The sequence below is a fragment of the Diplotaxodon limnothrissa genome, linkage group LG3, assembly GCF_057381915.1.
Source record: "Diplotaxodon limnothrissa isolate DT_005_m linkage group LG3, D_limnothrissa_male_GT1.1, whole genome shotgun sequence".
Taxonomy (NCBI): Eukaryota; Metazoa; Chordata; class Actinopteri; order Cichliformes; family Cichlidae; genus Diplotaxodon; species Diplotaxodon limnothrissa.
The window spans coordinates 24110701-24182789 of NC_140598.1; the positions used below are offsets into that span (position 1 = coordinate 24110701).

At 43.1% G+C, this 72089-nt stretch overlaps 1 protein-coding gene and 1 pseudogene across 1 annotated transcript; both read right to left on the bottom strand.

Moving 5' to 3' along the window:
- Nucleotides 1-7762: 7762 nt before the first annotated feature.
- Nucleotides 7763-37888, bottom strand: LOC146635053 (uncharacterized). Its single transcript, XM_085344496.1, has 3 exons — nt 37792-37888; nt 35885-36662; nt 7763-8823 (listed from the first exon to the last, which is right to left on the bottom strand). The coding sequence occupies exons 1-3, from the start codon at nt 37807-37809 to the stop codon at nt 7763-7765; spliced, it is 1857 nt and encodes a 618-aa protein (XP_085200622.1). The 5' UTR covers nt 37810-37888.
- Nucleotides 37889-70919: 33031 nt separating this feature from the next.
- The window catches only part of LOC146635054 (uncharacterized), a 1747-nt pseudogene continuing 577 nt past the window's right edge, over nt 70920-72089 (bottom strand).

Sequence of the window (72089 nt, forward strand, 5' to 3'; positions counted from 1 at the left end):
CAACATGCCTTTTGAGATAAGACCGACCTCTTCTGTGTTTTTTTTTATTTATTCTATGCTGTTTTAATTTTGATGTATTATGTGTTTTATTTTTTTACTGTTTTGTTTTATTCTATCGTTCTTAACCTATTTGCCAACACCCTTAACAACTTTTACTGCCGTTTTGACGAGCCATCAGGCAGCTTTCACGCCTCCAACGGCCCCAACAATAGAGACACTTTGGAGACATTCCCCCACCTCTCCCCCATCACCACCATCAAACACTTCACCTGCAACACCCCCCTCCTCACCCCACACAAAGGAGGATTTCACACCACCTCCTCCCACCAAACTCTTCATATTCATGAAGCAGATGTGAGGAAGCAGTTTAAGAGTCTGAATGCTCGAAAAGCTCCCGGCCCAGACGGTGTGTCTCCTGCCACCCTCAGACACTGTGCAAACGAGCTGGCCCCAGTGTTTTCTGGCATTTTCAACTCCTCACTGCAGACATGTCATGTGCCTGCCTGCTTCAGTCCTCTACCATAATCCCTGTGCCCAAGAAACCTAGGATCACTGGACTAAATGACTACAGACCCGTGGCTCTGACATCTGTGGTCATGAAGTCATTAGAGCGCCCGGTTCTCTCCTATCTCAAGACCCTCACGGCCCCCCTCCTGGACCCCCTGCAGTTTGCATACAGAGCCAACAGGTCTGTAGATGACGCCATCAACATGGCCCTACACTTCATCCTGGAGCATCTGGACTCCCCAGGAACCTACGCCAGGATCCTGTTTGTGGACTTCAGCTCTGCCTTCAACACCATCCTTCCAGACCATCTCCAAGGCAAGCTTTCCCAGATGAATGTGCCTGATCCCATCTGCCGGTGGATCACTGACTTCCTGACGGACAGGAAGCAGCATGTGAGGCTGGGAAAGAATGTCTCGGACTCCCGGACCATCAGCACCAGCTCCCCTCAGGGCTGTGTTCTTTCTCCTCTGCTCTTCTCCCTATACACCAACTGCTGCACCTCCACCCACCAGTCTGTCAAGCTAATCAAGTTTGCAGATGACACCACCGTTATTGGACTCATCTCGGACGGGGATGAGTCTGCCTACAGGAGGGAGGTTGAACGTCTGGTGTCCTGGTGCAGCCACAACAACCTGGTGCTGAATGCCCAGAAGACAGTGGAGCACACAGCCCCACTCCCCCCCATCATCCTGACTGACACCCTCATCACCTCTGTGGACTCATTCCGCTTCCTAGGTACCACCATCACCCAGGACCTGAAGTGGGAGCCCACCATCACCTCCGTCATTAAGAAAGCCCAGCAGAGGATGTACTTCCTGAGGCAGCTGAAGAAATTCAACCTGCCAACACGGACGATGATGCAGTTCTACACTGCAATCATCGAGTCCATCCTCACCTCCTCCATCACCGTGTGGTACGCTGGAGCCACTATCAGGGACAAACAGAGACTGCAGCGTGTTGTGCGCTCTGCTGAGAAGGTGATTGGCTGCAGACTCCCATCTCTGCAGGACCTGTACACCTCCAGGACACTGGGGCGTGCAGCTCGGATCTCAGCTGACCCTTCTCACCCTGGACACAGTCTGTTTGACCTGCTCCCCTCAGGCAGGAGGCTCCGGTCCATTCGCACCAGAACCTCTCGCCATAAGAACAGTTTCTTCCCCTCTGCTGTTGGACACATGAACAATAACCGTATGACTGTCCCCGCCACTAACACATGACCCTACGCTGTGTTCACTGCATCATTCCATGTTTGGCACTGATCACCACCTGCACTCATGTATATATCTATCTACTTAGCACTTTTAATTCTTATTCTTGTTTTTTTTCTCATGTCTATTTAAGCGTTATTTATGACAGTATGTTTGCACTAAGCACCGCAGCAATTTCCTAATGTTGTAAACCTGCTCAACATTTGGCAATAAAACCCTTTCTGATTCTGATTTACTGTATAGCACTTTGGTCCTGTGCTGGGTATTTTAAAGTGCTTTATAAATAAAGATGGTTTGGATTGGATAAAATTAAATACATCTTGTTCTCTTAGACTTTATTATTGTGATCCAGTGGAACTCTTTTCCTGCTCCCTGTTATGGATCTCTGTGACTACAATAAAATTCCCTCCATCCATCACTGAACTGCACTGAAGTAAAACGTCATCCTAAACACTGCAGTACACCAAAGGACACCACTAATAAACACTGATTACACTCTGTTCTTCTTGCAGCAACAATTTTTTCTGCAGGTAACAATTTCCCATGTCACCCACAGCTGCAACTGAGCAGTAAGAATGTATTTGTCTCTATTCAAATGATGATTCAGTGAATTTGAATTATCCTGCAGCAGGAGAATGACCCCAAGCATACAGTCAAAGTCATTAAGAACTATCTTCAGTGTAGAGAAGAACAAGAAGTACTGGAAGTGATAGTACAGCCCACCACAGAACCCTGAACATCATCGAGTGTGTCTGGGTTTACATGAAGAGAGAGAAGGATGTGAGGAAGCTGGTAGGAACAACCTACCTTCAAAAACTGTGTGCAAGTGCACCTAGAAGAATTGATGCTGTTGAATTGAGGCAAAAGGTGTTTACACCACTTATTGATTTATCTTTTGTTCATTCACTGCATTTTGTTGATTGATGAAAATATGGTGACTTTCAGCTCGCAGGGCTCAAATAAGAGAACCAATCAGTCATATTTGTAGGTTATTGTTACGCCCCAGTCTAGGGGTACAGAAACATAACATAAGGGTTGGAAAGGAAGTGACCCCACCCTGGTTCCAAAAACCATAGTCAGAAGCCAATCTTTGAAGTGAGCGGTGGTTCATTTGTATCTACACTGAAAAACTTTACTCTGGGATGAACAAAGCCCGAAATAACAAGCCCCCCCCCCCCCCCAAAAAAAAAGCAACAACAAAAAAAAAACAAGCTAAGTCAGGAAAGGAGGTGCTATCTAAACCCTATGTGAAACATAAACCAAACAAAGGACACATGCTACACCTAACTCCCTAACTGAAATAAACAGGAGAATATTAAGGCAGCTCTCCTCTTCTGCTTCAGTGCTTATTTACAGTTTACTCTTTACAAGTGAAAATGTGTCTACATACTATGTCCAAAGCTCTGTAGGTCTTAAGGATCACACACACGAATGTCACAAAGTTTGGAGGCCAAGGATGGGTCTGCTGCTGCTGTCACCTGCTGCCGCCAACAACTGCTGGTGAGGGATGTTTTAAAAACAGCCACATGATGAGGGGACCAATAACCCACCGCCAGCTCTCCTATCAGGAAGGACCTGTAGATACTTAAAGACATAGCACAGAAACAAACTCTAGACGGCCAGGGCCGTAACAGCTATTGCCAATAACCTTCAACTATTAAAATACATTTTGCTAAAGTGACTTTAATGTCCCCTGTATTAGATCAAAATAAGAGAAAACAGATAACCACTGTTGTGATACCCTTTATCTCTCACCTGGGTTTGTTGGTTTTGTCAAGTCAATTAATACAAAGAAGGACTGGCTTTGTTGAGCTGCCTCAGTTAAATCACTAACACGGGTACACACTTAGCCTGTATTTTTGTAGGAACATTACATTCTGGCAACTTAAGCTCACCATCTGTAAACTTAACATGTGAAGCTCAAGATTACAGAAAACAAACTGAAGCAAAATTAAGAGAAACTCTATATTTGTTTCTTTATCAGTACCTGTGAGAAGACTGTTCATACTGTGTTGTTCTCTCTGCAAAGTTTTCTATCAGTAAATCTCAGAGAGACAAAGTAAACATTTACCGTCAGGTCCCAAGCTACTGCTAAAGATACTGTTACTGTGCCACGTGCATATCTTTGGAAATAATGAATTAGGTGGCAAAATCTGAGAATTAAAATCAGTTAATTAACTAAAAAGATAGAAAACAAGTAGAAAACCAAATTGAAAGGAAATTTGTGTCGGTGTGTCTCCTCCTGTGATAAACCTCCACATGTACCACTGAAAACAGTTAAATTAGTTTGGATCAGAAATCAGGGCTCAAACTACTTGTTCTGAGACCATTTCTTCATTTTTCACACCAAACTGTTTGTAGCTGTCGCATTGAAATGTAATTATAAGATAAGATAACCTTTATTAGTCCCACACGTGGGAAATTTGTTTTGTCACAGCAGGAAGTGGACAGTGCAAAAGTTATGAGGCAAAAATTAGAATACAATAAGAATAAATACAGTACACAACTGTACAGAATAGAATAAAATAAAATACTATATACAGTAGAATAAAATAAAATAAATATACAATAAGATAAAAATAGAATACAAATACAAATACTATATACAACTGAGTAAAAATACAACGATGCCAGAAAAGATTATTGCACTTAGTGTTATTGCACATGTGTGGATGTGTGTGTTTGTTCAGTTAAAGTCTTTGTTGTGGAGTCTGACAGCAGTGGGGAGGAAAGACCTGCGAAATCTCTCCGTCCCACACCGTGGGTGCCGCAGTCTCCCACTGAAGGAGCTGCTCAGTGCTGTCACAGTCTGCTGCATGGGGTGGGAGATGTTGTCCATCAGGGATGACAGCTTAGCCGCCGTTCTCCTGTCACTCACCACCTCCACTGGGTCCAGAGGGCATCCTAGAACAGAGCTGGCCCTTCGGATCACCCTGTTCAGTCTCTTCCTGTCCCCAGCAGAGATGCTGCCGCCCCAGCAGACCACGCCATAAAAGATAGCAGAAGCCACAACAGAGTCATAGAATTTCTTCAGGAGTGGGCCCTCCACTCCAAACGACCTTATTATGTAATTGCAATGTTCAACATTTGGTGTTTAATCTGGATTCATGTTGTGTTGTCGCCACCTACTGGTGGGCCTGAGTGTGACGCTTTGTGGTGCGCATGCTTTGGGGTGATGCTCAATTAAACGCACATGTCACCAGAGACTGAAGGCTCGAGCCAGAAAGAGAATGCTGGCTTGTGTAAAAGGTGGAAATATTGAAGATATGGACTACAATTGCTCATGGATGTTCAGTAGAAAGGCGCAAACAGTGTGTTGGTGCGTTTACTTTGTGTGCATGTTTTATTTGAGTTGTAATTTTTGTTCTCCTGATGTAATATCCGTGTTTTTCATTGATCATTTCACCATAGTTTTTCACGGTGTTTGCTGGTGAAAAGAAGATTAAAATACTGGCTGAACATCAGTTGGAGCATGGCCCTTCATTCTACTTCGAACATGAAAAACCTTCAGGAGCAGTTACACTGTTTAATAAGACAAACGTTACAGAGTTCATCAAATATAACTAACGCTTTAACATGATCAGGATTTCATAATACAAACTCCAACAGGAAAACAGCTGCAGAACATGTGGATCAAAATGAATTCATTAAAAAAACAACATGTGGACTTCAAGGATACAGTAAATACACTAAAGTGAAAGGAGGAGCCAAAAATGTGAAGGAATTTGAATTAAGTAAAAGTAGTCACCTGTGATCTTTAAAATGGCCCTGATGTGTGCTGCTGTTTTTAACTTTCAACATTTCTTTGCTGCCACTGTGAATATGAATGTGGTCTTTGCCTAATTAAATAAATGTTACACTGACTCACTGCTTCATCTTTTGGTACAAACTGGTATTATATGGAAGTACAGCCCAAAACCAGTTTATCTTGAGTTTCTTTTTTCTGGACATAAAGTCACAGCAGGTGTTGTTTCAAAGCTGGTGGACATATTTAGTTCATTTTGGAGGTTTTAAGAGCAACTGCTGTGAAAACATTTGCAGTTTGGGGAGAAAATGATTTAAGAGAAGATTTTACCTCAGCAAAAGATTAAATATGAATGAAGGATTGAAATTTAACTTAGGTAACACATAAAATGAATACAACTACTAAACACTACTGTGTCCTAAGGAAACAAAGACTAAAATGTAACAGGGATAACATTTTAGAGAATTAAAATCCCTCAAAGGAAAAAAAAAGGAACTTGATATGCATATCTATACATGCAGCTTCCTAAATGTAACATTCAGGATTATTCACTGCAGCTCCAGAAATCAGAGCTCCCTCATCAGATCCAAGTGTGGCATCAGCTGACACTCTTTACAGGAGATTCCATCTGAACTCTGTGGAGCCTGCTCTCAAGGTTTTTAAGTCTGAGCCTGAAACCAGAAGAGGATCTTTCTCTCTCTTCAGATTCATTGTGATCCAGTGTTAAGAAATATACTCTAAAACACTTCTTCAGTAAAGACTCAGAGAAGAGAAACACACAGAACTTCTTGCTAGCAAGGGCAGCTTCCAGCACTGAGGCTCGCACTGAGAAACTGCCCTGGTCTTTATTTATACTTCAGGGAGCGTTTGTTCCTTACATTGGAATGTGGAGGTGTGTGTGTGTGTGTGTGTGTGTGTGTGTGTGGGGGGGGGGGGGGGGGGGGGGGGGGGGGGGGGGTTCAGAGTGTGGCCCCATAAACGACTTCCCTTAACCTGCTGGTCTGGAAAATCCAACAGTTCATCTATATGTAAAAAAGCATTTAAACTGACATAGCTACGTTAATCCTACCGTAAAACAATAAGACAAGGTACGACCTCTCCCATGCTCCTAGGATGTGGGGGTGAACACCCTAGAATGTTACAGACCTCCTAGGATGAGACATTCTTTCAATATGCCACCAACTATATACTTCTACACACAAATGATTACATGCAGCATTCTACCATATGCAAACTTATATCATTGAAAGACTATACTGACTACTAAGCACAATTTTCCTATTAACATCCAGTGATTTCAGTCCTGCATGATCAGGCTGATGTTTGCACAGAGCAGATAATGAAGTGAAGGTTTTTGCACATTGGTAACAGTGAAACAGTTTATTTACAGCGTGGGATCGTTTGTGTTCGGAGTATGAACTGACATTCCTGAAACTCTTGTCACACTTGTCACAGCTGAAGTTCACTTCCATGTGTGTACGTTCATCTTTGTTACCTGATTGTGACCAGCTTTTGTCACAGTGTCTGCACTTGTATGGTGTCTCTCCTGTGTGGATTCCCTTATGCTTTTTCATTGAGCTCACGTCCAGTGGTGAAGGATGACCCACACTGGTCACAGATGTGCTTTTTGACCCCACTGTGGAAGAGTTCATGTATTTTAATGTACTTGGTGTGTGGAAGCCTCTCCCACATTCTTTGCAGTAGTTCATTTTGTCTCCAGTGTGGCTACGTTGATGTGGTTTTTGGTCCCGTTGATGATTGGAAGTTTTTCCACAAAGATCACAGAGAAACTCTTTCCCACCACCACAGTGACAACAGGGTTGAGAAATGGATCCATGTGCTTCGCTCCGCTTCTAAACAAAGACATTGTAAGTCGGGGAATTCCTTCAACGTTTTTATCCTGAACGTTGCCTGAAATAAAAAGCATCTCTGCCAACGTCCAATTACATTTTACTGTTTACATTACAACACTCAGCTTACTGAAAGAAAATGAGTCTTCATTTTTCCAAAGAGTTCATTCAGTATAACTCCATAAATTTACTGATCAGACTTGTTCCAAACAATCAGGTTAAAATTACAAGATAAAAAACTACACTCAACAAAAATATAAATGCAACACCTTTGTTTCTGCTCCGATTTGACATGGGATGGACATAAAGACCTAAAAGTCACTCCAGATACACAATATTACCATCTTCATCTTTGTTACGATGACCTGATTGTGACCAGCTTTTGTCACAGTGTCTGCACTTGTATGGTGTCTCTCCTGTGTGGATTCCCTTATGACTGCTCTCTGGGGGGTTTAAGTGTTAAATCCACTGTGAATGATTTGGTGTCTTTTTAAGTTTCCAGCCTTGGTAAAAGCCTTTCCACACAACTCACAGCTGTAAGGTTTAACTCCAATGTGGATGACTTGGTGTGTTCTTAAGGTTTGTGCCAGGGTAAAAGACTTTCCACACAAGTCACAGCTATAAGGTTTAAATCCACTGTGGATGATTTGGTGTCTTTTTAAGTCTCCAGCCTGGGTAAAAGACTTTCCACACAAGTCACAGCTATAAGGTTTAAATCCACTGTGGATGATTTGGTGTCTTTTTAAGTCTCCAGCCTGGGTAAAAGACGTTCCACACAAGTCACAACTGTACGCTTTAACTCCACTGTGGATGAGTTGGTGAGTTTTTAAGCCCCCAGCCTGGGTAAAAGACTTTCCACACAACTCACAGCTGTAAGGTTTAACTCCACTGTGGATGACTTGGTGAGTTTTTAAGCCCCCAGCCTGGGTAAAAGACTTTCCACAAAACTCACAGCTGTAAGGTTTAAATCCACTGTGGATGAGTTGGTGTGTTTCTAAGTGTCCAGCCAAGGTAAAAGACTTTCCACACAACTCACAGCTGTAAGGTTTAACTCCACTGTGGATGATTTGGTGTCTTTTTAAGTCTCCAGCCTGTGTAAAAGACTTTCCACACAAGTCACAACTGTACGCTTTAACTCCACTGTGGATGAGTTGGTGAGTTTTTAAGCCCCCAGCCTGGGTAAAAGACTTTCCACACAACTCACAGCTGTAAGGTTTAACTCCACTGTGGATGAGTTGGTGAGTTTTTAAGCCCCCAGCCTGGGTAAAAGACTTTCCACAAAACTCACAGCTGTAAGGTTTAAATCCACTGTGGATGAGTTGGTGTGTTTTTAAGTGTCCAGCCAAGGTAAAAGACTTTCCACAAAACTCACAGCTGTAAGGTTTAACTCCACTGTGAGTGAGTTGGTGTGTTTTTAAGGTTTGAGCCAGTGTAAAAGACTTTCCACACAAGTCACAACTGTACGCTTTAACTCCACTGTGGATGATTTGGTGTTGTTTTAAGTGTCCAGCCCGGGTAAATTCCTTCCCACACTCATCACAGCTGTAGGTTTTCTCTCCCTGTCTTCTGTGAGGTTTGTCAGCCTCCTGAGAGCGCTGACTTCTTGCTCCATGTTGGTCCTGCAGTGACAGAGATACAAACACAGGCAGTGAGTGAAATGCAGTCGTGGAACAAACTGAAATTGGTGGAATCAGACATGTCAAAAAAACACATTGTTGGTGTGTTACCACCACCTTCTGGTGATAGTATCACATTACAATGATGTGCTACAATGAGAGTTGTACAAAATGACAATATTGAAGAAATATTGATCATCAAAGAATCTATATAACTTCAGAAATTTTTTTCAGTTCAACTGATGATATTGTTGTTTCAATGTGTGTAGAGAAAATAAGATCTTTGTATTTTCTTGTAACTTCTGTGGTTTTTGGTTGTGAATGTAGATTCTGTATATATGGAGGAGCCCAGGATGGAAAAGATAAAGCTGCTGTTAACAGGTTTTTAAAAACTGACCAACTGTACACACAGTTTCAATAACAGTGTAACTGTGATGTTCTTCTCACCTTTTGTGTTGAAGTCATTGTTTCCTCTGTAGTGGCTGAGCTGAGTCCAAATGGCTGAAATTGTTCCTCTGCTGCACCACCAGACTCTTCTCCTCCTGTTACTCAGCTGGGACACAAAAAGTATATATATGTGTATTTTATCCCTGACAAAAAGAAGCAGAGCAAATAAACATGACTAAACTCCTCAGTGACAACAATACCTTTGAAGCTTCAAGGTGAAACCCCAGAAGCAACTACAAAAAGAAAGTCATCAGTTGCCTACAAGAACTTGAAAGGGAAAAACCCCTGACCCCCCTGCAGATCACCACCTTTACCCAGGGGATGCTACACCCTGTATATATGGACTTCCATAGATCCACAAAGACAGAGTCCCGATCAGTCTCAATGGTAGCAGTATAAACTCAGCCACCTACAACATTTCAAGCACCTCATTACCATCCTAGCGCCCCTAGGATGGTAATGGTTGAAATGTAATGAGGTTTTTAAAAAACATTTCGAAACTCACTTTGTTAATGTGGAATTCTAAAATTATTTTACAAATGGAGAATTTATTTATTTATCAAAATTTATCAAAATTATTATTTTGATTTACTCATGAAAGTGGCCACTTTCATGAGTAAATCATATAAGTTTTTACTATTTCTTTTCCATATGGGTTGTATCTGCTTGACGCATGAGGGGGCATCATAAATAATACTGTGATGCTATAAAAACAACTGCTTGTGTATTATTGGGCGGAGATTGACGCTGAGTGTGTGACAGTGTTCATCCCCCCACACGTGTGTTTATTAAAATCATCGTTTGTCCCAACCCTCCTGGACAAGTGTTGTGATTTTGAATCCCTCCTGTATTCCTCCTCAATATTTGAACGCTTAACAGTGTCCACGTCACACAGCTCCATGGATTTTGGATTATCTTCTCTGCTCAAGGGGAGGAGGTGGAGAAAGAATCTATTCGGGTCCAGCTATGTCGGATTATTGCTGCCAACCTGTTTTTTGTGGAGCGCTTATCGGAGCAGCACAAAGACTTTTTTTGGCTACAACTGGAGGAGTTTCCCATTCACTGCCAAAGCAGCAAGTCCCTCAGCATGCAGACCGAATCACTCCAGCCCCTGTGTGACGCAGCTCTCCCTACACCAGATACAGGAATTAAAGTTGGCGTGTTGAGCCTCCCGCCTGTCTCCAGGTCCATGTCGATGCAGCAGCAGACAAGTGCTGCATTTTCCTGGACACAACCAGTGGCTGCTTCTAGCACCACATTCACCTCAGCCATGGCAGCGCCAGCTTCCACAACCGTGGCTTCCAGGAGGAGGCGGTGTCCACGTCATCACCGCGGCTTACAGCAGCATGAGGTGGGTGACTGTGTTCCGCGTGTTTTTTCTAAGGAGGAAGCTAAAATCAACACAGATTTGCCAGTTCATTGGCCCGGTTATGAAGAGACTGTTCATGTTCATGAAAGGACTAAGACTGACAAGTTACTGCCCAAGTCTTCCACAGAACATCTTATCGCTTTGCACAATTATCTAGCATCTCTGTGTATTGATCATGCCACGACCCATGCTTCTAAGAAGTCAGGCTTCGAGACTGTTTTCACTGGAGATGCTAGCCGTGAGGCTCAGCAAAGCCCCTGTGGGACTGAGACCCAGGCCAGGTTGGATCCAGAGGCTGATTTGGAGGACTAACTTTGCTCCGGACCTCCCGAAGAGCCTGTTTCTGCTTCCATGGGGGTCACTGAGCAGTTTGTGTAGACTCTTCTAGTGTCTGCTGGGGGTTCAGGCGAACCACCCCAGCACTCCACAGCTCCCGCTCCGCCATCAGTTCCTGCTGAGTGCTCTGGAGAGCCCGCCCTGCCGTCTGTGGTTGCTATGCCGTCACCTGCCATGCCTCAGCCAGAGGTTTTCGCACCTGCTCGCCCTGCCACGCCAGCTGGATGTTCAGCCGAGCCCATCCAGCATCCTGCCATGACAGCTAGAGGTTCAGCTGAGCCCGTCCAGCATCCCGCAGCTTCCACGTCTGGTTCTGTCTTGTTACTGATCAAAAAATCGTAAAGTGAGCTTCTCCACATTACAGTGGGCACTGGAGAACATCATCTATGTGGGACACGATTAGATAGTAAGTCCTAAGTCCCTTGTCTAAGAGGATTCAGCAAGGTAATCCATTCTAAATTCTTCTTGATGCATGCTCAATCATTCAGGTAAGTAAATCTCGAAAAGTTGATTCTGTTCATCTGGACGTAGCGTTTTCAGTGGGAGAAACGTTTCGTCACTCATCCAAGTGACTTCTTCAGTCTCAGCTGACTGCAGGTTTCCCCAATCTTATAAACAGTAACTAGAACCACTGAAGGAACAATGGGCTGGTAGGTCAGTTCCTTCATCATAATTATGTAAATTCTCATGACCACTGATCAATGGCCATGAGTACCATTCACAGAGAGTTGGAGAATGGCTGCAATCACAGCATTGTAAGATGGCAAAAGATGTCCCCTTAGTCCCCCTCCGCGATTCAGGGATGGTCTTTCCCTTCTCATGTAGATGGCCTCATTGACGCCACGCTCAAACTGGCGTTCCTCCCTGTCCAGGATGTGTACATCCTCATCAGTGAAAGAGTGTCCACTGGCCTGTAGGTGTTGTGGAGGCAGATTTTTCTTCTCATGTATTAATCACATATTTAATCATATCACATTAGTTATAGAAATATCACTCTCACTTTACTATAGTAAGAGCACTGAGCTCAGCAGTACAGCCGGGATCCAGGTTTTGATTGCATGATTTTTTTTTCCTCTTTCAGAAATATGGAACAGAAAACATGGAGTATGAAGTGTGTAGAAACTGAGGAATGCAGTAAAGAGAAGTGTGTTTGTGTGTGTCTGTAAGAAGTGATGGAAAGAGATGTGTTAAAATGTGGATAGAAGAATAAGAGAGGGAAAGTGTTATTGAGCAGTGATGAAAATGATATTATAAGTGTCTCAGTCTGTTATTACAGGTGACTACGGAACTGGATCAATGTCCACCACGGCACAGCAGCCAGAACAAAATATATATTAACAATGCTTGGTGCATGAACTCCACTACTACTGAGAGTCACTGCTCACCTAATGCAGAGTTTTTAATGGTCAAATGCAGACCTTATTATCTCCCCAGAGAACTCACTTCGATCATACTCACTGCCGTGTATATCCCCCCCGACGCTAATGCTAGGTTGGCCATGAAAGAACTTTCTGCAGCCATTAACAAACACCAGAATAAACACCCCAAGGCTGCTTTTATTGTTGCTGGCGACTTCAACCACACCAACTTAAAGACAGTCCTCCCCAGATTCCACCAACATGTCTCCTGCCACACCAGAGGAGACAAGACTTTAGACCATGTGTATTCCAACCTGGCTGGAGCCTACAAAGCCACACCCCTCCCCCACATTGGACAATCGGACCATCTCTCCTTGTTCCTCACACCTAGGTATTCACCACTCATCCAACGTGTGAAACCTGCTGTGAGGACAATTAAAGTGTGGCCAGAGGGGACAGAGGCAGTGCTCCAGGACAGATTTAAAAACACAGACTGGAATATGTTCACCCACACAGACCTGGACCAGTACGCCTCATCTGTACTGGATTACATCTCCGAAACCACAGACAGTGTCACCACCCAGAAACGGATCACCATGTACCCCAACCAGAAGCCTTGGATGAACCGGGATGTTCGTCTCCTCCTGAAGGCCCGCAACCCCGCCTTTAGGTCAGGAGATGCACACGCCTACAGCACAGCCAGGGCTAATCTAAAGAAGGGCATCAAAAAAGCCAAACACCATTACAAAAAGAAGGTAGAAGAACACTTCTCCAACTCCAACCCCCGACGCATGTGGCAAGGACTCCAGACCATTACAGACTACAGGACCACCAAACCCTCCCCCGCATCCTCTGATGTCTCCTTTCTCAACGAATTCAACAACTTTTATGCTCGTTTTGAGCGAGGGAACCCCACAACCACAACCAAAGCAGACATGACGCCAGACCACCAACCTCTGACTCTCTCCCCCACCGATGTAGGAGCGGTGCTGAGCAGGATCAATGTCCACAAGGCTGCAGGTCCTGATGACATCCCCGGGCGTGTTCTCAGAGCGTGTTCTGGGGAGCTTGCAGGAGTGCTCACAGACATATTCAATCTGTCCTTGGCCCACGCTGTGGTACCGGCCTGCTTCAAATCCACCTCCATCGTCCCGATACCCAAAAACTCCAACCCATCTTGCCTCAATGACTAGTAGCACTCACCCCCATCATCACTAAGTGCTTAGAGCAGCTGGTCCTAGCACACTTCAAATTCTGTCTCCCCCACACCCTGGACCACCACCAATTCGCATACCGCCAGAACAGGAGCACAGAGGATGCAGTCTCCATCGCACTGCACTCTGTCCTCTCACACCTGGACAACAACAACACCTACGCCAGAATGCTGTTTATAGACTTCAGTTCAGCATTCAATACAATCCACCCCTCACAACTCATCAGGAAACTGACAGACCTGGGCATTAGTTCCCTCATCTGCAAATGGTTACTGGACTTCCTGACCAACCGCCCCCAACATGTCCGGCTGGATAACCACTGCTCATCTACCATCACAATGACCACAAGGCTGTGTGATGAGCCCTTTCTCACCTGGACGACCAACTGCTCCAAGCTGGTCAAGAAGGCTCACCAGCGCCTCTTCTTCTTGAGGACTCTGAGGAAGAACCACCTGTCCTCAGTAGGGATGGGTATCGAAAACCGGTTCTTGTTGAGAACCGGTTCCCACTGTTTCAATTCCTTGGAATCGTTTGCCATTTTTGCAAACGATTCCCTTATCGATTCCAGTCGCCCCGAATGACGTCACCACGTTGCGGAGCGTCATTTACCTGGCAGGAAACACGGCGCCTAAACGCTCAAAAGTTTGATTATACTTTATGAGAACCGATGACAACAGGGCAACTTGCAAAGTAGATATTTCATTTAAGGGAGGAAACACTACGAATATGCAAAAGCATTTGCTCACAAAACACGCGATGACACGCGTTTTTAATTCCGCTCCGGACTCGTGACTCTCAACCCAGCAGCAGCGCTAACGTTTGCACGTCCTCTCCCGTTAATGCGGCAGGTAAATAATCAACTAACAGTGCATATTATGTTAGCGCAATCTGCCTTATTACAAGACCTGCCATTACTGTACATGTAGGTGACCATGATGAGAGAGACAGACAGAGTCTGGCTGGCGCTCGCTGGCAGTTCTCGCTGCAGTCTACCGGTAGCGTCTCCTTTCAGGCCAGGATAGACGAATGTCACCGAGTGTATGCGACAGATCGCGCTAACATACACTCAACAAATATATAAACGCAACACCTTTGTTACTGCTCCCATTCCCCATGGGATGGACGTAGAGACCTAAAATTCATTCCAGATACACAATATAACCATCCCTCCCAAACAGTGGTCACAAATCAGTCCAAATGTGTGGTAGTGGGCACATCTGCTATATTGAGATAATCCATCCCACCTCACAGGTGTGCCACATCAGGATGCTGATCTGACATCATGAGTAGTGCACAGGTGTACCTCAGACTGCCCACAACAGTGATTTTGTTTGACCTTCCCATTGCTCACAATTTGAATTTGTTCACACTGCAGATGAGGAGACTGCTTCTCTGCAATCACTTCAATCAGCAATCCTGGCACTGCCAAGGTGTCTGTAGTCTGCATTTACCACATGTATATCTGTTGCAGTGAACACATCGCACAGTGGCACGATTGTATCATATATATACCCACTTGTGACACACCCCAGTGCCACAGTGGCACGGACACAACCCTCCACACTGAGCCCTGGAAAAAGAGCCACATGTCAGGTCAAACACAACTGCAAGAGCAATCGTGCCACAAGTTGTTGAACAGGATTACAGTCTGTTTATGGCAAAGTATGCCTGTAGCACTGCATCTGTGTACACCCAGTGTAACGAGAGCCTTTACATCTGCTTTGCTTTATAGCTGATGTACTGTATCGTTTGTGTTGTTGTGTTTGCACATCTCTGTTGCTTGTGGGGCTCGCACACAAGAATTTCACTCGCATGTGCTGTGCCAGTGTGCCTGCACATGTGATGTGACAATAAAAAGTGATTTGATTTGATTTGATTTGAAAACCCTTAGGAATAACCAGTGTCTGATTGAGCTGCCTGGCTGCAGACACGTAGAGACAGCGCGAGAGGAAAAGCAAAGCTGGATGAAGCACTTTGATTCTGCAACAACATACTTGGTAAACCTAAGCAGCATTCCCACCCCCACCTCCTTGAGGTTGTGCCCTCACTTTTAGGGTGGAAACTTAGTAAAACCTGAGGCCATGCTATCGAAGGGGATCCTGAAAGTACCCCAAATCAAGATTGCCTCCTCCCACTGGCCATGTCTCAGTGGGTCATACAATAATCCCAGCGACAGTATGAAGTTTTGACCCATTTGTTGGGATGGTGAGAGTATTATCTGTCTTTGGACATTTTGCCTGGGAGATACAAAAAGAGTGGGGAAACAGGATGAAAGGCTTATTCTCTAATAATGTGCCACTGTGCGATGTGTTCACTGCAACAGATATACATGTGGTAAATGCAGACTACAGACACCATGGCAGTGCCAAGATTGCTGATTGAAGTGATTGCAGAGAAGCAGTCTCCTCATCTGCAGTGTGAACAAATTCAAATTGTGAGCAATGGGAAGGTCAAACAAAATCACAAATGCATGCATAGATACTAATTATAATTCCAGTATCTCCTCCTTTGAATGTTGAAATGTACTCACTCACTCACTTTTTATTATTATTTGTAAAAATGTGTACAAATGGTTGGTTTTTTGTTCTGTTTTTATCAATAAATCTCAGCAACAAAGGACATACACCCATGTGTGTTGATTTCTCCCTAAGACGGCAAACTGAAACACTCCAAGTTGGTGACTTTTGGAGATTTATTTCCCTGGATGATTGAGAATGCATCAAGATGAAACACAAAAGGGAAGTTCACAGCTTTTAGCAGCTCCCCCACCCCCTCAATCACTCACCCCCACTCCCCTCCCTCCAGAATTCCTAGGTAACAGCCTAATTAACATATGAATGACTAGCCAATTTAGCTTCCACTTCGCTGAAGCCAAAAGCCTACCAGTCATTTGACAACTCTCTGGGTCTAATAGGTAGAAAGGTAAAAGCCTGGGGCTGCTGGTGCAGAAGAACATTTTTTTTACTGTACAACATCAATTTAGAGTAAACTTGTTTTGTTTTGGATAAATAAATATTGAAATATATTTTGAATTAATTAAATGTCAGAATAAAGAGAGACAGAGCTGTCTATTTTTTATCACTTTCATCATATTTAGGAGTACATATACACTAAGTTTATTGTTAATTAATAAGAAAACTGCAGACGATTCCATTCTGAGCTGAAGAAGCTTCTGATAGGTTAGTAGAGTCCATGTGAGTAAACAGGTGGCACAGCTGTGGATGCATATAAGGCAAAACACAGAGCCTGTTTCTGTGACATGGGAAAATCAAGAGATGTCAACCAAAACACCAGGAAAAGGATTGTGGAGCTCCATAAGTGTGGCTCAATTTTGAATACAATTTGGTGCCATTTGCAATTAAGAAATACAGATAGTTTCTGTCTTTACTCTTAAAGTTAACAAATGTGTTTTTTTATATTCATCAATCTAAAGAAATTTAGTCTGATTTGATGTTACAATTAAAAAGTGTATCTGTTTTTATCTGAAGAGTACATAAATATCTGGTTCTTATCAGACTGAACTTATCAGTCTTTGCTCGATCACAGCGGGTGGACTTGTCATCAAAGCGTAGGTGTTGCATCATATCTTGGAAGCGGCTTCGTGCCATAGTTCCAATTATCTGTGTGTTTCCCAGGTTTGCTGACCAGCAGTCATTTACAGATGGAACCCTGTAAACCCCCCGCAAGATGACAATTGCAATAAATGCCATTAGTTCAGGGAGGTCCATGAACCAATGAACATGCTCCGTTTGTTGTGCATGTTGAATAGTCCATTCTTGATGATTGAGAATGCTTCAAGATGAAACACAAAAGGAAGTTCACAGCTTTTAGCAGCTCCCCCACCCCCTCATTCACACACCCCCACTCCCCTCCCTCCAGAATTCCTAGGTAACAACCTAATTTACATATGAATGACTAGCCAATTTAGCTTCCACTTGGCTGAAGCTAAAGCTTAGCTTTTAAAGGTAGAACGGTAGAAGCCTGGGAGTCCTAGTAATCACATGTTAGAATTGTATATACAGGTGCTTCCAGATGCCTATAGCACCTGCTGCTTATTGCATTTGTGTATAATACGTAATAAACATTAAGACTAAACAGTGTCTTTATTTTATCAGACGTCTTTATTTGCGCTGGAAGACAATAAAATACAGATGCATCTGGAGATTATCCTATGAAATCCTATTCTAACGGCTGATTTCCCTCCCCCAGGCTTGTAACTGTGGCTTCCTGTCCTGGGGTTGGCTGTTCTCCTGCCCTGCACTCCATCCTTTTGTTCATACTCCAAGACTATTTTTCTACCGGTATATGTATTCTTACCCCCTAGCAACCGCCATTTCATAATGTTGCAAGCAATCACAAACTCTACAGTCTGTCTAACTCCAGTGTATCCCAAGCAATCTATTATTCTGAAAAGAGCTAAACTCAACATAAACTGAACCCGCATTAAAGTTAGCTCGGTGCTTACCTTTAGATGAGCCCACAAACCGAGAGAAACTCCGTGATGAAGCTGGAACTCTCTCCAAACACAGGAAACAGATCAGGGAGCAGAGACCCACGTGGTTCCCGTTGATTACAGCTACAATCCAGGAGACAAGGGTGTGCAGATCGATGCAGACATCGATCCAAACGTTGGTAGTGGTTAGTGATGGCCCGCTTGAAGCTGACGCTCCGGAGCGTGTGTCGAAAAAAACAACACACTGGTTCAAAAGCACTGTGTCGAGGCTTGCTTCGTTTGGCAAAAGTCACGTGACCAGTGACGTCCGAAGCTTCATTACGCACGTAACTGCTTCGGTACCTGATTCAAACGGATATAAGGAAGTGAATCATCCACGGGATTCGTGGAGTGTGTTGATGGTGACAGAGAGCGAAGAGGTGATCATTCCACTGACAGATATGGAGCCAGCGAGGAAGAGAGGACGTTCTGGCGTGTGGAAATATTTTGAGTTGATTTTGTTCAATTCATTTTATCTGCCGAAGTGAAAAACCTGAAATGTCCAAAATCATGTTTTCATAATGTAAATATCATTACAGCATATGACTTTAGGAACACTTCCATGTGAATTAAAGCTGATGAAGACTACAAAAATGTATTTGACACTATACGTACATTACATTGCTACACAGTTTAGAAAATCATTTTGTTTATTGTTTTTAGGTGATAGTCTGCAGGACCCAGGAATACCTGCATATCTACCAGCTTGCAGTGTAGTTCCTGCACTCCACAGCCTCTTCTGTTCCATGCAAGTGGATTTTCTCCAGGGCAGGAGAAACTATTTCTAAGAAAAGAAACAGACTCAGCCAGCACACAGTAACACTAATCCTCTTTTTAACTGTAAATAACAAAAGGGCTACCTGACATAGAGCATGTTTTTACTTTGCAAGTTCTTGATTAGGGGTGGGTTTTGATTATCGCCTTTCTGATTACAATCCATGCTAAATTGAATAAAGTGATATTGATTCATTACAATCCTGTGTCGATTTGTAAATTAACGTTATTATGCCTGAAACGCCAGCATCTCAGGTTAAACCTCACAACATGTCGTCAAACACCATACAGCTAAAACAGTAACTGGGAGCAGGTTTACGGATTCTGCATACAAACGTGAACACAGAGCGCGGACCCGACGCGTCAGAGTCAGATTTTGGTGTGTCGTCGGGTCCGCGCTGTGTTTGCCTCTTTTTTTTCGCTGGCTTCTGCAGCTGCAGGTTTCATAACTCTCTGTTTACATCTCTAATTAAGTCTCACATGTGTCAGCTTTCTTTTAATAGATACGAAATTATGGATATATACTGATACATGATCAGAATTGTAATATTTCTGACTGAGGCAAAACTTTCCAGATTCCAATCAAATTGAATCGGATCCTGTATCGAATCAAAATGATTCTACAAATCAGTAACGATGCAGCCGTACTCAGCTTCCTAAGCATTTTCCCTTTCCAGTTCACAATCAATCCCACCCCTAGGTCAAAAATATGTATAGGACAATTGGCCTAATCTAATATTTTGTATGAACCTGTCCAGCTGTCCAGTGATTAAATGACAAGTAGATGGAGGCAGGACTTCACAGCAGGGGCATACTCCATAATGTGCTGTGCATTATCATATGTATATTATATATATTGCTCACTTATTGTATTTACCAACATCAAGGAGTTATGAGCAAAGAAAGGCCACACCATAGTGCATGTTTAAATAGGGAAAGTTTATTGATCAAAATGTATTACGCAGATACACATTACATTTTTTTCAGCCCCCCAATCGAGAAAACAAAACCAATTACATGTTCAAAGCAACGGAACGGTGGCCCAATATCAGAGAGAACTCCACTCTTGAGTGAGCAGTGATAATTGAGCAGTCCGTTTTATTTTGCAGATTCAAGCTGCTCTTCAAAATTTTCACCACCAGATGTCACCGGAGAGGACTGTGTTGAAAAGCTTCGAGTAATGAACCGTTTTTCAGTACAAGCTTCAGTGCTTCGGAAAGCTTCATTTGGCCATCACTAGTAGTGGTATATGTTCCTGTAAGTTGTCAAAGGAGCTTGCAAAGAAAAGCGTCTGGACTTCTTTAAGTTACTTGAAGACGTTTCACCTCTCATCCGAGAAGCTTCTTCAGTTCTAAGGTCAAATGGTGGAGAGTCCCACTACTTTACTCCCGTTTCATAAAAAAGCAGCTCTCTCTGCTCGACTCCTCTCCTGCACAGACACTTTGCTCCGTCCCCTTTTCCGGCTCTGCTGTGATTTGTTGCTGCGAGGTCACGTGACTCAGCGTCACAAGGTAACCACGTGGGGTGTTATTTCAAAAGTAGCGCCTATCTCCTTTTCCTAAATTCTTTTCCTTGGCCTCGATGAAAATCGTGGGAAGGAGATTTGCTAAGGACTCAGGGAAAGAGAGGAGCGATGTGACACCGGATGTCCGCCCGTTGAAACTACATTGTGCAGAAGATGGACTACAGAACAAACTCTTACTTCGTCACAATGTGTTTTAACCCTGTTGTTTTATGGAGGTCATATAAACGAGAACAGCCTGTTAAAAATATCCTTTCATTACAAAGTTTGAATTTTAAAGAAGAAGGAACCTTTAGGGTCAGATTTACTAACATCTGCAGCAGCTCAAAGACATCTTTTGATGTTAAAAAGCTGCTGGATTTACTGAAGAGACTCAGTGTCAGTTTGTGACTGAAGTTATGACAAATGTGTTTGTAAGAGTTTCACTTTCAGGAGAAGAAGATTTAAATGAGTGACACAAATGTAAATTACAAAGTCTGTGGTGCACAATTTACTACAAATTGCACAAAATCTACCACAGAATCCTGTCTTGTTCCTGCTGTGGTTGTGATAGTGAGGACAGTTTATTGTTTTAGGGGGAAATGTTATCAAAACAAGTCTCTGATCCGCTCAAAGTTGTTATTTCAGTTCCAACAGTTTGGCTCTGGCCTAAAACTCTCCAGTCAGATCTTATACTGATTGTTTTGAGGTGAGCCCCACTTATTGTTCCTTAATAATACAGTTTATGTGAAACCAAGCAGAAATGAATTACGCTTCTTAATTTTTTATAGTGCACACAGCTAACTCTTTCTGCTGAATATGTAAAAAATAAAAGTGTTACTGTGTTACATGCCTGAATGTTGCTCATGGTCTGATGGGAAATAATGTTTTCTGTTCTTTAGCACATCGAACAGTCAACTGTTCACAGAGTTTAGGTTTAAAGGATGAAACAGTTTGTACTGATGCATCTCTCCTCTCCTATCTGAAGAGTATGTAAATATCTGGTTTCAACTGTATATTTGATGATGTTGGTGTTTGGCTTGATTGTCAGAACAAAGAGGGAGAAAGAGGAGCAGAGAGAGAGAAACAGAGAGGGAGAGTGTACTTTGGTAGAATTAAAAAAAAGGTGCAGTGCAGGTCTATGATGATTTTTAGTGCTACTATCATCTAGTTCTGATTCTGGTTCTGTCTTGGTTAAATCCTAAGTAGTCCTGATTTTAAACTGTTGTAGTCCTGTTTTAATTCCAGATCAGTTCTGGGTCTGGTTGAATTGGGGTTTAGTCCTCGTGTCTTGATACAGCCCCGACTTTGACCCGAGCAGCACCAATTAGTGGCTGAACGACAGAGTTGTCTATGAAGACTATGAGTGTCTTCATAGTTTTATTTTTGATATTCACCAATTTTTATATACTGCAAAAAAAACCCCAAAAAAACCGAAAATAAGTATTATAATGCAAATTTGCAAAAAAAATAGCATATGCATCAAAATAAACTATTTCCAGCAGTGCAATATGTATCCTAAGCATCCCAGAAACGACACAGAAAGTCATAAAGTCAAACATAACTTTTAAAAACACCAGTATAGGCTTACAAGGCCCTGATGGTAAAGAACTAAATTTCTGTGAAAATGACGTCACTTCCGGTTTTGGGCAGGTCATGGCGCATATGTGATAGTTCGCGCTGATGGACGTAGGAAGTGTTACGAAAAGCTGATCGGATCGGCAAAGCCTGTTTCTGGAATATTATGTTTTTGTTGCTGCAAGTGCTTTTTATGCAATTTTTGCAAAGCTTTATGTGGAAGGAAACTGTGACCGAGGACAAGCTGATGGCATAAGATGTAAGTACAACTCCTCTGGTTTCATATGCAAAAAAAATTATTGCGCTAGCTTTCATGGTTCCAGTGCTACCGAGATTTAAAAATAGTTATGCAAAACGGAGCGTGCCCGCTCCGACCGGCTTTAAACGGTTAAAGGAAACTGTTGATCGTTTTAAGCCTGCAGGGTCTCCAAATGATGCTGTCCCTCCTCGACTCTTATAGGAGGTGTTACCTACAGTTGGACCTTTGGTTCTCCAGCTGGTAAATTAATTATTCGATCTTAAATATGATCAACCTATCTCTAATAATCAGCTATGTACCACAGGCCTTCAAGCTGGCTGTAGTTAAACCTTTACTCAAAAAGCCATCTCTAGACCCAGCAATCTTAGCTAATTATAGGCCAATCTCCAACCTTCCTTTCATATCAAAAATCCTTGAAAGAGTAGTTGTCAAACAGCTAACAGATCATCTGGTGAGGAATGGTTTATTTGAAGAGTTTCAGTCAGGTTTCAGAGCTCATCACAGCACAGAAACAGCTTTAGTGAAGGTTACAAATGATCTTCTTATAGCCTCTGACAGTGGACTCATCTCTGTGCTTGTCCTGCTAGACCTCAGTGCAGCGTTCGATACTGTTGACCATAATATCCTATCAGAGCGATTAGAACATGCTGTAGGTATTACAGGTACTGTGCTGCAGTGGTTTGTATCATATCTATCTAATAGACTCCAATTTGTACATGTAAATGGAGAGTCCTCTTCACACACTGAGGTTAATTATGGTGTTCCACAGAGTTCAGTGCTAGGACCAATTCTGTTTACATTATACATGCTTCCCTTAGGCAGTTTCATTAGAAGACATAGCATATCAAATTTCCCCTTGTGGGACAATTAAAGGATTATTCTATTCTATACATTTTCACTGGTATGCAGATGACACCCAGCTCTGTCTATCTATGAAGCCAGATAACACATACCAATTAGTTAAACTGCAGGAATGTCTTAAAGACATAAAGACCTGGATGGCCGCTAACTTTCTGCTTCTTAATTCAGATAAAACTGAGGTTATTGTACTCAGCCCTGAAAATCTTAGAAATATGGTATCTAACCAGATTGTCGCGGCCTTTTACTTTCCAAACAAAAAAAATCCAAGGAAAGGCCGTGGGTGGCAACGGGAGGTTTGTTTTGGAACGCACTTCTGACTCATTGTTTAAAAATCATATGCCGTTTATTTCAGGAAAAAAAAATACAAACAGAAATCAGCCAAATAACTTCTTAAAACTTAAACGAAGGTTAACTTAATTTTCTTTAACAATTCAAAAGTGGTCAAAAAATCATTTTTTAACCCTCCCGTCCTCCCATCTGACATTTGGCAAACAAAACAAAAACCTCTTTACCACACCCATCCCGGGTGCTCTTAATCTCTTAATTAATGGGAGGGTCCATAAACTAATAAACCAATCACTTTCCAAAAGCATTCAACAAAAATGGCCACAACATTCCGGCCCCTAATTCCTGTGTAACATGAATTAATTCTTTCTAAGTGGCCATCACCAAATGCAATACCAACAATTTTCTTCAGCAGTCCATCCGTATAGGTCTTCTTAAAAAACAAACAAAAGGAAAGGTCAATGTTCTATGATTTCAAGTCTCTGATGTTCATGTGTTTGCTTTGTGTGTATTCAAAAAAGGTGTATGTTGTATAATGGAGTGTAGGGCAAAGTGAGTGTCAGTGTAAATGTAGAGCCAGAGGTTCCAGAACTTGGCTCAGTTGGAGGCAAACATTCATTGTTTCCTCTAGATGGCCTCCACCAGGAGACATATTTTGTTGATTGGCCTCTCCAGCTCATTTGTTCGTGTCTTAACTCTAACACGGCGAACTACTCCGTGTGCATCGGCCATGGTTTCAGTGATGCGGCCAATGGGCCAAGAATTTCTTGGTGCAGCTCCATCAACAACAAGCACAACATCACCAATGCAAAAGTTCCTATGAATCTTGTTCCATTTCTGTCGTTCCTGCAACATAGGAAGGTATTCTTTCACCCACCTTTTCCAGAATAGATCCGCAATATACTGGGCTTGTTTCCATCGTCTTCGCAGATACAGATCCTCTTTTTTAAATAAACCTGGTGGCAGCACAGGTTTGCCTTTTAACTGGAGCAAGTGATTTGGAGTAAGAGCTTCTACATAATTGGGATCGTCAGAAGAAGGTGTGATTGGGCGGTCACTCAGTATAGCCTCCACTTCACAAAAAACTGTATGCAAGGTTTCATCATCTAGTACTTGCTGGTTTGTGATAGAGTATAATATTCTCTTTATTTCTTGCACCAAGCGCTCCTATACTCCACCATGATGGGCCCCATAGGGCGGGTTAAAGGTCCACTTTATGCCATCCTGTGCTAAACCTTTTTGGATTTTACTTTGGTTTAGCTCTAACATAGCTTGTTTTAACTCACGATTTGAGCTGACAAAGTTGGTTCCATTGTCTGACCGGATTTCTTTGACCTGTCCTCTGCGGCAGATGAATCTCCTGATGGCATTAATGCAGGAGCCTGTATCAAGAGAATGTGCCACCTCAAGGTGGACTGCACGACAGGTTAGGCATGTGAAGAGAACTCCATATCTCTTAACAAGACTCCTGCCTCTCTTTACTTCTATTGGTCCAAAATAATCAACACCAACATAAGTAAATGGTGGAAGATCAGCTGAGATTCTGTCAATAGGAAGATCAGACATTTTCTGCTCACCTGGCTTTTGCCGTCGTCTTTGACACACTATACAATCTTTGATTATTTTTCTAGCTGCTGAATTAGCATGAGGGATCCAGTATTGACGGCGAAGGGTTGAAAGCATGTGATTTCTTCCTCTGTGACCAATCTTTTCGTGAATATGCTGAAGAATAAGCTTTGAAACATTGCTTTCTTTTGGCAAAATTGCAGGATGTTTTGTTTCCTCAGGTAAATCCGCTTTGCTCAGTCTTCCACCCACTCTCAAGACACCATTAGCAACTACAGGATCAAGCTTATACAGATGACTTGACTTACTTACAGTGCCAGAGTTTAGGGCAGTCATTTCATCAGCAAAATGTTTTCTCTGCACAAAGCTCACTATAGCTTCCTCAGCCTTGGACAAATCCTCAGTTTTGAGCAGAGTGTTCCATTTATCCTCTTGCTTAACACATATTTGACTTCCACAGTGCGTGCCCAGCAACTTCTGTCTTTTCCTTGTTTGCAGTTTAAGTCTTTCTTTTACTTTCAGGATCCATGCCACACACCTTTTTAATTTTGTCCAGCTGGAGAAGTACAACAGCAGCTTAGTAGTGGGACACACATCTTCTTTCAGCACAGCTGCACACATCAGGCCCTCCCCTTTTATTTCTGGGTCAGCTTCCAAATGGACAGATACACAATTCATGCCTACAGGCCAGTGACCAACAGGTTTACTGAGAAATTCTGGACCACTGATCCAGGTGGACGATTTCAGGAAACAGCCAACTGTCATTCCTCTTGTGGCTGCATCGGCTGGATTCAGCTTTGAACTGATGTACCTCCACTGCTCAACTTTTGTCAAAGCATGAATGGTGGAAACTCTATTAGCTACATACGTTTTGAACCGTATGGTTGTGTTTGCAATGTACTGTAGCACAGTTGTGCTGTCAGACCAAAAGACTGACTCACTCAGATTAAGATTAAGTTCAACTGATAGCATTTTGTCTAAGCGCACAGCTAAAACTGCAGCAGCCAGCTCAAGACGTGGGATGGTGACTTGTTTTAACGGCGCCACCCTTGCTTTACCAATAATAAAGGAAACACACACTTCCTGCTTGCCATTAGATAGCCTAAGATATGATACGGCACCATATCCAGTTTCACTGGCATCGCAAAAGTGATGCAGCTGTGCACTTTCTATCTCCCCAAATCCTTTGGGTGTGACACATCTACCAATACTAAACTTGTTAAGAACAACTAAATCCTCAACCCATTTTTGCCAGGTTTGTGCCATTTCTGCTGGTATTGTCTCATCCCAGCCAACCTCAGTTTACATAGATGTTGCAGAATTTGTTTTGCAGGCAGAATGACTGGAGCTAAGAAACCCAAAGGGTCATAAATGGAGCTGACATTGGACAGAATACCACGTCTTGTAAGTGGTTTGTTCTTGTTCACAATACTGAATGTGAAAACATCACGTTCAATATCCCATTGCACACCGAGAGCTCTTTCTGTGGGTAGCTGATCCCGACTAAGGTCCAGCATCTTTACACCTGTGGCTCTATTTTCCTCCGGGATCTGACAGAGGACAGAGCGATCACTACATACCCACTTATTGAGCTTAAATCCCCCCTTGGCACACACCTCAGTAAGCTGCTGATAAAGTGAGATGGCCTGCTCAACAGACTGAGCAGATTTAAGACAGTCATCTACATAAAAACTATGCCTGATTGTATGTATAACCTCCTCTGGGTACAGATGTTGGTTGTCATCAGCAGTCTTTAGTAGTGCATAGGTGGCACAGCTGGGGGAGGATACTGCACCAAAAATGTGGACCAGCATTCTATGTTCCACCAGCTGTTTTGTGATGTCACCATCGGGCCACCAGAGAAAACGTAAAAAGTTTACGTGTTCCTCAGCTACTCTGACCTGATGAAACATCCCTTTAATGTCTGTCATAAGTGCTATTGGACCCTGCCGAAAGCGAATCAGCACACCTAATAAAGTGCTAGTCAGATCTGGGCCTTGTAATAGCTCTTTGTTCAGTGATGTTCCAGAAAATGTTGAAGCACAATCATACACAACACGCAGTGTTTTCTTGCGGGGGTGGTAGACCCCATGATGAGGTATATACCACACCTTTCCTTCCTCATTCTTCAACTGTTCTTGTGGTATGATTTCTGAATGTCCCTCCATACTAACATTGTGCATGAATTCTTTGTATTCTTCAAAGAATAACTGATCCTTCTGAAACTGTTTTAGCAGATATTGCGCCCTCTGCTGAGCCACCTGCTTGTTGTTTGGCATTCTTACTTCAGGTTTACGAAAGGGTAATTTCAAGTAATAATGGCCATCCTTAAGTACAGCTGACTCTGACATTATGTTCATGAACTGTTTATCTTCTACAGACATTTCTGCACGCTCATTACACTGGTTCTCCACAAAATCTTGATTATACTGCTTAACCAGCATTTCCTCTAAACTACTTATAGAAATGCGGTTTACCTGGACAAAACTAGCATCATGCTCATCCCGTTCACTACCCTGACTGAGTGGCCCATTGACAACCCAACCGAGACGAGTTAGCACAGCATAGGGTCCATTACCCTCACTGTTAATGATTCTCCAAGGTTCCAGCGCTTTGGGAGAATTCACACCAATAAGCAGCCCAATGCCAGCATTTATCGGTGTCAACTCAACCTCCTTTAAGTAAGGCCATTTTCTTAAGTTTTCTTCTTTAGGGATATTTTCTTTAGTGACAGGAATAAACTTTTGAGTGTACACATCAGGCAACCTCAAATACTCATTCTGTTTCAAAGCAGCTACTTCCATACCAAAAAGTTTATAGCTACTCACTGGCCTTTCCTGACCCATAGTCTTTAACATGATTTCCACTTTTTTTCCAGATGCATTTAACTGCATCATCAACGCCTCAGTGCAAAACGTTGCAGAGCTGCCGGGATCAAGAAAGGCGTACGTCTCCACAACCTTCGTCCCATTTTCCAACTTCACTTTTACTGGAACAACTGACAAGGCACATTCATTAGCCCCGGCCCCAGTATAGCTACCAAAGTTCAAAGAAACAAGAGCATTTGAGACTGATGATTCCTTAAATTCAGCTTTAGCTGCTTGCCACTGCCGTTCATTTGAGTCTATGTGGAGAACAGTAGGGTGATTTTTGTTACAGGTGTGGCACGTCAAACGATGTGGACAAGCTTTACTCATGTGGCCTCTCTGTAAGCAACCAAAGCATAAACCTTTACTCTTAAGGAATGTCACCTTTTCTTTGTTGGCCTTTAGTTTGAATAAGTCACATACGTCCAAAAAATGAGTTTGGTCACAAAACAAGCACCGAGTTTGATCTAACCCTTTATCTTCATGGCTTATCTGAATCCGTTCCGGTTTGAGTTTGTCATTGATCTGTTCTGAAACTACAGCTACAGAAGTAGCAAAGCTACTGCTTTTAGTTTTAAGCGGTGTCTTTGATGGTTTTGAAGCTATCTTTTCTTTTGTGTTTTGACTCTCTCCAAAAACAGGATCTAATGCAGCTCTTGTTTGCTTTTCAAGAAAATCAAGAAGATCTTTAAACCCTGCTCTGCGATCGCACTTTTCTGTTATATCAACGATTATTAGTCGCCATTTATCACGAAGTCTAAAAGGCAACTTTGAAACAAGAATCCTCATATTGGTTGAATTTTCCAGCTCATCAAGAAACCCAGCTTCATCCATTGTGTTGAAGCAGCTTCTTAGAAAGAATGTGTAAGCACGTAATGCTGAAGCATCATCAGACTTTAAAACTGACCAGTTAAGAGCCTTGTCTATAAATGCAGACGTTATCTTTGCTCTGTTACCAAAGTTCCACTCAAGCTGCCTTTTTGCCTCAACATAAGCTGTCTGTGGACTCATGTGCATACAACTTCTCACTAAAATTCTGGGCTGTCCTGTAGTAAACTGTTCTAAATAATAAAGCCTATCCTGCATATTATCAGTTTTAGTCTCTATTTCTTGTTCAAAAGCCTTAAGAAAGGATCTAAAACGCAAAGGATCACCACCAAAAACAGGAATGTCTATAGCTGGAAGCAGTGACAACCTCTGTTGGTTTACAAGCATCTGAGTAATTTCATTTTGCTTTGTCATAATCTCTATTAGGGCACTGCTGTGAACATCAACCTGTGAAGAGATTGGCCTTGGGCTCTCCCCTTCTGGTTTGACCCCAGCAGGCACATGTGTCTCTAGGGGCATTGGCAAAGGAGAATGAACTAAAGGGGTTTTCTTTGGTCTTGGAGCCTTTCGAGCTGTAGCAGCAGGTATGAACTCTGTAGATGTTCCAGAAGGCGCTGTAATCCCGCCTTCTGATTCAACCTCAGCCCTGGATGCAAGGCTCTGCCGATCCTGAGCAGAGGTGAGAATTTGCCTTTTTGCATCAGCCTTAATCAACTTAGTTCTTAGAGCCAATGCTTCTTTTCTTGCTTTTAATTGAACTTCTTCCAGTTCGAGTGCATGTTTTTCTTGCAGTGCGTCCACCTCCGCTTTTAAAGCAGCTCTTTCCACTTCAGCTTCCATCAGCGCAATTGAAGCCGCACGCGAGCTTTTACTCCTTAAACTTAAGGCTGCAGTAACATTACTGGGCGCTTTACTAGAGCCCTTGCTGCCAGGTTTAGCAACTCGTTCAGAAATCATGTCGCTCGCTTCTTGCGCTACTTGTGAGACACTATCATGCGGCGCAATGTCACTGTCATGAGATGCTACCTTTGATTCAACATTAGAGGCTGCAACTTCATCCTTTTGTGGATCAGGGTCTGCAGTTCACCAAGTGTCGATTTCATGCAGAAAGTCTTTAAAACTGATCAGCTTAGGTTCATACCAATCGCTGTGATCTGTTTCTTTTTCGTCATCGTTCAGCAATTTTTGAACTGAAGTCTGTGAGTCCATAAACTCTCCCAAATAATCATTAAATGTTCTCATGTGTTCATCTATGGAGGCTTTTGATTCTCCAGCATCAATGAGAGCATTAATGTCATTTCGTTTTCTTGTCAGAACGCCAAGCTTCGCTCTGCGTTTTTTAATTAAATTAAAAAGCTCTCTTTCTTGTTCCTCCATTTTAACCAGAAAATTCGTTTCACAAGGTCCAAAAGATAATTGTTTAATACAAATGTTTCATGTTGCAGCTCAGCAACGGGAGGTTTGTTTTGGAACGCACTTCTGACTCATTGTTTAAAAATCATATGCCGTTTATTTCAGGAAAAAAAAATACAAACAGAAATCAGCCAAATAACTTCTTAAAACTTAAACGAAAGTTAACTTAATTTTCTTTAACAATTCAAAAGTGGTCAAAAAATCATTTTTTAACTCTCCCGTCCTCCCATCTGACATTTGGCAAACAAAACAAAAACCTCTTTACCACACCCATCCCGGGTGCTCTTAATCTCTTAATTAATGGGAGGGTCCATAAACTAATAAACCAATCACTTTCCAAAAGCATTCAACAAAAATGGCCACAACACAGATTCTTACGCTGGATGGCATTACCTTGGCCTCCAGTAACATTGTGATGAACCTTGGAGTCACTTTTGACCAGGACATGTCCTTCAACGCACATATTAAACAAATATGTAAGACTGCTTTCTTCCATTTGCGCAACATCTCTAAAATTAGAAATATCCTGTCTCAGAGTGATGCTGAAAAACTAGTTCATGCATTTATTACTTCCAGGCTGGACTACTAGAATTCATTATTATAAGGATGTCCAAAAAACTCACTGAAAAGCCTTCAACTAATCCAAAATGCTGCAGCAAGAGTCCTGACAGGGACTAGAAAGAGAGAGATTTCTTCTGTTTTGGCTTCCCTTCATTGCCTTCCTGTTAAATCCAGAATTGAATTCAAAATCCTGCTCCTCACATACAAGGTCTTAAATAATCAGGCCCCATCTTATCTTAATGACCTTGTAGTACCATATCACCCTATTAGAGCACTTCGCTCTCGCTCTGCAGAACTACTTGTTTTTCCTAGAGTATTTAAAAGTAGAATGGTAAATGGTAAATGGCCTGTATTTATATAGCGCTTTACTAGTCCCTAAGGACCCCAAAGCACTTTACATATCCAGTCATCCACCCATTCACACACACATTCACACACTGGTGGGAGGCAGAGCCTTCAGTGTTCAGGCCCCTCTTCTGTGGAACCAGCTTCCAGTTTGGATTTGGGAGACAGACACTATCTCTACTTTTAAGATTAGGCTTAAAACTTTCCTTTTTGCTAAAGCATATAGTTAGGGCTGGACCAGGTGACCCTGAATCCTCCCTTAGTTATGCTTCAATAGATGTACGCTGCCGGGGATTCCCATGATGATGAGTTTTTCCTTTCCAGTCACCTTTCTCACTCACTATGTGTTAATAGACCTCTCTGCATTGAATCATATCTGTTAACCTCTGTCTCTCTTCCACAGCATGTCTTTTATCCTGCCTTCCTTCTCTCACCCCAACCGGTCGCAGCAGATGGCCCCGCCCCTCCCTGAGCCTGGTTCTGCCGGAGGTTTCTTCCTGTCGAAAAGGAGTTTTTCCTTCCCACTGTCGCCAAAGTGCTTGCTCATAGGGGGTCATATGATTGTTGGGTTTTTCTCTGTATCTATGAAGCGCCCACGTCTCTCAGATCAGCTGATCAGCTGTTCCTGAATGTACCCAGGACTGAGCATAAACTTAGAGGAGATCGTGCTTTTTCTGCAGCAGCTCCATTTATTCATTCAGTCATTTATTCTATGTATTTTGCCAGAAACGCCAGGCACTCACAAAACTATTACAATGACCACCAAACAAACAATAAATGAGAGCAGGTGAACAGATTCCACACAAAGACATGAACACAAAGCGCGGACCCGATGCATCAGTGACATGTCGTGTTTCTCACCCGGCGACATGAACACGGACACGCCGTCGGGGCAGAAAGTCAACATCTAACTGATTCTGAGCTGCAGCTTTTGTTCCTCTCCGGCCTAAAGAAAGCTAAATTTTTTCTGCTTAATACTTTTTTTTTTAAAATTATGCCAAATTGAAAAATGATTAGCTTGCTGTTGTTTTGTGTTTTATCCTCAGTTACTTTGAAACACTTACTGAGTCAAAATTGAATTTAATCAAATCAATTATAGAAATCAGTGATGATACCCAGCCCTAGTGAGTAGCCTAAGCCCAACAGAAGTGGAGGCAGCTGTGGGTAATGAGAAAAGATGAAAAGGTTGATAACACATTATATGCAGTAAATACACTGCCCAGGTGTCCCCTCTCCCCACTGCCTGTCAATAAAGAACTTTGTGTTGACAAGATTGTTAGCTAATCATTTACAAATCTATAATATCTGCATGGACAGCGTTAACTGATGAGGTTGAAAAATTCAATACTCAAAAGTTTACTCTTCAGCCACCATGCTTCTGCCATCTGCCTTTTTTTTATTAGCCACAGTAAAGGCTGCGCTATGAATTCTGGGATATGTTGCGCCACGAATGAATAGAATTCAACTTTATAGATATGTGAGTATATTACAGAAATGGGTCTATTATGGTATGTTATAATGTACACGGTATGAAGTATATTGTGAATATTCTATAACTATAAGTATGTACAGGCTGTAGTGAGTACAAGCTATGTACAGGCTATGAACAGGATATAAATATGAAAAACTATACAGAATATGAAATAAACAACTTTACAGAAATCTGAGATATACAGCTATACAGAAATGGGAACTATGCAAGCTGCAAACAGTTGTAGGGTTAAAAATTATCGAATGTACAGAATGATTATTTACACAGAGCTATACAGTAGTGCAGTTAAGATAAGTGAGATATAATTCCTACAGAGGCTATATAAAGTGCTAGTGGTTGTGAGTAGTGGTTCACTCCATGTTATTATTGTGTGTTTGAGGGTACAGTTGTCCATTGTGTGTGTGTATGTTCAGTCCATGTGTTAACGTGGGTCAGATGTCAGGAGGCAGAGTTCAGGAGTCTGACAGCTGTGGGGAAGAAGCTGTTCCGGTACCTGGTGGTCTTAGTCCGGAGGCTCCTGTAGCGCCTCCCAGAGGGCAGGAGGGTGAAGAGTCCATGTGATGGGTGACTGGGGTCTTTGATGATTTTCCCAGCCCTTTTCAGACACCGCTTCCTGTAGATGTCTTTTATGGCAGGAAGTGGTGCTCCGGCGATGCGCTGGGCAGTTTTCACGACCCTCTGCAACGCCTTCCGGTCTGAGGCAGAGCAGTTCCCATACCAGACTGTTATACAGTTGGTCAGGATGCTCTCGATGGTGCAGCGATAGAAGTTCACCAGGATGTCTGAGGACAGGTGGTTCTTCCTCAGAGTCCTCAAGAAGACGAGGTGCCTGTGAGCCTTCTTGACCAGCTTGGAGCAGTTGGTCGTCCAGGTGAGATCCTCGGAGATGTGGACTCCCAGGAACTTGAAGCTGCTCACACGCTCCACAGCCATCCCCTTAATGTGGATGGGTGGATGTGGGTCAGCATTCCTCCTGTAGTCCACGAATGATACACCTGACTCCTTCAAGTCCGGGGAAATGAAGTGCGCATTTCCGGCCGCATTTGGAATTGGGACAGCCTTCATCACGTCGCTGTGGTGTAATCAGCCTACAAATGGGGTCTCAAAATTGTACCAAAAAACTCTGTACCTCCCTCTAACCACACACTTCTTCGGGTTTGCCATCAGCACTGCCTGCCTCAGGGAATCCAGGACCGTGACCAACCACTGCACATGCTCCACTGAGGTATCACTATGAATGATGACATCATCCAGGTAAGAAACAGCATATGCAGTGTGAGGACACAGCTATCGCTACAGGAAGTGCTGAAAACTGGCCGGGGCTTCCAACAAGCCAAACGGAAGTGTGACGAATTGGTACGAACCACACAGAGTGGAGGAGGCCGTTTTTGTCTTTGGACTCTGCAGACAAGGGAATCTGCCAATCAGCTGTGTTTCAAAGTGGTGCTCCATGAGAGTCGTGCACACGGGCAAGGGGGAGAACACATCTGCAAAGCGCTGTTGCAATGCAGGAACATCTGCTTTATTGGAATGTGTGAGATGTTAATCACAATGCATCTTAAACACACACTCTAAAAGCGTCATGCCCACAGCACGTTTTTGAGAAAAATCAAATATTTTAGTCCTTGAAGATCATTTTAGAGTTTTTAATGAGCTGCAGGAACCCTGTTCTGTGTGAGTGGAGAACAGCCAAGTCGCCTCCTCTGATAAACCTCCACATGTACCACTGAAAACAGTTAAATTAGTTTGAATCTGAAATCATGGCTCAAACTACTTGTTCTGAGACCATTTCTTCATTTTCACAACAAACTGTTTAATAAGACAAACTTTACACAGAGTTCATCAAATATAACTAATGCTTTAACATTATCAAGATTTCATAATACAAACTTCAAATCAACAGGAAAACAGCTGCAGAACATGTGGATCAAAATGAATTCATTAAAAAACAACATGTGGACTTCAAGGATACAGTAAATACACTAAAGTGAAAGGAGAAGCCAAAATTTGAAGGAATTTGAATTAAGTAAAAGTAGTCACCTTATGATCTTTAAATTGGTCCTGATGTGTGCTGCTGTTTTTAACTTTCAACATTTCTTTGCTGCCACTGTGAATATGAATGTGGTCTTTGCCTAATTGAATAAAGGTTACACTGACTCACTGCTTCATCTTCTGGTACAAACTGGCATTACATGGAAGTACAGCCCAAAACTAGTTCAGCTTGAGTTTCTTTTTTTCTGGACATAAAGTCACAGCAGGGGTTGTTTCAAAGCTGGTGGACAGATTTAGTTCATTTTGGAGGTTTTAAGAGCAACTGCTGTGAAAACATTTGTAGTTTTGGGAGAAAATGATTTAAGAGAAGATTTTACAACAGCAAAAGATTAAATATGAAGGAAGGATTGAAATTTAACTTAGGTAACACATAAAATGAATACAACTACTAAACACTACTGTGTCCTAAGGAAACAAAGACTAAAATGTAACAGGGGTAACATTTTAGAGAATTAAATCCCTCAAAGGAAAAATAATAAACTTGATATGCATATCTATACATGCAGCTTCCTAAATGTAACATTCAGGATTATTCACTGCAGGTCCAGAAATCAGAGCTACCTCATCAGATCCAAGTGTGACATCAGCTGACACTCTTTACAGGAGATTCCATCTGAACTCTGTGGAGCCTGATCTCAAGGTTTTTAAGTCTGAGCCTGAAACCAGAAGAGGATCTTTCTCTCTCTTCAGATTCATTGTGATCCAGTGATTTCAGTCCTGCATGATCAGGCTGATGTTTGCACAGAGCAGATAATGAAGTGAAGGTTTTTGCACATTGGTAACAGTGAAACAGTTTATTTACAGCGTGGGATCGTTTGTGTTCGGAGTATGAACTGAGATTCCTGAAGCTCTTGTCACACTGGTCACAGCTGAAGTTCACTTCCATGTGTGTACGTTCATGTTTGTTACGATGACCTGATTGTGAGAAGCTTTTGTCACAGTGACTGCACTTGTATGGTGTCTCTCCTGTGTGGATTCCCTTATGCTTTGTCATTGAGCTCATGTCCAGTGGTGAAGGATGACCCACACTGGTCACAGATGTGCTTTTTGACCCCACTGTGGAACAGTTCATGTATTTTTAATGTACTTGGTGTGTGGAAGCCTCTCCCACATTCTTTGCAGTAGTTCATTTTGTCTCCACAAAGATCACAGAGAAACTCTTTCCCACCACCACAGTGATGAGTCTTCATTTTTCCAAACAGTTCATTCAGTATAACTCCATAAGTTTACTGATCATATTTATTCCAAACAATCAGGTTAAAAATACAGGATAAAAAGGTAAATACATCCTCACAATAACTGCACTTGTAGAGTTACTTTCTGGTGTGGATCTGTTGGTGTTTTTTCAGCTGATGAGGATATTTAAAAGACTTTCCACACAAGTGACAGTTGTACGCTTTAACTCCACCGTGGATGACTTGGTGTGTTTTTAAGCTTCCAGCCTGGGTAAAAGATTTTCCACACAACTCACAGCTGTAAGATTTAACTCCACTGTGGATGAGTTTGTGTGTTTTTAAGGTTCCAGCCTGGGTAAAAGACTTTCCACACAACTCACAGCTGTAAGGTTTAACTCCACTGTGAAAGAGTTTGTGTGTTTTTAAGTCCCCAGCCAGGGTAAAAGACTTTCCACACAAGTTACATCTGTACGCTTTAACTCCACTGTGGATGAGTTGGTGAGTTTTTAAGTTTCCAGCCTGGGTAAAAGACTTTCCACACTCATCACAGCTGTAAGGTTTAACTCCACTGTGGATGAGTTGGTGTCTTTTTAAGACTCCAGCCTGGGTAAAAGACTTTCCACACTCATCACAGCTGTAAGGTTTAACTCCACTGTGAATGAGTTGGTGTGTTTTTAGGCTTTGAGCATGGGTAAAAGACTTTCCACACAAGTCACAGGTGTAAATTTTAACTCCACTGTGGATGATTTGGTGTCTTTTTAAGACTCCAGCCTGGGTAAAAGACTTTCCACACAACTCACAGCTGTATGCTTTAACTCCACTGTGGATGACTTGGTGTGTTTTTAGGCTTCCAGCCAGGGTAAAATCCTTCCCACACTCATCACAGCTGTAGGTTTTCTCTCCTTTTCTTCTGTGAGGTTTGTCGGCCTCCTGAGAGCGCTGACTTCTCGCTCCATGTTGGTCCTGCAGTGACAGAGATACAAACACAGGCAGTGAGTGAAATGCAGTCGTGGAACAAACTGTAACTCCCTCCATTGGTGGAATCAAACATGTCAACAAACACATTGTTGGTGTGTTTCCACCGCCTTCTGGTAATAGTATCACATTACAATGATGTGCTACAATGAGAGTTGTAATGAAAATGACATTATTGAAAAAATATCAATCAGCAGAGAAACTCTTTTACTTCAGAAAAAATTAAAGTGATGATATTGTTGTTTCAATGTGTGTAGAGAAAATATGATCTTTGTATTTTCTTGTAACTTCTGTGGTTTTTGGTTGTGAATGTAGATTCTGTATATATTGAGGAGTCCAGGATGGAAAAGATAAAGCTGCTGTTAACAGCAGTAGATTCTGTACAGGGAGTGCAGAATTATTAGGCAAGTTGTATTTTTGTATTGTGACTTGTTCAGTGGTGGTCGTCTTTCAGCCTTTCTTACCTTGGCCATGTCTCTGAGTATTGCACACCTTGTGCTTTTGGGCACTCCAGTGATGTTGCAGCTCTGAAATATGGCCAAACTGGTGGCAAGTGGCATCTTGGCAGCTGCACGCTTGACTTTTCTCAGTTCATGGGCAGTTATTTTGCGCCTTGGTTTTTCCACACGCTTCTTGCGACCCTGTTGACTATTTTGAATGAAACGCTTGATTGTTCGATGATCACGCTTCAGAAGCTTTGCAATTTTGAGACTGCTGCATCCCTCTGCAAGATATCTCACTATTTTTGACTTTTCTGAGCCTGTCAAGTCCTCCTTTTGACCCATTTTGCCAAAGGAAAGGACGTTGCCTAATAACTATGCACACCTGATATAGGGTGTTGATGTCATTAGACCACACCCCTTCTCATTACAGTGATGCACATCACCTGATATGCTTAATTGGTAGTAGGCTTTCGAGCCTGTACAGCTTGGAGTAAGACAACATGCATGAAGAGGTTGATGTGGACAAAATACTCATTTGCCTAATAATTCTGCACTCCCTGTATATATGGAGGAGCCCAGGATGGAAAAGATAAAGCTGCTGTTAACAGGTTTTTAAAAACAGACCAGCTGTGCACACAGTTTCAATAACAGTGTAATTGTGATGTTTTTCTCACCTTTTGTGTTGAAGTCATTGTTTCCTCTGTAGTGGCTGAGCTGAGTCCAAATGGCTGAAATTGTTCCTCTGCTGCACCACCAGACTCTTCTCCTCCTGTTACTCAGCTGGGACACAAAAAGTATATATATGTGTATTTTATCCCTGACAAAAAGAAGCAGAGCAAATAAACATGACTAAACTCCTCAGTGACAACAATACCTATTAAGCTTCAAGGTGAAACCCCAGAAGCAACTACAAAAAGAAAGTCATCAGTTGCCTACAAGAACTTGAAAGGGAAAAACCCCTGACCCCCTGCATATCACCACCTTTACCCAGGGGATGCTACACCCTGTATATATGGACTTCCATAGATCCACAAAGACGGAGTCCCGATCAGTCTTATTGGTAGCAGTATAAACTCAGCCACCTACAACATTTCAAGCACCTCATTACCATCCTAGCTCCCCTAGGATGGTAATTTCAAAACATTTTGAAACTCACTTTGTTAATGTGGAATTCTAAATTTATTTTACAAATGGAGAATTTATTCTACAATTTATCATCTAAGCATCTAAGAATTCTGTATTTCGATGTGTGTGTGGCTATTGTGGTTCTCCATATGGTGGTACAAATAGAGGACATAGATGAAGTGGCACACATCACGAGGGGGTACATTTACAATCACACACAGTGTGGTTGGCTAGGTTAACTCACAAGCAGAATTTAGCTGTGCCTGACTACAATAGAGACTTTCTTCTTTAGATGTTTCTGAAACAAGAAGGTGTAGTAAACAGATTTGTTTCAGAAAAAGGGGAAAGTAATTAAAACGACATACATAAGCACAGAATATTTTAATCCCACTAACACATACACACACATGCAATGAAGCTCATGAATACCAGATGGTATTTTAAACCTGTGTTTCTGATTTTATCATCTTGTTCGGTTCACTTACTAAGATGAGAAGCGATATATGAACTATCCATCCATCCATCCATCCATCCATTTGCTGCCGCTTACCCTTTTCAGGGTCGCGGGGGGCACTGGAGCCTATCCCAGCTGTCATAGGGCGAGAGGCGGGGTACACCCTGGACAGGTCGCCAGTCTGTCGCAGGGCCAACACAAAGGGACAGACAACCATTCGCACTCACATTCATTCGCACATTCACACCTAGTGACAATTTGGATTTTCCAATTAACCTGTCCCCACAAACTGCATGTCTGTGGACGGTGGGAGGAAGCCGGAGTACCCGGAGGGAACCCACGCAAACACGGGGAGAACATGCAAACTCCACACAGAAAGACCCCGGCCTGATGTTGGAATTGAACTCAGGACCTTCTTGCTGTGCGGCAACAGTGCTAACCACCGTGCCACCATGATATATGAACTAGTGGACTAATATTATATTAGGAAAGATGATTGAATGATAGCAGGGGTGAACAGAATGCAGCAGAGGGTTTAAATGAGTGAGACTAACAGATTCTTAGTTTCTTGTTCCTGATGATCAGATAAATGATGAGTTTAAAATCCAGGTAAGGAACGAAGAAGGCCAAATATTTTGAGTTTTTAGAAATAATTTTTGATTTACGTCTTAAATTGGACAAGCATGTAAAGAAGATTGCTAAGACGGTCAAGGCGAATCTGAATTGTTTTGTGTTAAGTCAGAACTACAGGGAGTGCAGAATTATTAGGCAAGTTGTATTTTTGAGGAATAATTTTATTATTGAACAACAACCATGTTCTCAATGAACCCAAAAAACTCATTAATATCAAAGCTGAATGTTTTTGGAAGTAGTTTTTAGTTTGTTTTCAGTTTTAGCTATTTTAGGGGGATATGTGTGTGTGCAGGTGACTATTACTGTGCATAATTATTAGGCAACTTAACAAAAAACAAATATATACCCATTTCAATTATTTATTTTTACCAGTGAAACCAATATAATATCTCCACATTCACAAATATAAATTTCTGACATTCAAAAACAAAACAAAAACAAATCAGCGACCAATATAGCCACCTTTCTTTGCAAGGACACTCAAAAGCCTGCCATCCATGGATTCTGTCAGTGTTTTGATCTGTTCACCATCAACATTGCGTGCATTGCGTGTTGGTCTTCCATGGTCTCTTGTGTTCTGGGGGCCTCTGGATGTCTGGAGTTTTGATCTCCTCCATACCCGCTTCACACCCTGGAGGACGGGGCTGTGGCCCCCCCACACTCCCTAGCAGATCATTACATGGAGAAACCTTTGGAATGCAAGCATGCTGATCCACACAGGTATGCACACATGGGTATTCACAGACGCGGACTAAAGCTTTCTTGGCTGCTACCTCAAAGCACACTGTGCGCTGTCTATCTTGCGTGCTGCACAATATCGTTTATTATTTAGTAAATATTGATATCTATGGCTAGCTAGTTTATTGTGATGGTGCTTTGTTTTCTCTATTATTATGTTGCTCTTTGTTGTTTGCTGTCTCCTCTGTTTGTTTTTTTTTTTGTTTTTTTTTTTTCTCCATACAGGTGACCCAGGAGTTCTTTTTTTTTTTTTTTCTCTCTCTTCCCCCCCCTTCTCACCGTCTCTTCTCCCCTTTGGTTTTCTTTCTTTCTCTCCCCCTCTTTCTCTCATTCATTCCCCCTGTCCTATTTATTAAAAAAAAAAAAAAAAAAAAAAAAAAAAAAAAAAAAACATTGCGTGCAGCAGCAACCACAGCCTCCCAGACACTGTTCAGAGAGGTGTACTGTTTTCCCTCCTTGTAAATCTCACATTTGATGATGGACCACAGGTTCTCAATGGGGTTCAGATCAGGTGAACAAGAAGGCCATGTCATTAGTTTTTCTTCTTTTATGCCCTTTCTTGCCAGCCACGCTGTGGAGTACTTGGACGCGTGTGATGGAGCATTGTCCTGCATGAAAATCATGTTTTTTCTTGAAGGATGCAGACTTCTTCCTGTACCACTGCTTGAAGAAGGTGTCTTCCAGAAACTGGCAGTAGGACTGGGAGTTGAGCTTGACACCATTCTCAACCCGAAAAGGCCCCACAAGCTCATCTTTGATGATACCAGCCCAAACCAGTACTCCACCTCCACCTTGCTGGCGTCTGAGTCGGACTGGATCTCTCTGCCCTTTACCAATCCAGCCACGGGCCCATCCATCTGGCCCATCAAGACTCACTCTCATTTCATCAGTCCATAAAACCTTAGAAAAATCAGTCTTGAGATATTTCTTGGCCCAGTCTTGACGTTTCAGCTTGTGTTAGGGCTGCTCGATTATGGCAAAAATGATAATCACGATTATTTTCACTGAAATTGAGATCACGATTATTTGACGATATTTATTTAACCCTTTAAGACCTAAATGGTAAATGGTAAATGGCCTGTATTTATATAGCGCTTTACTAGTCCCTAAGGACCCCAAAGCGCTTTACATATCCAGTCATCCACCCATTCACACACACACATTCACACACTGGTGATGGCAAGCTACATTGTAGCCACAGCCACCCTGGGGCGCACTGACAGAGGCGAGGCTGCCTGACACTGGCGCCACCGGGCCCTCTGACCACCACCAGTAGGCAACGGGTACTATAGAACCAAGTCCACCAGAGCTTATATTATTTTTTTTACATGCTGTAGTGCCATTTGTGGGAGCATTTCAAGTTGCTATACATCAATACAACTGTTATAGCCCATATTTTAATAATATGTATGCATTAAGTCCATAGTAATTACATAAATTGCAAAAAAGTGCAATAAACTACAAAAAATATTGAAAATCGCTTTTGTTTTGTTTACATATATTTCTACTTGGAGAAATTTAAGAGGTTTATCCCTCAAAACTTTAAATACAATAAAGTTGCAAAAAATAGTTTACAACAACAGGAAATTTATTTTGAGTGTCTTCATAGTTTTATTTTGGAGATACAGTTTTTATATACTGCAGGAAAAACAAAAAACAATCCTATGATGCAAATTTGCAAAGAAAACAGCAGGTGCATCATTTCACTGTGGGAAGTGTTACGAACAGCTGATGGATCGGCAAAGCCTGTTTCTGGAGTATTATGTTTTTGTTCCTGCAAGCGCTTTTTATGCAGTTTTTGCAAAGCTATATGTGGAAGGAAACCGTGACCGAGGACAAGCTGATGGCATCAGATGTAAGTACAACTCCTCCGGTTTCATATGCAAAACAAATTATTGCGCTAGCTTACACGGTTCCGGTTCTACAGGGATTTAAAAATAGTTACACAACACGGAGCGTGCTGCTCTGACCGGCTTTAAAGGGTTAACAATGACTTTAAAAAATAATATAAAATAGTGTGCAACACCACTGAAGTTTTTTTTACCTCTCTTTTCAACCAACAGCAGTCACTCTCCTCTCCAAATAACTTCTGCTTAGCTTTCCGAGCTTCCCTCGGGTCCTCTTAATCAGCGGTCTCCAACCTTTTTTGCGCCACGGACGGTTTATGCCCGACAATATTTTCACGGACCGGCCTTTAAGGTGTCGCGGATAAATGAGGGAGGGGCTAATAATCGGCTCAGTCATTTTTAATGATCGTTGAAATTCCAGATCGTAATCGTGATTAAAATTCGATTAATTGAGCAGCCCTAGCTTGTGTTACTTGTTCAGTGGTGGTCGTCTTTCAGCCTTTCTTACCTTGGCCATGTCTCTGAGTATTGCACACCTTGTGCTTTTGGGCACTCCAGTGATGTTGCAGCTCTGAAATATGGCCAAACTGGTGGCAAGTGGCATCTTGGCAGCTGCACGCTTGACTTTTCTCAGTTCATGGGCAGTTATTTTGCGCCTTGGTTTTTCCACACGCTTCTTGCGACCCTGTTGACTATTTTGAATGAAACGCTTGATTGTTCGATGATCACGCTTCAGAAGCTTTGCAATTTTGAGACTGCTGAATCCCTCTGCAAGATATCTCACTATTTTTGACTTTTCTGAGCCTGTCAAGTCCTTCTTTTGACCCATTTTGCCAAAGGAAAGGTAGTTGCCTAATAATTATGCACACCTGATATAGAGTGTTGATGTCATTAGACCACACCCCTTCTCATTACAGAGATGCACATCACCTAATATGCTTAATTGGTAGTAGGCTTTCGAGCCTATACAGCTTGGAGTAAGACAACATGCATGAAGAGGATGATGTGGACAAAATACTCATTTGCCTAATAATTCTGCACTCCCTGTATATACCTACTTTAGCAGCTCAGTTATTTATGCATTTGTCACGTTCCTGGGTCTTTTGAGCCATTGTTTTTAGTTCTAGTTCATTTTTGATGTTTATCAAATCAAATCAAAATTTATTTATATAGCACATATTAAAACAACAGTGTTGACCATAGTGCTTCACAGTCAGTAAAAGCACGAGACAGTTAAAACAAACAATAGAAGAGGACAACAAACAATAGGTAACAACACAACAAGCTAGACCAGCCAACTAAACAGAATCAAAAGCCAAAGTAAAAAAATAAGTTTTAAGACGTGATTTAAAAGACTGGATAGACTCGGCAGTATGAATATGAACGGGGAGGTTATTCCAGAGTCTAGGTGCCACGGATGCAAAGGCCCGGTCACCTCTCGACTTCATTCGAGTCCTAGGTTGTGCTAGGAGCCTGTGATTGATGATCTAAGTGCTGTGTTGGGATTGTATGAATGGAGTAGTTCAGAAAGATAGCTGGGCGCTAAATTACAATGGTTTATGTTTAAGTTCTTTAGGTCAGTGAAGTTCATTTGGTTATTACACTCAACAAAAATATAAACGCAACACCTTTGTTACTGCTCCCATTCCCCATGGGATGGACGTAGAGACCTAAAATTCATTCCAGATACACAATATAACCATCACTCCCAAACAGTGGTCACAAATCAGTCCAAATGTGTGGTAGTGGGCACATCTGCTATATTGAGATAATCCATCCCACCTCACAGGTGTGCCACATCAGGATGCTGATCTGACATCATGAGTAGTGCACAGGTGTGCCTCAGACTGCCCACAACAAAAGGCCACCCTGGAATGTGCAGTTTTGTCTCACAGCAAAATGCCACAGATGCCACAAGCAATGAGGGAGCGTGCAATTGGCATGCTGACAGCAGGAATGTCAACCAGATCTGTCGCCCGTGCATTGAATGTTCATTTCTCAACCATAAGCCGTCTCCACAGGCGTTTCAGAGAATATGGCAGCACATCCAACCGGCCTCACAACCGCAGACCTCGTGTAACCACACCAGCCCAGGACCTCCACATCCAGCAGGTTCACCTCCAAGATCGTCTGAGACCAGCCACCCAGACAGCTGCTGGAACAATTGGTTTGCACAACCAAACAATTTCTGCACAAACTGTCAGAAACCGTCTCAGGGACGCTCAACTGCATGCCCGTCGTCCTCATCTGGGTCTTGACCTGACTCCAGCTCGTCGCCGTAACAGACTTGTGTGGGCAAATGCTCACATTCGATGGCGTCTGGCACGTTGGAGAGGTGTGCGCTTCACGGATGAATCATGGTTCACATTGTTCAGGGCAGATGGCAGCTGAGAATGTCCCAGTTCTTGCATGGCCAGCATACTCACCGGACATGTCACCCATTGAGCATGTTCGGGATGTGCTTGACCGGCGTATACGACAGCGTGTACCAGTTCCCACGAATATCCAACAACCTCGCACAACCATTGAAGTGGAGTGGACCAACATTCCACAGGCCACAATTGACAATCTGATAAACTCCATGCGAAGACGATGTGTTGCACTGCATGAGGCAAATGGTGGTCACACCAGATACTGACCGGTTCTGGGTCCCCAGACCCCCAATAGCGCAAAAAACTGCACATTCCAGGGTGGCCTTTTGTTGTGGGCAGTCTGAGGTACACCTGTGCACTACTCATGATGTCAGATCAGCATCCTGATGTGGCACACCTGTGAGGTGGGATGGATTATCTCAATATAGCAGATGTGCCCACTACCACACATTTGGACTGATTTGTGACCACTGTTTGGGAGGGATGGTTATATTGTGTATCTGGAATGAATTTTAGGTCTCTACGTCCATCCCATGGGGAATGGGAGCAGTAACAAAGGTGTTGCGTTTATATTTTTGTTGAGTATAGATTTCTCTTTTATTTTCTTCCCCTGTATTTAAGTTTCCCTCACCCTTTGTGTTTCATGCTGCGTGTCTTATGTTATCAAGTTTGTATTGTCATGTCTGCGTCTCATGTCTCCTGTTTCATTTTGAACGTCTGTGTGGTATGTCAAATCTGTTCGATGGCATCATTTAGGGCTGCACAATTAAATGCTAGAAAATCGCAATCTCAATTCATACTTATGTGTGATCTCATATCCAAATGACAACGATTTAAGAAAAAAAAGAAAAAAGGTAAAAAAAAGATGACGATTGTACCGCATTTTGATCCGGGACATAATCTGAATGAAAACAAACGCTCACTCTTCCTGCTCAACAAATGACAAAGGAAGAGCCTTATACCACGTGATACAGAAGCAAGCTTCAGAAGCCAGGTTCTCAAACAAATCTCCTCTATGACCCACAATGAATCGTGGGATATAGAAGGTCCGATTGGCCTCCCTGCTGCTGCGGAGCCTGGGACGGTCTGCTTGCCTCCACCCTGGGGGGAAGGGTAACATCTCTTGGGTCTGGGTTCTGTTTCCCCCTCTGGGGGCGAGGGTACCTGGACCCGGGGTATAGAGTATGTTTGGGGAGTGGGATTATGTGTACATGTCCATTTATGTCAATCCTGACATTGGGTGAGTGCTGAGTGTTTGTATATGTGTGCATGAGGGTGGGAATGCATGTTTGTGTCTGTGTGTGCCTGTTTGTCTGTGTCTATATGTCAATATGTCAGGTCGGGTCTTAGACTCCACCTCTCTGGGAACTCCCAGGCCCTCCAAGGCCTATCTCCCCTCACCACACTCCCTGCCGTGACCGATGCCCTCAGGGGTCGGTGCATTGGTGCTTCTTGGTGTCCAGGGCTGGGCGCTCAGGTATGTACCAGCTCACTCCCGGTGGCTACTTGGCGGGGCCTGGTGCCTGTTGCTCGGTCAGGCCTCCTCAGGGGTGCAGGGGACTCTCAGGCCTCCGGCCTCTGGGCCTGCAGCTTGGTTCACTCTGGCATACCTGGCTGCCGGCAGAGCTGGCGGGCACGCCGGTGCTGCCCCCTCTAGCTTCTGCTCGGTGGCTACTGGGTGACGCCTCGTCTGGGGATCCTCAGCCCTTCCCATGAGGGTGGCACGGATGTCCCTCCGGTGGTCCTCCTTGGGCTCTCACACTCTGGGGCCTGTGGATGTCTGGGGCCTGGATCTCCTCCATGCCTGCTTCATGCCCTGGGGGACAGGGCTATGGGTCTCTACATCCTCTTGCAGACCATTACATGTGGAAACCATTTGAATACAAGCACGCTGATCCACACAGGTGTGCACATGGGTGTTCACTGTTCGTAGACTTAAATTACACCTTTCTTGGCTGCTACTTTAAAGCACATTGTGCGCTGTCTGACCTGCGTGCTGCACAACAACATTGAATATTTAGTATTTACTGCTGTTTACACTTAGCTAGATTAATGCGATGGTGTTGTGTTTAGTATGTTGATTTGGGGTTTTTTTTTGCTTGTTTTCTATTCTTTCTCTCTCAACAGGTGATCCAGGAGATTTTATTATTATTTTTTCCCCTTTCTCACTGTCCCTCTCCCCTTCTGTTTTTCTTTTCCTTCCTCTTTCTTTCTCCCTTTCCTATCCCTCACTCATGTCTGTCCCGTCTGTAACAACTGAAAATAAAATAAAATAAATAATAAAAACAAAGGTCGATCAAATGGACCAATACGGCAATGCCACGATGATCCATTTGGCAAAATAAATCCATTGGGTATCCTTGTTGGTCTTCAGACAACAATTCTGACGGCAATTCTAAATTCTCAAGAACAATTCTAAAGAACCAAATGGGACAGGCAAAAAAAACCAACAAAAAAAAAACAAATGACAAGGGCAGAGCCTTATACCACGTGATACAGAAGCAAGCTTCAGAAGCCAGGTTCTTAAACAAATCTCCTCTATGACCCGCAATGAATCAGTTATCACCTGGCTAAAGATATGGCTCCCATCAACACTGTGCAAAACGAGGGATTTAGGAAAATGATCAACACCCAAACACTACACAGTTCCGTCCTGCAACTATTTTTCAAATGTTGCACTACCTGCTCTATACACGCAGTGTCGGGCAAGTGTGGAGATCGAATTACAAGCAGTACAACATTTCACGGCAATGACAGACTTATGGTCCAGCCAAACTAAGTGTTATATTTTGGTAATAGTTGTGGTTTACATTTTAAGAAAACACCTAATACGTACCTCTCTCATCAGCTTACACACGGAAAGAATACTGTTCAAAATGTTATTCTTAAAAGTATTTTAAGGTTTTGTTAGTAAGAGTAGACAATTGAGACATTGTTTTTATGTTCAGTCTCAACTGTTACAAAGTTGATGTGCAGTTAATAAGTGCAATAAATATTTATATTGGAAAAGAAAATCATGAGAGAATCGTGATCTCAATTCTAAGCAAAAAAAATCGTGATTCTCATATTATGCAAAATCGTGCAGCCCTGGCATCATTGTCACATTTTAGAGAAATATAATTTACTTAGTTTTAAGAGTTTTAATCATTTGTGTTTTCTTAAATTAGTCTTTAAAGGTATATATAGGATGGCCCCAGAGTGTCTTAATAGATACATCCAGAGACAAGATAGTAATTGTATTACTAGAAGCATGGTGAACGGAAACTGCAAGATATCATATCGCAGATCTAAATTTGGTCAGTCGGCATTTTCCATAAAGGCTTGTAATCTGTGTAACCCACTTCCAACCAAAATCAAATTGATTACAGACATCAGATCCTTTCCATTGAAGGTTAAAGTTTGGTTAAAGGGAAATCAGAGATGTTTTCATTTTAACTAATGTTATTATTTTTATTTATTGTCTATTAATTGTAGTTGTATTTACGATGTATTTTGGCTTTATGAAAATGTATGTTTTATGGTAAAATGTATTTATTTTGATTGTAAGCCCAACAAGTGACAATTGTTGAAAATTTGCAATAGCTATAAACTTATGTCCGTTACATCAGTTTCATGTTTTGTACTTGGACTATGTCAAACTGCACTGTGCCTTTTAAATAAATACATTCAAATTCAAATGTGTGAGGGATGCTTTACCATGACATACACCTGGTTACATGGGAATAAACTTATTAGAGATGGCACGATACCACTTTTTTATGTCCGATACCGATACCATAAATTTGGATATCTGCCGATACCGATATGAATCCGATATAGTGTTTTTTAATCAACAAAACTGTTTTTTAAAATATCTTGCTGCATTTTGCAACTCTGCAAGTTCATACTCAAGTTTAAAACAACAACTACACTAAAGCTATTCTGTTATACCTGTATACAAAAAAAAATTTCATAGTTCAGCAATACTGATCAATCTAATAAACTTAAACCTACACCATCCTCCCTATTCTGGTATTTTAAAGAGTACTTAGCGTAAATATTAAGCAACCTAACTAATAGGGTTCCAACTCCCAGCAACAACAAAAATAAATAAATAAAAAATAGGGAACCACCCCTCACGTGCCACCTCATGATGCTTAATCGACGTAATCAACCTTAATTTGATGCAGTGTGAAAAAAAATGCACAGAAATCAATTATTTTTCAAGAAATATTAAATAGATTCAACATCTTTCTTCAACAAAATTGCAGACTGCACAGATGGTACCTTCCCAAAGTAAAAAGTACTATAGCTTACTAGGGTATATATATTAGACTTAATAGTCACTATATACAGTAATTGACTTCTATTCCTTTTACATCAAATTAAAACTTTGGGTGTCAGATAATTATTTATTAAAAGCTCGACATTTTAAATGAGAATAAGAAAGAAAAGTATGTCTTTGTGCCCCCTTTTCCCTGTTCATGCCCTATCGGACCCCCTGGCTAGACTTTGCTAGATCCGCCCCTGCACAGTTACCAGCCGTCAGCTACGTAGAAAAAGATCCTGGTGTAGAAAGTAATATTAAATAAATTCTAACAACAGCTTATCAAGCTTAAACGTGCTGCTGTTGTTCAGCCGCTGGTTTCCTCTTTCTGGTGCAAAGTGGGCCAAAAACAAACAAGAGAGACGGACTCGCGACAGAAAAGCCGATCAGCTGATCATTGATCAGTTTCACGATTGAAGTAGCAGCCGGAGAGCGAGAGGCAGTCGCTTGTTAAGCTTAACGTGGGAATGCTTTACAAACATTCAGAGATGGACTTACACACTTGCTTTACTTCTCTCTGGGATAACTTTGTCGGAGATGAAATGCCGGGTTGCTAGTGAAGCTCCACAGGCTATCCAGACCAGGACAGGTCCCGCATGCCACAGCTGCTCTATCACGTGATGCATACTGCTCGACGTGCTAACGTTCTGAGGTGAGTTACGGCGTGTTGCAAGTTTTGTGAGGTGATTTCGTGATATTTAATGGATCGGATTACATTTTTTATTTTTGCATGATTGGAACTAACTATACAACAATCGTAAAGTGAGCTTCTCCGCATTACAATGGGCACTGGAGAACATCACCTATGTGGGACACGATTAGATAGTAAGTCCTAAGTCCCTTATCTAAAAGGATTCAGCAAGGTAATCCATTCGAAATTCTTCTTGATGCATGCTCAATCATCCAGGTAAGTAAATCTCGAAAAGTTGATTCTGTTCATCAGGACGTAGTGTTTTCAGTGGGAGAAACGTTTCGTCACTCATCCAAGTGACTTCTTCAGTCTCAGCTGACTGCAGGTTTCCCCAATCTTGTAAACAGTAACTAGAACCACTGAAGGAACAATGGGCTGGTAGGTCAGTTCCTTCATCATAATTATGTAAATTCTCATGACCACTGATCAATGGCCATGAGTACCATTCACAGAGAGTTGGAGAATGGCTGCAATCACAGCATTGTAAGATGGCGAAAGATGTCCCCTTAGGCCCCCTGCTCGATTCAGAGATGGTCTTTCCCTTCTCATGTAGATGGCCTCCTCGACTCCACACGCAAACCGGCGTTCCTCCCTGTCCAGGATGTGTACATCCTCATCAGTGAAAGAGTGTCCACTGGCCTGTAGGTGTTGTGGAGGCAGATTTTTCTTCTCATGTATTAATCACATATTTAATCATATCACATTAGTTAAAGTAATATCACTTTCTCACTTTACTATAGTAAGAGCACTCCTGTCACCAGTTTGCATGCATGTGGAATGTTAACACAGTGAGGCCATTGTAATGGGAGACATTGAACACACAGTGGGACTCCTCCTTATCAGGGATGTAAATCCTTAGGTGACGATCAAGCAGAAAACAAGGTCATAATAATTCTCTCTGTGAGGGAGGAGGTATAGGTAAGATTTTGGGTTCGTCACATTTCATTGAGGGATTTTTGATTGGCCTCAAATATGCCTGAAGCACCTAAAGAATGAGGTAGTTCTTCCAGTGTTTAATGTGATTGTTTTGGTTTCCCCAATCACTGATGTGGGCAAAGTAAAGATGATTGTAAATTCCTTTGAGAGGGTTTACACTGTTTAAATGGGTCTATTGCCCTACAATAGTAAAGAGTACAGTACACTGCATAGATATAGAGGAAAGATCTATCAGTCTGTTGTAAAAATTTAGCTCAGAAGTGTTTGATATATGTTGGCTCTACATGGCCACATCTGGGTTTTACCCCAGACTTTGAAAGCACTAACATTGAAGTTAGTTTATGTTTGTGGTATTCATTTACCTATAAGTTCTAATATAGTCACTGTCCTTTATGGTAAACATCTGGACAGGGCAAAGCAAAAGGCACAAAGGAGTGTGTGTGATGTTTAGAATATTCAGAAACCTAAAGTATGTATCAGCAGCAGAATGGACCTGAAAATAAGTGCCCATGTTTGTTTCAGTTATATGAAGCTTTGAATATTGTGGATTAGTAGTACTGCTGCGTTTGTTGCATCGCATTGCTGTAATTGTTTATATGCTTTATATATTCTGAGGTAAGTTGATCTATAGTGTTACATCATATTCTATAATGATGTTATGTGTTTGTATACTTTTTGCCCAGTTTGACCCATTTAGCAGAAGTCAGCCTGTTTAAGGCTCTGATATCTATTCTGTATGACTTAAAGCAGTTATGACATGGTCTGATTTTCTCACCCAATAAAGGAATATTTAATATATCAGTCTACTCTTCATTCTATCAGAAACAGTTATCACAGCTCTGACATTTTCTTGTTACACATATGTATAAGAATTGAGACTAATTTAGTAATGCCAACAAAATGAAATAACAATATTTGTATCTTATATATAATACATCTATATATACACTGTCAAAGATAATTGTCTTTGAGTGACGATTTAAGGTGATAGGAAATATAAATAAATGCAACTTGAATCTTTACTGAAGCTCAGTATTTGACAAAGTTCAAGTTCACTGCTGTAATAACTAATAATGATTAATATAAAAATAACTTTAATATTTCCCATATTATATTTACATTACCAAAGTGAGATGACTTTAGTCTCATGAAAAACATTAGCTAATGGTTATTTACTAGCTAATCTTAAAATGACTGTTCAGTACAGAAATGAAGCCTGGCAATCATGTTTTTACAGTCCCGTGGTCTCAGCCTCAGATACTCAACAAATCAAACAAAGCTTATATAAAAACAGATGAACAAAAACATTTTCTCCTTCATTTCTGTTTCATACAGCATTAACAATGCCATACGGCAAGAACCAGTATCACAGGAGTCGTTAAAGGAGGCCAAGAATACAAAGTTTCTCTTTACGCAGACGATATATTGCTTTTTATAACTGACCCCACCCTAAACACCTCGAAACTACTAAGCACTCTACAAAGATTCGGTTCAATGTCTGCCTACAAAATAAATCGTCAGAAAAGTGAATTCATCCCAATCAATGCAGCTGCAAAAAATATCCCATTTAATCTAATACCATTCAAAATAAATAATAAAAAGTTTAAATTCCTCGAAATCTGGATCTCCGGCTGTTACAAAGATCTTTATAAAATAAACTACCTGCCAATGTTGAAGAGTCTGAAAAAGGACATCACCTGCTAGAACTTATTATCCCTTTCCCTCAGTGGGAGGATTAATATAATGGCCATGTCAGTCCCCCGACGGGTCCCAATGGCGCGAGCGCACCGCGACCTGTCGACCTACACGCCGAGCCCCCAACCGCGAGCAGTCATGCCTACCACACCAGTTAAGGTACCGAAATACAACGGGCTAACCCCGCTAGAGCCCTACCTCTCACAAGTGCGGCTGGCTGCCAGACATAGTGGCTGGAGTGAAGAGGAGACTGCTACACACCTAGTGCTAGCATTAGAGGGAGATGCACTGCAGATACTCCTTGACCTAGCCCCGGCAGAGCAGCATGAGCTCCAGGCCCTCAACGTGCACTCGAAAGGCGATTCGGGCAGCGGCACTCCACTGATCAGAGCAGAGAGCAGCTAACCAACCGGAGCCGTCGATCGGGGGAGAGCCTGGGCACCTTTGCAGCAGACGTGTTGCTGTATGCTCGTCGTGGCTACCCGGAGTTTCCAGCGGCAGCCTGTGAGGAGCTTAGCCTGCATGCTTTTCTGCAAGGACTTTTCCCAGAGCGACTACGCCAACACGTCCGCCTGGCCATGCCTCAGACCCTCCGTGAGGCGCTCCTTGAGGCTGAAAGGGCCGAGCCGAAGCTCACCTCGCGACCTAACCAGCAGGCGCCGCCCCACCAAACTACCCCCAAATCAGAGCCGCAGACTGCGACGGGGAGGGGGGGGGGGTGTCGCCGAGATGTCCCAGCTGCAACCCTCGGTGCCCCGGAGGCGTCCTCGTCGACCGACCGACCGCTGCTACCGGTGCAATGAGTCTGGCCACGTGGCGCGTGACTGCCCAGCACCAGCCCCGAAGACCAGAACTATGCAGCCTCAGGGAAATGAGGAGGGAGCGGTGTAGCGAGGGGACCACCGGTCCAGCTTCCTGTTCCCCTCCAAGGACGATGCACAGTGGTGGCACCTCAAGGGACTCTACCTGAGCTGCTGTGTTGAGGACCAGCTATGCCAGGCCCTGGTGGACACGGGGTCTACCATTTCCCTGATACGACCTGGCGTGCTCCCTGAAACATCCGGGCCACTGGTGAAGGGTTGGTTGCCCACAGACACCCAGCTGATGACAGTGACGGGGGAGAAAACTGTTATGCGGGGGAAGAAACCGTTGCGGATCCGAGTGAAGGATCTAGAGCTGGTGCACGACTTCTGGCTCGCCAACATTCAAGACCAGTGCATCATTGGCCTGGATCTGCTGAGCCGCTGGGGGGCCTGCGTTGACACCGCGAAGCTGGCTATCACTCTTGGCGCAGAGACTTTTGCTCTCCAGCGCGGCCAAAAGCAGGGAGCGGGGACCAGACGAGACAGGCGTCGGGCAGCTGCCGCTCAGCAGATTTCGGATGCCAGTGGCTGTGGGTCATCTCCACTCGCCTCAGCCTCTCAGCCTGACAAACCTCCTTCGACCGAGACCATCGAGGCTGTTGATGACCTTTGGCAGCGCAGCAGCGTAGGCCTCAACGTTGACCAGCGCCAGCGGTTGAGGTGCCTCCTGGACAAGAATGTGGACATCTTTGCCACCAGTGACAAAGTCTGTAGGCAGACGAGTCTGGTCCAGCACACCATCGACACCGGCTCTGCTCAGCCCATCCGTCTGCGCCCACACCGGCTGCCCCTCTCAAAATGGCAGGTAGCAGAAGAGAAGATCCGTGAGATGGCTGCGGCTGGGGTGATCAAGCCATCCAATAGCCCATGGGCGGCACCCGTGGTTCTGGTGGGTAAGAAGGATGGCAGCCCGAGGTTCTGCGTGGACTTTCGCCGTCTCAATGCAGTCACCAAGAAGGACTCGTACCCGCTGCTGCGGATCGACGAGGCCCTAGATTATGTTACCGGCTCCAGTTGGTTCAGCTCCCTCGACCTACGCAGCGGTTACTGGCAGGTGGAGCTAGCCCCCGACGCAAGGCCTAAGACTGCATTCACCATTGGACATTGGATTGTCTCACCTGAGCGAGGTCTTGAGTGCCATCCGACGAGCTGGGCTGCAGCTCAACCCCGCGAAATGCCGGCTGTTGGCGAGAGAGACCACGTTCTTGGGCCATGTGATCAGCGCTCGAGGTGTTGCCACTGGCCCCGCAAAAGTGGCTGCGGTCCGGGACTGGCCGACTCCCTCGAACGTCAAAGAACTGCGGAGCTTCCTGGGCATATCCTCCTACTAACGTCGGTTCATCAAGGGGTTCGCGACGATGGCCAACCCCCTCCACCGTCTGACTGACAAGGGACAGCTGTTTGGCTGGGAGGAGGCCTGTGCTGCGGCTTTTGCACAGCTGAAGGAGGCCCTCACCAGAACCCCAGTCCTGGCCTACCCCGACACCCGGCAACCTTTCATTGTGGACACTGACGCTAGCAGTGTAGGAGTCAGGGTGGTCCTTTCCCAGCAGGACGAGGCTGGAGAACGGGTGGTGGCGTACTTCAGTCGTGCCTTGGGGCGAGACAAGAGGAACTACGGCGTGACCCGGTGGGAGCTGCTGGCCGTAGTGCTAGCGGTGCAGCACTTCCAGCCATATCTGCACGGCTGCCGGTTCCTCCTGCGCACTGACCATGCATCTCTGACTTGGCTCCTGAACTTCAAACACCCAGAAGGGCAGGTGGCCTGCTGGCTGGAGGTCCTTCAGGGCTATGACTTCGAGATCCAGCATCGGGCAGGTCGACAGCATGGCAACACTGATGCCCTCTCCAGACGGCCCTGCGTAGCCGTGGAGTGCCGCTACTGCCTGCGACAGGAGGAGCGGGCCCAGGAGGTGCTGGGGGTGGCTACTGCTCAGGCCACAGCCGGCGGAGGGGGGTGGCTCCCATTGACAACGCAGCAGCTGAAGCGGGAGCAGGAGGCCGACGCGACGTTGGTTCAGGTGGGGGCCTGGCTCGAGGCGGCGCAATGCCCCGCCTGGACAGGGGTGTCGGGACAGGAGCCCGAGGTGAAGGCCTACTACTCCCAGCACAACAATCTGGAGACGCACGACAGCGTCCTGTACCGGAGATGGCGGGCCCCCGGTCAGGGCAGAGATGTCCTGCAGCTGTTGGTGCCTCGGTCGCTGCGGTCGCAGGTGCTTGAGCTGGTCCACGGCTCGGTGGGGGCAGGACACTATGGGAACGCCAAAACTCTCCGCAGCCTCAGGGGACGGTTCTACTGGCCTGGCTGTCAATGGGATGTGGAACTTCATGTGCACTGCTGTGACACCTGCACGGCACAGAAGGGCCCAACTCAACGCTCCACTGCCCCCTTCAGCAGTACCTGGTGGGGGCCCCAATGGAAAGAGTGGGAGTGGAAGTCCTAGGGCCTTTCCCCGTCACCGAGTCAGGGAACCGGTATGTGTTGGTAGCTATGGACTATTTCACGAAGTGACCAGAGGCCTACGCGGTGCTGGACCAGAGCTCAACGACGACGGCCGAGAAGATGGTGGAGGAGATGTTCACCCGTTTTGGGGTCCCAGCTGAGCTCCACAGTGACCAGGGGCGTAACTTCGAATTGAAGGTCTTCGGGGAGATCTGCTGGCAACTGGGGGTGGAGAAGACGAGAACCACACCGCTCCACCCACAAAGCGATGGCTTGGTTGAGCGCTTCAACCGCACGCTGGCCACCCAGCTCGCCATTCTCACCAGCGAGATTGTAACCGACATCTGCCCCTGGTCCTTTGGTCGTATCGGATTGCGGTGCAGGAGTCCAGCCAGTGCACACCTGCCGCTCTGATGTTTGGACGGGAGCTCCGGACGCCTGTGGATCTGGTGTTCGCCCCCCCCCGAGCTGGAGATTGATGGTGGGCCAGAGATGGACTACTACAGGAGGCTGAGGGAGCGGCTGCAGATGGTTCATGACTACACCCGCCAGGCCCAGGCCAGCGCCGGAGTACGACAGAAAAGAGCCTACGACACCAAGTGCCGAGGGGGGGTTTTCATGCCTGGCGACAAGGTTTGGGTGTATTGCCTGGTTCGCAAGAGAGGAGTGTCCCCCAAACTCTGCAGTCACTGGCAAGGGCCGGCGGAGGTCGTGGAGCAGCTAACAGACGTGGTGTACCGTATCCGCATGCCGGGCCCGGGGCGCATGGTGGTGTTGCACCGGGACAGGCTCTCACCGTACCGACCGCTCGCTCCGGCAGACGCCGGGGCAGGGGATGATGGTGGCACCCCATGTTCTGACCCGAGTGACTTTTCCCCCGCCGTGCCACCTGATAAAATAACACATTGATTCGTGCCATATAAAAAGTGAGACCTGTCAATTCAGATTATTTGTCAAATATACACTAATGAATCAATTTACATCAGCAGCCTAACAATTGTTATGATGATAAATACTAGTTAATCTATAGCACCAAATCATCACTCAGTCACCCGTGACCTGGCCTCTTCACCTCTGTCCGAGCTACAGCATGGCAGAGCTGCACTGTTACCTGACAATTAGGACATACATGACAATAAGAATAAAACGGGTAGCTGCTTCAGTGTTTCTGTCAATTTGTGCAGATCGTGACTCATCAGTAATGTTTGCAGGGTGAGTGCATTTTTAAAACAATTTGTGCAAACTGCACTACAAGGTGGAATAGTTGCAAAATCATGACTACCTCAAGATATTTGTCTCAAAAATTAACCGTATGAATATGTCAGTGCCATAGGATGAAATTATTGTGTCACCAACATTTTAACGTTAGACATACAATTTTAACAGCCTAAGTAAACTAATATCCTGGCTTGCTCGAAGCTGCCGTTTTCTCTGACAGTTTCAATCAAAATTAGAAATGCTGCTCTGAGACTGAGAGAACTAATAGTGCTGCCTGTTGTGCAGTTAGTTTCCAAAACACGTTATTCGTGGTTACATACAATTTTAGACTGATGCTGGCCAAAGCCTAGCATAGCCTGTAAAGTTATTATGACAGACACATTTTATGAGTGAACTTGGCTTTAAGTGACTTACAGGTTTCTTTGAAAAATACTTTCTTACACTCAACAAAAATATAAACGCAACACCTTTGTTACTGCTCCCATTCCCCATGGGATGGACGTAGAGACCTAAAATTCATTCCAGATACACAATATAACCATCACTCCCAAACAGTGGTCACAAATCAGTCCAAATGTGTGGTAGTGGGCACATCTGCTATATTGAGATAATCCATCCCACCTCACAGGTGTGCCACATCAGGATGCTGATCTGACATCATGAGTAGTGCACAGGTGTGCCTCAGACTGCCCACAACAAAAGGCCACCCTGGAATGTGCAGTTTTGTCTCACAGCAAAATGCCACAGATGCCACAAGCAATGAGGGAGCGTGCAATTGGCATGCTGACAGCAGGAATGTCAACCAGATCTGTCGCCCGTGCATTGAATGTTCATTTCTCAACCATAAGCCGTCTCCACAGGCGTTTCAGAGAATATGGCAGCACATCCAACCGGCCTCACAACCGCAGACCTCGTGTAACCACACCAGCCCAGGACCTCCACATCCAGCAGGTTCACCTCCAAGATCGTCTGAGACCAGCCACCCAGACAGCTGCTGGAACAATTGTAGTGCACAGGTGTACCTCAGACTGCCCACAACAAAAGGCCACCCTGGAATGTGCAGTTTTTTGAGCTATTGGGGGTCTGGGGACCCAGAACCGGTCAGTATCTGGTGTGACCACCATTTGCCTCATGCAGTGCAACACATCATCGCATGGAGTCTATCAGATTGTCAATTGTGGCCTGTGGAATGTTGGTCCACTCCACTTCAATGGCTGTGCGAGGTTGTTGGATATTCGTGGGAACTGGTACACGCTGTCGTATACGCCGGTCAAGCACATCCCGAACATGCTCAATGGGTGACATGTCCGGTGAGTATGCTGGCCATGCAAGAACTGGGACATTCTCAGCTGCCATCTGCCCTGAACAATGTGAACCATGATTCATCCGTGAAGCGCACACCTCTCCAACGTGCCAGACGCCATCGAATGTGAGCATTTGCCCACACAAGTCTATTACGGCGACGAGCTGGAGTCAGGTCAAGACCCAGATGAGGACGACGGGCATGCAGTTGAGCGTCCCTGAGACGGTTTCTGACAGTTTGTGCAGAAATTGTTTGGTTGTGCAAACCAATTGTTCCAGCAGCTGTCTGGGTGGCTGGTCTCAGACGATCTTGGAGGTGAACCTGCTGGATGTGGAGGTCCTGGGCTGGTGTGGTTACACGAGGTCTGCGGTTGTGAGGCCGGTTGGATGTGCTGCCATATTCTCTGAAACGCCTGTGGAGACGGCTTATGGTTGAGAAATGAACATTCAATGCACGGGCGACAGATCTGGTTGACATTCCTGCTGTCAGCATGCCAATTGCACGCTCCCTCATTGCTTGTGGCATCTGTGGCATTTTGCTGTGAGACAAAACTGCACATTCCAGGGTGGCCTTTTGTTGTGGGCAGTCTGAGGTGTGCACTACTCATGATGTCAGATCAGCATCCTGATGTGGCACACCTGTGAGGTGGGATGGATTATCTCAATATAGCAGATGTACCCACTACCACACATTTGGACTGATTTGTGACCACTGTTTGGGAGGGATGGTTATATTGTGTATCTGGAATGAATTTTAGGTCTCTACGTCCATCCCATGGGGAATGGGAGCAGTAACAAAGGTGTTGCGTTTATATTTTTGTTGAGTGTATATCCAGGTTCTTCCTTGTTGCTGCCGTCCTGTCCTTTTTGCAGGTCCTCGCAGCGCAGGCTTGCCGCTGCTAAAACTAAACAGAGCTCCCTGAAAGGCACAGCCAATCGCATTGGCCATATTTGTCACATGAGGTAGGACTCCTGTAACCCACATCAGATTTGTGGATTGTGCTGCTGCATAAGGTTGGAGGTGTAATTTTCCCTCCCCGCCGCTAGGAGGCGAGTATGCCTTGAGATGACTTTCTGTTAGTCAACATTTCCTATTGTGGAAGCCATTACTCAAGAGGCAACTGCCAAATTAGCTGGAAGATCCTGGTAAGAAAAGCTGAAATAAAAGTTAAATTCGCAATTTATCTTCACATACTAGCTGTTAACAGATGGCTATTTATTAGGATCTGAAATCTGTGAAATACGGTCGTGGGAAGCTGCGTCAGCCGGGCGAGCTATCTCACCACTAGCCCCGGTAAGGGATGCTACATGAATGTAAGCGCCATGAAGACATGTAGTTGACTGCTGTTAATATATTTCCTGTTTAAAAACAACCAATCGGAGTTGTGATATTTATGTTTAAAGTACTGTAACATCACTGATGTACAGATGTTTAATTTTAAGTGCTAAAGAATATATTAAAATGTGCCCAGCTAACCGCTAGTATTAAGCTACTGCTTAGTGATTTCTGTGTATTTCTGTGTGTTCTAACATTACTGTGATTCAGTTGATTTAGTTAGCTTTCCAAAATGTTGGAGAAGCAGTAATATCGTCATGTAGTGCTTAAATGCACAGCTTTTAGTTTTGTTGACTTAAAAGTTAACTCATTTGATAAAGATGCAAAAAGTTCATAAAATGTGATTATAAAATGTGAGGGATCTCATTACTCTGTTGAACGTATTAATGTTTAAAGAAGTTGATATATTTTTCTGAGAAATAATTCAAGTTGAAATATCTTAAAAAGAAGAACAGTTAAAAGCGAGCTGTTAAAAGGATAAATATGGGAGAGTCTTACAAGTTTATTTATTCTTAAAAATGGTAAATATAAGGTATATTTTCTGTTGCACTAAGACCTTGTGTGATGTAACTCAAGTTATTTCATGATGGTTGAGACGCTGTATAACTAAAATAATTTGTTATACTTGAGCAATACTTGGCTAAAAGATGAGTGATGGAAGAAGCATAGATAAAATAGTAATGTATGCACTCTGAACTGTGTGCATAGATTGGTTTTTGACCAGGACAGGATCATTCGAGATCTGAACCCTGTGGGTTAAGTGGCGAGCCAATCCCAAGAGAGTGACTGTTGACGGACCCGGGTGCGGTGTGGCCAGCCGTGGGATCCATCTTCCGCGAACCTCAGGACTATTACTACATTTCTTGACACAGATAAGACTAACACTTTAAACATCTACCCGGGTAGCGTTAGAACCAATGGACAGAAACACACACACACACACACACACACACACACACACACACACACACACACACACACACACACACACACACACACACACACACACACACAAGGAACTCTAATTTCTCTTTCCAAAGAGAAGTGCACTGAGCAACAGGAGCAGAAGCTCTTTAATTGAAACTCTTTGGAGAATTTCCTTGAAGAGGATGTTGGTTTTGATTTTATTTTTAAGCCCTTTAATGTGCGTTTGTGCACTGTAGGATGCCGGCTTTAGACAGGCAGGGTTTGTAAACTTTACAACTTTCAATACAGTTTCTATTCAAATCACATCTTATCTATCATTGAGTGGTTCCTTCTCTGCTGATCCTTTCAAGGCTCCATAGTTTTACCCAGTGTTGGTCAAGTTACTTGAAAAAAGTAATCAGTAACTAATTACTGATTACTTCCCCCAAAAAGTAATCCCGTTACTTTACTGATTACTTATTTTCAAAAGTAATTAATTACTTAGTTACTTTTTAAAAACACGATTTACAACCTGAAGAGGTGATAAAGCGATAGATCTTTCAGCCCAATTCTACTTTTTCTACATAATCCTTCATACAAAATGTAATCAAATGGAAAAGTCTCTTTTTTTTAACTTGTTTTATCAGTTTTAATCTTTTAACTTCATGCATCAAGCAAAGATTTAATTATATGCAACATTCTCTGACTTGAATAAATTAGTTTAACATTTAAACCTATTTTCTGCACATTCCAGCACATAAAATAAAATATTTTTTGTGTTTACACTCACTCTTTCAAATAGATGCACGTAAAACACAGCAGAAAATAAATAAAGTCAAAAACTCAGCGGTCCTGTTACTCTATTTTCACCTGTAAAGCAGGACTGCGGTAGGCGGCGGTTTACCCTGGTGCAGGTGTGCTGCGGTCAGTTGAAGAATCCGCGAGTTTCTCTGTGAATTTCCCATTACGTCGTTGCGCACTCGGTGCTTGCTTGGAAGTTTAGGGGTTTTTTTCACTGTAAAAAGAAGTTTTCTTCCCATGCACGATGGACGCTAATTGTAACGCGTTACTGCCCATCTCTGGTCTTACCTGGAACTTTCTGATACTGGTCCAAAGTTGTCAAGACAATAATTTAATGCATATCTCATGTTATTTAATTGTAATACCTGTTACACTCCAGTAGAGAGCATAATTTAACTTTTTCTGCACCGCTGGGTGAATGAGACAATGACAGATCTTTTTTTTTTTTTTTTTCCTATCAGGTTTGTTTTTCTTTACTCAAAGAGATCAAATTATTGGTGGGGACAATTCAATAATCGCTGGATATTGGTGGGGACATGTCCCTTCCGTCCATGCCAAATCTATGCCCTTGACAGAGAGAGAGAGAGAGAGAGCTGTGCATGAAGTGTGATTTTTATCGTGGTGGAAGCAAAACAGCAAATGTCAGAGGGAATTCATGATGACATTTATCAAATGTGAAGTTAGTTTGCTGCTTCTTTTGCTGCTGCCTCGGTCAATTTTGGTTGGAGACGTAAACACAGAGCTGACCCGACGCAGCAGAATCACTGAGCTCCGACAGTCCGTCTGCCGTGTCAGGTGAGAAAGGCGAGAAAGACAAAGAACTGAAGAAGCTTCTCGGATGAGAGGTGAGACGTCTTCAAGCAACTTATAGGAGTCCAGACGCTTTTCTTTGCAAGCTCCTTTGATCGAAGAGACAAAACTGATTGATGATGCGTCGGGTGTGTGTTTACGTCTTTGTGTGGAATCCGTGTACCTGCTCTCACTTAATGTTTGGTGGATGTTGAAATAGTTTAATCTGAGAATCTGGCGTTTCTGGCAAAACAAAGTTATATTTAAAAGTCAATTCAGGATTTAATGATTCGATATCGCTTTATTCAAACTACTCACCTCCCTCTCTCCACCTGCACTTTCAACTGGACCACGACCAATCAGAGAGGTCCCGCCCCTGACTATCTCTGATTGGTTTAGTCCACGATAGGGGCATAACGTGTGTCTGTTGTTGACCACACGGAGAGTTGCGGAGATTTTTTTTGTTGTTGTAGTGCGACCAAAGATTTTTTTTAGTCGCACCATTGAAAAATTTGGTCGCATTAGCGACCAATTTGGTCGCACTCTAGAGCCCTGCCTGCAGCCCATCCTTTTGTTCATACTCCAAGACTATTTTTCTATATGTATTCTTACTCCCTGGCAACCGCCATTTCATAATGTTGCAAGCAATCACAAACTCTACAGTCTGTTTAACTCCAGTGTATACCAAACAATCTATTATTCTCAACAGAGCTAAACTCAACATAAACTGAACCCACATTAAAGTTAGCTCGGTGCTTACCTTTAGATGAGCCCACAAACCGAGAGAAACTCCGTGATGAAGCTGGAATTCTTTCCAAACACAGGAAACAGATCAGGGAGCAGAGACCCACGTGGTTCACGCTGATCTCAGCTACGATCCAGGAGACAAGGGTGTGCAGATCGATGCAGATATCGATCCAAACGTTGGTAGTGGTATATGTTCCTGTAAGTTCACTACTTTACTCCCGTTTCATGAAAAAGCAGCTCTCTCTGCTCGACTCTCCTCTCCTGCACAGACACTTTGCTCCGCCTCCTTTTCCGGCTCTGCTGTGATTTGTTGCTGCGCGGTCACGTGACCGAGCTTCACAAGGTAACCACGTGGGGTGTTATTTCAAAAGTAGCGCCTATCTCCTTTTCCTAAACTTTTCCTTGGCCTCGATGAAAACGTCATCGTGGGAAGGAGATTTGATAAGGACTCAGGGAAAGAGAGGAGCGATGCTGAGAATTGGAACAGCCTTACACTCTGTAACAATGTGACACCGGTGTTCTGGGAATTTCTCCTACCCCGTAAACCGTCCTACCCGTTGTTCCTGAGCATGTACGCGCATGCGCACAACACAAAAAGGGAAGCTAAGCGCATCCGGCTGTGATTTCACGCTACTCAATTGTCATATTTGCAGGAGAATAGGTAAGTAGTAAGTATTAGTACTTTTTATAGACGCTGATACTTGATTGATACTTGATACTTTGTGATTGTTTGTCAATATTAAAGTGAAGTCGCTATCTGCTTTCTGCACAAAACTGTCGAATTTGCAGATTCGGTGAAGTCTGCTGTCAAGTTACTGGACGCGTGGTATTTGCACAACACTTTTGAGTCCGCAGCTTCGGTGTTTTAAGGCTGTTTCGGTAATCTCGTTGTTTAATAAGTTAAATTATTTGCATTGTCAACTGCACATATTGAAGCTCATAAGAAAATGTTTACTGACATTCGTAGATATGGAGAAGAAGTGGGAAGAGATTTACGCGTTCATTTCTGCGGGCTTCTACCCTTCAGGATATGACAAGGCTCAGAGGCAAAACCTCAGAAGATATGCCTCAAAATTCAAACAAAAGGGTCAGTAATTTATTGTTAATACTAACAACTCATATGTGGTTAAATTAATTTCTAAATATATATTGTTTTACTGCAGATGGAGAACTCTTTGTTGGAACCAGAAGAGTAGTAAAAACCATGGATGATGCCAGGAAGATATTTCATGAGTTTCATTCATCTCCAATTGGAGGACACACTGGCACACACAAAACGCTAAATGCAGTGTGTTCCAGATTTTACTGGTTTGGTATGACAGTTGACCATAAAACATGGTTATGTATTAACTGTTTGTACTGTTGTTAAATAGCGTTTAAAATAAGCAAATTTTTTGATATCAGTTAAAAGAGAAACTGTACACTTGCAAAATATATAAATATGGTTAATTAGTGATATTACAGTAATAACCTGTAGGCCTGGCAGAGATTTGAAGACACACACACAAACTATTGTTGCTAAATAGTTTGTTCGTTAGAGAATATGTCATTAAGTGTTTTTGTTTTTTACAAATGAGAATGTTGAACATTTACGTGAACTCCATAAATATTTTTACCTTAAAGATTCAGGAATGTGACCAGTGTCAAAAAGTTGGGAAACCACTGACTGCTGTGCAACCGTTGCAGTGTATTCAGGTAAATATTATGCCCCGTTTACCCATCAAACTATGCTTGTAGCTCATTTTTATTTTAGGTAGTCAAAATCTCCTCACAATCTGTACTGCTGTTAGACCCTCTTGGAAATGAAGGTTGTTATGAAAGGAAAGTTATGCGTAACTGGAGGTATTCATCATTCATTAATTATCTGTTTTAGGTTGTTTGGTTTGTGGGTTTTTTTTTCTTTTTATTTAGAGCAAAATGCTGGCTACATTTTAAAAACTTGTTTTGTTTTTATTAGGAATTTTCTGAAGATGAAAGGAAAGGAAGAGTCCCGAGTGGATTGGAAAATGGAGACTCTGCCACATAACAAGCAGATGGACTCCAGCAGTTGTGGAGTTTTAGTGTTGAAGGTATTTAATAAGCAATTGTATTTAACGTATTTAACTAGAATTAAGTTAATCAATTGCAATTACTGTAACATATTTTACAGTTTGCCGAACACTACCTTCTGAGTGGAGAGGTTACTAGGGTGCTGTCCACTCCAGAAGCCATTGGGCTGCACCGCACTGAAATTGCTTGCGAACTGCTAGAACATCAAAGTAAGTTGAGTCATGTGCTTTTGTATTGCAATAGCACTTTCAGTTTTGTTTAAAACTGTTAGGTTTAATGTCAGTGTGTTTCTAGGTAATGCTGATGACTACTGTGTGGTTTGTTCCATGCTGGAAGCCGATCCTGAGTCCAGTATGATTGAAATGGTAAAGCAAATAAACCACAAATGCAATATACAGTGGCTTGCAATAGTATTCGGCCCCCTTGAACTTTTCCACATTTTGTCACATTACAGCCACAAACACAAATCAATTTTAATTGGAATTCCACGTGAAAGACCAATACAAAGTGGTGTACACGTGAGAAGTGGAACAACAATCATACATGATTCCAAACAATTTTTACAAATGAATAACTGAAAAGTGGGGTGTGCGTAATTATTCAGCCCCCTGAGTCAATACTTTGTAGAACCACCTTTATCTGCAATTACAGCTGCCAGTCTTTTAGGGTCTGTCTCTACCAGCTAGAGACTGGTAGAGACATTGGTCTTTCACGTGGAATTCCAATAAAATTGATTCATGTTTGTGAATGCAATCTGACAAAATGTGGAAAAGTTCACGGGGGCCGAAACTTTTGCAAGCCACTGTAGTAATTATTTTCTCATCAAATTCATAATGTTGGTTAACACACTTACACCCCCCCCCCCCCCCTTCTCCCTCTTCAGGTGCAGTGCGAGTTTTGTTCCAGATGGTCACATTTTGGATGTGTTCAATATGAGAGCAGCCTGGTCAAGTACCTGTGCAACAAATGTACATAATTTGTACACTGTTTCTTTTTCAGTTCTTTCTCCCTGTGTTCTGTTGGATCTATAAATGTGAAATATATGTATCTGTAAATATATACCGTATTTTCACAACCATAAGGCGCACTTAAAAGTCTTAGATTTTCTTCAAAAAGTACGGCGCGTCCTATAGCGCAGTGCGCCCTATGTGTTGTAAGGAGGACGTAGTAGAGAACATCATGAGAACGCTAAAGGGTGAAGTGTGTGCGTTGACTTTATTGCACATACGTGTATAAAAGAACAGGTATGTGCGTTATGCAGCACATCGTTGTTTTAACAACCCTGAAAATGGCAAAGAGACACGCTTACGAAGCACAGTTTAAACTGAAGGCCATCAGCTACGCGGAGGAACATGGAAATCGAGCAGCGGCGAGAGAATTTAAGATTAATGAATCGATGGTTCGCAAGTGGAGGAAGCTGGAAAACAAGCTCCGACAGGTCAAGAAGACGCAGCTGAGTTTCCGCGGACATAAGGCGATCATCGAGCAAAGAACAAGCGGGAGAAGCGTTTCGACGGTCACCATTCGGCTAAAAGCAGTTTCACTTTCACTTTTTATGAAACGGTGCCATTTTTCCATCCGGACCAGGACTACGGTAGCGCAGCAACTTCCAGCGGATTATAAGGAAAAGCTGGCCATCTTCCGCTCCTACTGCAGCAAACACATCGGCGACAAACACATCCAGCGATGGATGACCGATGGAGACCAGTTTCACCAAGAGTGGAAGGCAGCGCCGGGCGAGTTACGCCACAATTTGCCAATGGATTGTAGATGCTTGGGCTAACATGTCTGCTGGCACTGTTGTTCGAGCTTTCGCAAAAGCCGGCATCATTTCCGAGGAGCCGCACGGCACGGAAAGTGACTCTGACAGTGAAGAAAGTGAACCTGGCATGTTTGATGGAGATTTAGCGCAGCTGTTCAATTCAGACACAGAGGATGAGGACTTCGATGGGTTTGATTGATGATAAAAATGTGAGTACCAAACTTTGTTTTGCTCCTGCTTTATTTTTAAATACGCACACTTGTATGCTTGTGTGTTGTTGATGATGACGATTACTGGTAATAAAAATGTGAGTAAGGTACCGAACTCAGGTTTGCTCCCGCTTTATTTTTAAATACGCATACGGTACTTGTATGCGCCCTATGATCCAGTGCGCCTTATGTGTGTGTTAAATACAGTAATGGCACACATAACTGAGACTGCGCCTTTTAGCACAGTGCGTCTTATGGTCGTGAAAATACGGTACTGTAACTATAATGGAGTGAGTTCATTGTCAAAGTTTATATAGTCAGGTGTTCCAATCACTTCATTGGTGACAGCTGTATAACTTAAGCACCTTGGCATGCAGACTGCTTCTACAAACAAGTGCCAAACCGTGCTACTGTTGTTATTATAAACTAGAAGCATAATTCTGATGGGAAGAATTACGTGCCAAAACATGCTACCTTTGCTAATAAGAGCAAGAAGCATAATTCTGATGGGAAGAATTACGTGCCAAAACATGCTACCTTTGTGACTGTGACCTACAAGCACACTTTAATGGGTAAAAAGAAGTGTCAAACCGAACTGGCTTTATGAATATCAGCTACAAACATACTCTGATGGGCAAAGTTAAGTGGCAAACCGTCATACCTACTTAAATTTGTGCTGGAATTATTGTTTGGCAGCAGAAATGTGCATAAATTACATACAGTAGGACATTTTGCCAAAGTAGGGCAGTTTGTCAGGGGACACCGTAAAATTATCCTACGGGTAGGACGTTTTGCCAAAGTAGGATGGTTTGTCAGAACACCGGATGTCCGCCTGTTGAAACTACATTGTGCAGAAGATGGACTACAAAACAAACATCTTACTTCGTCACAATGTGTTCTAACCCTGTTGTTTTATGGAGGTCATATAAACGAGAACAGCCTTTTCAAAATATCCTTTCATTACAAAGTTTGAATTTTAAAGAAGAAGGAACATTTAGGGTCAGATTTACTAACATCTGCAGCAGCTCAAAGACATCTTTTGATGTTAAAAAGCTGCTGGATTTACTGAAGAGACTTAGTGTCAGTTTGTGACTGAAGTTATGACATATGTGTTTGTAAGAGTTTTACTTCCAGGAGAAGAAGATTTAAACGAGTGACACAAATGTAACGTACAAAATTGCACAAAATCTACCACAGAATCCTGTCTTGTTCTTGCTGTGGTTGTGATAGTGAGAAACACTTGCATGAATCACGAGCTTACTCTGTATTGTTGAGCCACTAATTGGTGCTGCTCTCAGCAGAAAGCTGATTTTTACTGAACTGAAGTGGCTTCTTCTTAGAGAGATATAAAACACACTGTTAGTAGATCATCCTGCAATTGTGACATCACAATAATTTGCCTCGCTTTATAAATCTGTCACTTCTATCACATATAAAATTAAATACATAAGTATCATACAGTTTAAACGAAGCACTGAAACTTGACAGACACGCCGTCGGGGCAGAAAGTCAACATCTCACTGATTCTGAGCTGCAGCTTTTGTTCCTCTCCGGCAAAAAGAAAGCTTCATTTTTGCTGTTTAATACATTTTTTTTTTTAAATTATGCCAAATTTAAAAGCGCTTAGCTTGCTGTTTGTCTGTGTTTTATCCTCAGTTACTTTGAAACAGTTACTGAGTCAAAATTGAATTTAATCAAATCGATTATAGAAATCAGTGATGATACCCAGCCCTAGTGAGTAGCCTAAGCCCAACAGAAGTGGAGGCAGCTGTGGGTAATGAGAAAAGATGAAAAGGTTGATAACACATTATATGCAGTAAATACACTGCCCAGGTGTCCCCTCTCCCCACTGCCTGTCAATAAAGAACTTTGTGTTGACAAGATTGTTAGCTAATCATTTACAAATCTATAATATCTGCATGGACAGCGTTAACTGATGAGGTTGAAAAATTCAATACTTACATTTAAAAGTTTACTCTTCTGCCATCTGCCGTTTTCTTATTTTTTTTAAAAAAAAATTAGCCACAGTAAAGGCTGCGCTATGAATTCTGGGATATGTTGTGCCACAAATGATACACCTGACTCATCCTTCAAGTCCGGGGAAATGAAGTGCGCATTTCCGGCCGCATTTGGAATTGGGACAGCCTTCATCACATCGCTGTGGTGTAATCAGCCTCCAAATGGGGTCTCAAAATTGTACCAAAAACTCTGTACCTCCCTCCATCCAACCACACACTTCTTCGGTTTTGCCATCAGCCCTGCCTGCCTCAGGGAATCCGGGACTGTGACCAACCACTGCACATGCTCCACCGAGGTATCACTATGAATGATGACATCATCCAGGTAGGAAACAGCATATGCAGTGTGAGGACTCAGCTATCACTACAGGAGGTTCTGAAAAATGGCGGGGCTTCAAACAAGCCAAACGGAAGTGTGACGAATTGGTACGAACCACACAGAGTGGAGGAGGCGGTTTTTGTCTTTGGACTCTGCAGACAAGGGAATCTGCCAATCAGCTGCGTTTCAAAGTGGTGCTCCATGAGAGTCGTGCACACGGGTAGGGGGGAGAACACATCTGCAAAGCGCTGTTGCAATGCAGGAACATCTGCTTTATTGGAATGTGTGAGATGTTAATCACAATGCATCTTAAACACACGCTCTAAAAGCGTCATGCCCACAGCATGTTTTTGAGAAAAATCAAATATTTTGGTCCTTGAAGATCATTTCAGAGTTTTTAATGAACTACAGGAACCCTGTTCTGTGTGAGTGGAGAACAGCCAAGTCGCCTCCTCTGATAAACCTCCACATGTACCACTGAAAACAGTTAAATTAGTTTGAATCTGAAATCATGGCTCAAACTACTTGTTCTGAGACCATTTCTTCATTTTCACAACAAACTGTTTAATAAGACAAATTTTACACAGAGTTCATCAAATATAACTAACACTTTAATATTATCAGGATTTCATAATACAAACTTCAAATCAACAGGGAAAGAGCTGCAGAACATGTGGATCAAAATGAATTCATTAAAAAAACAACATGTGGACTTCAAAGATACAGTAAATACACTAAAGTGAAAGGAGGAGCCGAAAATTTGAAGGAATTTGAATTAAGTAAAAGTAGTCATCTGTGATCTTTAAAATGGTCCTGATGTGTGCTGCTGTTTATAACTTTCAACATTTCTTTGCTGCCACTGTGAATACGAATGTGGTCTTTGCCTAATTGAATAAAGGTTACACTGACTCACTGCTCCATCTTCTGGTACAAACTGGCATTACATGGAAGTACAGCCCAAAACCAGTTTAGCTTGAGTTTCTTTTTTCTGGACATAAAGTCACAGCAGGTGTTGTTTCAAAGCTGGTGGACAGATTTAGTTCATTTTGGAGGTTTTAAGAGCAACTGCTGTGAAAACATTTGCAGTTTGGGGAGAAAATGATTTAAGAGAAGATTTTACAACAGCAAAAGATTAAATATGAATGAAGGATTGAAATTTAACTTAGCTAACACATAAAATGAATACAACTACTAAACACTACTGTATCCTAAGGAAACAAAGAATAAAATGTAACAGGGATAACATTTTAGAGAATTAAAACCCCTAAAAGGAAAAAAAATAAACTTGATATGCATATCTATACATGCAGCTTCCTAAATGTAACATTCAGGATTATTCACTGCAGGTCCAGAAATCAGAGCTACCTCATCAGTAGTGATGTGACGTTCTGTATCGAGGTTTCGAAGCGTGTGTCGAGTAATGGAGGGGGCGTTTCCGCGAAGCGCGTATCGAGGCTTGCTTCATTTATGGGAGGAGCTGAAAATGATGACGTCCGAAGCCTCGCTGCCCGGCTGTACCACATGACTGGTTCAGGAAGCGGTTCGAACTTTGCCGCAAATAATCATTTTCCATACTGCCAGCATAACTATACACAGTATACTGCCATCACTACAATATAGATGTTTTACACACTCCATTTGTTGTTGACAGTTACAGGCTGTGTGCAAAATGCCACACTCTTCAAATTCATGCCAACTAATATTTTTACGTCCAGTAGGTGTCCTGCTAGAGCAAATGAAGCTTCAAGAAGCTTCGCGTTGGGGTGAACCAATTGGATGAAAAGCTTCAGTGCTTCATGAGGCATCATCTGCCCATCACTACTCATCAGATCCTAGTGTGGCATCAGCTGACACTCTTTACAGGAGATTCCATCTGAACTCTGTGGAGCCTGATCTCAAGGTTTTTAAGTCTGACCCTGAAACCAGAAGAGGATCTTTCTCTCTCTTCAGATTCATTGTGATCCAGTGATTTCAGTCCTGCATGATCAGGCTGATGTTTGCACAGAGCAGACAATGAAGTGAAGGTTTTTGCACATTGGTAACAGTGAAACAGTTTATTTACAGCGTGGGATCGTTTGTGTTCGGAGTATGAACTGACATTCCTGAAGCTCTTGTCACACTGGTCACAGCTGAAGTTCACTTCCATGTGTGTACGTTCATGTTTGTTACGATGACCTGATTGTGAGAAGCTTTTGTCACAGTGTCTGCACTTGTATGGTGTCTCTTCTGTGTGGATTCCCTTATGCTTTTTCATTAAAATCATGTGCAGTGGTGAAGGATGACCCACACTGGTCACAGATGTGCTTTTTGACCCCACTGTGGAAGAGTTCATTTATTTTTAATGTACTTGGTGTGTGGAAGCCTCTCCCACATTCTTTACAGTTTTTCATTTTGTCTCCAGTGTGTCTACGTTGATGTGGTTTTTTGGTCCCGTTGATGATTAGAAGTTTTTCTACATAGGTCAAAGAGAAACGCTTTCCCACCACCACAGTGACGACAGGGTTGAGAAATGGATCCATGTGCTTTGCTCCACTTCTAAACAAAGACATTGTAAGTCGGGGAATTCCTTCAACGTTTTTATCCTGAACGTTGCCGGAAATAAAAAGCATCTCTGCCAATGTCCAATTACATTTTACTGTTTACATTACAACACTCAGCTTACTGAGAGAAAATGAGTCTTCATTCTAGTTTACTGATCAGACTTTCCAAACAATCAGGTTAAAATTACAAGATAAAACATAAATACATCCTCACAGTAACTGCACTTGTAGAGTTACTTTCTGGTGTGGATCTGTTGGTGTTTTTTCAGCTGATGTGGAGATTTAAAAGTCTTCTCACACAGGTCACATTTATAAGGTCTCTCCTCAGAGTGGCTAAACATGTGTCGTTGTAACTGTGCATCTGTTGCAAACAGTTTCCCACACCGATTACAGTAGTAAACATCATTTCCAGTGTGAATCCGTAGGTGGCTATTTCGGTATTGTTTGTCGCTGAACCTTTTTCCACAAAAGTCGCAGCTGTACCCCTTAACTCCAGAGTGGGTAACTAGATGCTTCTGTAATTCGCTATTTTGAGCAAAAGACTTTCCACACAAGTCACAGTTGTACGCTTTAAATCCAATGTGGATGACTTGGTGTTTTTTTAAGCCTTCAGCCCGGGTAAAAGACTTTCCACACAAGTCACAGCTGTGAGGTTTAACTCCACTGTGGATGAGTTGGTGTCTTTTTAAGTGTTCCGCCCGAGTAAAAGACTTTCCACACAAGTCACAGCTGTAAGGTTTAACTCCACTGTGGATGAGTTGGTGTTTTTTCAAGTCTCCAGCCCGGGTAGAAGACTTTCCACACAAGTCACAGCTGTAAGGTTTAACTCCGCTGTGGATGAGTTGGTGTGTTTTCAAGTCTCCAGCCTGG

Bases quoted from the DNA above. Each gene is read 5' to 3' on its own strand.
- LOC146635053 (XM_085344496.1), bottom strand. The intron at 8,824-35,884 runs ATCCTCATCAGC...AGGAATTTACCC, and splicing joins GTGTGGAAAGTCTTTTAAAT to GGGCTGGACACTTAAAACAA.